General features: G+C 40.6%; 1 protein-coding gene across 1 annotated transcript; it reads left to right on the top strand.

Annotated features, from left to right (window-relative positions):
• The first annotated feature begins 39,800 nt into the window (after window positions 1–39,800).
• On the top strand, window positions 39,801–70,418 carry HIVEP2 (HIVEP zinc finger 2). Its single transcript, XM_068985094.1, has 6 exons — window positions 39,801–44,981; window positions 47,132–47,286; window positions 54,652–54,827; window positions 59,305–59,406; window positions 60,172–61,067; window positions 68,035–70,418. Exons 1-6 carry the CDS (start codon window positions 39,816–39,818, stop codon window positions 68,857–68,859), a joined length of 7,320 nt encoding a protein of 2,439 aa, XP_068841195.1. The 5' UTR covers window positions 39,801–39,815; the 3' UTR covers window positions 68,860–70,418.
• Window positions 70,419–72,089: the final 1,671 nt, after the last annotated feature.

Here is a 72,089-nt window from a genome sequence, read left to right as displayed (position 1 = left end):
TGCTTTACAGGCAGGAGAGTAAATCCAGTTCCTACTACACCATGTTGATTTGAGGTTCAGTCAAGGCCTATTTTAGTTATTGTTTACTCATTTATATACTATTCATTAGTCTGAAGAATTCAGGGTGCTATTAGATAATTGCTAAATAAAAGTATTTAACCCAATGTACACACCGAACATAGGGAGTTAAGACTGTGAAATCTGTGCTGGAGAATGTGTTAGGAGGTGTTTTCATAGCATGATGCAAAAGTACTGTTGGCTATTCCTTTTGAAACCTTTGATCCATTTTAAAATAAACTAAAAGTTGTGTGATTTAAATCCAGTTGTGAATTTGTGAGATTTCAAAATAATGTCTCTTTCTTCTCCTTATTCCCAACCTGACGTCCTTAAAAGTAGCCACATTGTGTGGCAGGGGAGGAGGAGAAAGACTTGCGACAGGAATGAAATTTTAGCCATTGCACAAAATGATAGGGTTTAGAAGATGTAAATAGCGTGGTTTGGACCAATTCACCTACTTACTCCTATTTGTAAGAAGCCAGGTTTCTTAAATGGATCTTAAGTGATCGTTTTGCTTTCAGTAACCTCTCTGCATCTACAGTGGAAGAGAGTTAGATGTGTTGCATTTTTCATGATTCGTCTTATAGAGCTTCTGAGGTCAATTTGCGGTGGAATGCTGTCAGACTGTAAGATCTCTCTCTCTCTCTCTCTCTCATACACACACACACTCACACACACAAAAATAGAGACATCTTCCAGAGAACTTCCTGATGTACTGTTCTTTGAATGTGATGACATTTGTTTACACAGGAAGCTAGACACTGGATTCTTTTCTTTGGAGACTGTTTCAGAAACACATTTCCACATTGTTTTTTCTCGATACGGCCTACATGTGAACCACTTACATATTTAATGTTTGGAAGACTGATGAAGAATTCCTGATATGAAGTGCCCTTATCGATCTACTTTAAATATTTAATGTTGAGAAAACATCCTCTTTCCTCCCCACTGATTTTTTTTTTTTTTTAATTCTCCTTGGTAAACTGTGACATAGAAATCAGATTAAAGACAGGCCTTATAGCCTCACTTCTGTGCCGTGCCTGTCATGGTTTTCTGTCAACTCAATGTGGCCTCTATAGATTCTATTATGTTTTCTTTGTCAGTTGAATCAAGATTCTTATTAGAAACATGGCAAATAATTCGTAGCCCCAAAGATATGGACTGTGTCTGCATGGGATTTATAGAAAGCAATTTTTGTATATTCGTTGAAAAAATTTATATCAACATTTATTTTCACCTGTCCTTTTGATGTAGTACTTACAATTGCTGTCATTCTTGAATACTGTCCAATTGCTGGAAACTCTATTAGGTGACTTATGTACATAAACTCTGGCCCTCACTATAGCCTGCCAGGTGGGTACTGTTATCCCCTTGGGAGACATGCAGGCATCAACTCAGAAGTAAAAATGATTTGTGCAAGACCACATCCCTAGTAAGAAGCAGAGCTGATGTTGGGCTAAGTTTTACTACTCTAAGAGATTAAGCAACATATCCCAGGCTTGTTCACAGTAGTGAGTATACTTGGTAGGTAAAAAATCAGAACGTTAACTAAATATTTCTAAAATGGAATATTATTAAGAAACTTTCATCGAGTGCCCAGTGTGTGTCAGATCCTGCTCTGGGGACAGTGGGTTCTAGAGATGAGCAAAGACTCTGCCTCTGGCCAGTGGAGAGACGCAGGGAGCAGCAGTTACACAGTGGTGTGCAGCCTTGCTTCTGATGGTGAGTGCGCATGTGCCTAGGGAGCACGGAGAGGCGGACCTAGAATCTGGTGGGGAGTGTGGTGGAGTGTTCTCAGAAAGGCTTCAAGGAAGACATGGTGCCAGAGTGGTGTCCTGAAGGAGAAGTATAAGGCCATGACCTTTATTACCTCTAATGGAAATTAATTTCCAGCTATAGACCTAACCTCTGTCTTCTGTAGTATTACTAATAGTATTTAGGATGCTTTTTCTGATTTCTTTTTCTTTTTTGGAATCAGGAAGTTTTATTTACTAGGCATAATATGTTTTAAGAATTCTTAAGTTTTTATCAAACCTTAAATTTAAGATAATGATAGCTGTCTAGAAATAAAAAAAATAAATAATGTAATAAGTAGAACCATATTAATGTTGATTTTAAATTAATAATTTTTGAAACTTCAAATTGTTGCTGCAGAAACAGTTTAATTTGTGAGGGGAGAATATATTAGAATTGGGATGCTTTTAACTTTAACATCGAGGGGAAATGTCACTCTTGTTATAACATGGTTTTTATGGAAAAAATGAGATTTGATTTATATCATTTCAACTTACAAGGACTTCCCAGGACTGCATTCAGCCCAGAGTTAGCCCCCTACTTGTCTTTGAATGAAATGTGTGTCTGCTTGTTTTCCTTTTAGCTGTCCCCTCAGTTCAGCCTCATGAGGCACTCTGCCTACAAGATATCTATATCTGGATACACAGGTTGCCCTCAATGCAAATTACATATGGCGTGTGCTCAGGGCATGCAAACTGAGTTTCATATTTGCTTAAATTAAACATGAAGGCGATATCAGCCTCAGTTGACCTTTCTGGCTTTCCCACTCTCAATTCCTCTATACAAAACTACAAAGTACTAGCCAAGTACTTTGCCCACCTCTAGGCTGTTAGTTCATTGTCTCACTTCCCTGGGCTGCCCTCCCCTGTAATCTCTGCCTTTAAAATCCTTCAAACTCTTCAAGGTCCGTGTCTAATATCACTCTCCTTCACTTAGCTATTCATAATTATTCCATAATTATTTTACTTCCCATGGATTTTTCGTGTACTGCTTGTTCATAGGGCTTCCCAGGTGGCGCTGGTAGTGAAGACCCCACCTTCCAATGTGGGAGGCATAAGAGAGGCGGCTTTGATACCTGGGTCGGGAAGATCCCCTGGAGAACCCACTCCAGTATTCTTGACTGGAGAATCCCTGGGACAGAGGAGCCTGGCAGGCTACAGTCCATGGGGTCACACAGAGACACAACTGAAGTGACTTAGCATGCACTTGTCATAGTCTAAGAGCTGGGACATTGCATTGGGATGTACCTATTTCCAGTGCCAGCTCCTTATTTATAACCTGTGTGACCCTGGACAAGCTACTTAACCAGTATAAACATCATCTATAAAATGGGATTAACACCACCTACCTCTGAGAATTGTTTTGATGATTAAATGTGATAATATACGTTCAAAGCTTAGTATCGGGCTTTCTGTCATGTGGTATGTCTTTCAGAAAGCGTTAGCAGTTTTTGCATCTCTCCTCTCAGAGTAAGTTCTGAGGTCATGTTGTGTCTTACTTATCTTTGTGAATTCCTCTCCAAAGCCTGCCTTTACAAGAGAATGTCACAGTGCTTCAAATAAAGCAAGTATTCCATAAATATTTCTTTGAGAAGGAAATAAATGTGATTTTTAAATTGCAGAATTCACTGGCCAAGAAGGGACTTATGAAAAAGTGACCTTAGGTTCTGGTTTGCCAAAGAAAACTTGGTTTCAAGTATTAAAAGTACCCCCTTTTGTGGTGATGGTTTGGATTATAAATTTTATGGACACCATATATATGGAACATTTGCAGTTTTTAATTGTCCATGCATGGCACTTTTCCAGCTGTGTTATTTTTCACATAGATAATTGTGTCTCTTAAAGGAGATCGTAAGGTACTTGAAGATGGCACACCATTTCATATCTTATTTCTCCAAATAGACTAGCACTTTGGGAGTTCTGACAGTGCAGCGGAACCAGAGTGAATCTACTGTGATCCAGTTCATGCTATGGTCATATAGGTATTGACTGTGATCTAAACGCTGCTTTTTAAATGAAGATGTAAGCTAACGCGTAAATGTATTAGGCTATATATAAGTGGAGAATAGTCGTTCTAATCCGTGGTGGGAGGGCTGTTCACTAGACAGAATTTCTCCAGGGATGAGATCATGTCTACTTGTTTCCCCACTATAGACCTAGCACCAGGCACAGCACCCAAAACATGGTTATATTCTCAATAAATGTTTGTTGAATAAATGAATGAATGGTGAGGATCTTGGCACCCCACATGTTAAGAGTTTCATGAGTCTCTACCAGATTCCTTTCGGATCCTTTGCAGATGGGAGAATACAGTATATATAGAGGCTGAAGTGCTCTGGTATGCCTACATATGAGCTCAGGAAGTTTATGAGAGGGTAAACTTAGGTCAGGAGACAGCTCGCCTTCTCAGACCTTCTCTGGAAACTTTCCATGTAGAGTTTGTTTGTTTTCTGAATAAGCTCCTTTTCTAGAAGAAAAGTGGAAGGTTTATTTTTGTAAGAGTCTGCCTACTTGATAAGAGAGCAGATGAAAATCAGATGAAGGCAAGGTCCCTCTGCCTGTCTGCTCCTCTCTCCCAACATGCAGAAGAGTGAGTTCCGTGGTACACAAGGTTCTTGTATTTGGTGGAGAGAGATCTGACTTTTTCCCATTATTTCTCTGAGGCTTGTTGGAATCTCAGAGAACATGGAGGAGTTGGAGGGCTCCTTTCAAAGGAATGTTGGCAGTAGTTGCTTCTCTTTCCCTCGTGGGGAGCACAGGCTTGTGCCCTCTATGCTGGGGCAGCCGGGAGAAGTGGCCCAGGGTCATGGGCTATGTTCGTCTCACTCTTCTGGTTCTTTGTTTCTCTAGAGATGCCTGCTATCCCATGGGAATTCATGTAATTACCCTTCCTCTTAGAGTTACCTGGTCCACATTTTCAAAGGGTAACTTACTTCACAACTTAGTATTACACAAAACAACATACTGTTAATGCAGTGTTAAGCGGTTTGTTGCGTATGTGTTTTTGCTTTTTGGACATGGGCTGAAATTTTATTGGTCGTACCCTATGGAGTCAAATATAAAGGACTAACATCCTCTCATTCATCTTCTTAAAAATCTGTTTAAAATATTAATCTAACACTTTTCCTGTACTGATTCTTTCAACCTTTCTCCAAGCTGAGGTGAAATGGCCTTATACACAAACATATGTCCTTATTAAGATTGCCCTTTTTTCTTAGAAGAACGTCAGCTTTGCTCTTCTTCCATTGGCCATCTGTCTTAATCATCTTGGGCTGCTGTAACAGAAATACTATAGGCTGGTATACACACCAGATGTTTATTTCTCATAGTTATGGAGGTGATGGAAAGTTCAGGATTAGAGTACCAGCATTGTCAAGTTCTCAGTGAAGACCATCTTCCTGGCTTACAGATGGCCATCTTCTCAGTATCCTCACATGATGGGGAGAGAGGGGATGCAAGCATCCTTGTGTCTTATCTTCTAAGGGCATTAATCCCAGCAGGAGAACTACATCCTCATGAGCTAGTACCTTTCAAAGCCTCCACCTCCTAATGCTATCCCACTGGGGGTTAGGATTTTAACATAAGGATTCTAGGGGTGTGGGGGAAACACATGCTCAGTCCACTCAAGTGAAATTCACCTGAAATTTACCTTCATTCTTCAGCTGATTATTGAACACTACACTTCCTCTCCTCTTCACCAGGACACCTGCTCATTTTCAATATCTGCTTGGCCCCAAAGGGACTAGAATTGTGAACCCTGATATTCTAAAATGTATCCTGGGATGTCAGGCTAGAACAGGAGAGTGTGAACATACTGTTGTACATACCCTCCAAACCCCCAGTCTTTTTCTTTTCTTTTTTACTCTTTTGGTCAAGACACATTTAGCATGCAGGATCTTAGTTCCACAACCAGACCAGGGATCAAAGCCCCTGAAGTAGAAGTGTGGGGTGTTAACCACTAGACCTTCAGAGAAGTGCCCCCAAACCCCAGTCTTTGTGGGACAGTAGAGCTGGTTCAGTACTGATGCAATTTTTTCTAATAGTGAATGAAGCTAGCCATGTGTAGTATTCATTTGTAATTATTCCCAATTTGTTTGAGCTCTTTCCCAATAAGATGTGGTTATTGAAGCTGTGAGCAAATTCTTCCCATTAGAATTTATACATTTGGGTAAAAGTAAACTGGTATCATGCTTCTGTAATGTTTGAACTGGAATTTGCTGTATTGTATCTTTGTACTTGCTTGCAAGCTTCATAAAATAATTAAAGGAGATTGTGAAAACAGGTAAAAATAGCTTTTGATGTTCATGCTTAAGAGCTCCTTCAGCTTAGAAGTTGAAACGCTTTGGAGTTCAACAAAGGTTTATATGGAAATGAGAGAATTTGGCTTCTTTCCCAGTTCTTCTAGCCTCTCTTCCCTGAGGACTGTGGGTGCATGAAGAGGCAACATTCCCACACCCAGGGCACCCAGAAGAGAGGTTTCTACTCTGTGAATTAGGCAAGTGTACTTGGCCTTGATTATAGAAGAGGAAGAATTATAGTTTTCCCTCCTCCTTTTGCTCCATGTTCTGATATTTGGTTCATACCCATGGGTTAAACGTGACTACTGAGTTTACTTTCAGTGCAGAAGGCTATCTTCTCTTCGTGTTCTGAGTTAGTTGTTACCGTGTGTGTGTGTGTGTGTGTGTGTGTGTGTGTGTAGTTGTTGTTGTTGTTTTTGCCTCAGGATTGGTTACAGCTGTGCAAGATACAAACAGCAGTTGTTCTCCAGCTAATCCTCACTCTTTGTGTCCATGTAGTGTAGGTGAAGTCTTTTCTTACCCTCTTCTTCGACTAATTATATGCCTTGCCTGTGCCATTGTAATTATTTCTCCAGCGTCTACAAAACCTATGTCATTTTTCTGTTAAAATACAGTTATAAAAATAGCAGAAATAAACCTAATTTGGGAGCTTATGTGGTGAGGCAAATTCCACTAAAGTAAAGGGATGCTCTGGATTGGCATCGCCCATAGCCTTTCATCACCTGAAGGTTCCCAGGGGTGATGCAGTGCTGGACTGTACGCCTAGTTTCCTATTGGAGCTTAAACTTATACTTGATAGATTTCTTTTAGCAAAAGTTAAATGCACTAGCGATTTTGACTTGGTCAAATAGACTTTTAAAAAGTACTTTACGTACTACAGAGTTTTCTATGATGCCTTTAAAAGACCACGCAGTCATTCTTGCGGTTCTTAGTAACTTTACTTAAATGAAAACAAAAAAATGTTAAGTGTCTTTTTCATCTGGGCTTTTGGTCAACTTCTAAACTCAGTTGATTTTAAGACCAGTTAAAAGCAGTAACGTCTGAGTTTGATGATGTAAAGTCTAGCTTAGCTATGGAAACATGACAGGACCTTACCTCAAAGTATTATAAAAATGTAAAATTCTGCAGTAAGTAGGCTCTGTCACGTTCTATCTTTTCTTAATGCATCGCTAGTAAATTTTGTCTCTGTTTATGATTCTCTCCTCTTTGTACTATCTCCTTCTCATGAGGTGATTCTGATTTGGGGAACTCTGGGCTTTGCTTGAGTGTGTCATTCATACATGAGGAAGCGTCTCTGATGTTTCTAGTATAAATGTAGCAGAGAGTGACTGGCCCTTCTCCAAACCTAGGTCCTGTTCTTCCAGGACTCACAGTTAGGCTTGATTTCCCAGCCTCTCATGTAGTTAGAGGAGCCACGTGCCTGAGTTCTGGTGAATGGAATGTGGGAGGAAGCGCTGGGTGCTACATCCATGCCTGACTCATAAACCCTCCCATAGGTTAACCCTCTGTTTTCCTTCCTTTGCCAGCTTGAGGCAGATAATCATGGTGGCCCTAGAGTCTTTGCTTCAGATGGTGAATTGTAAGGTTGAAGGAGCTTAGGTTCTTGAGTTGAAGGGAGGGAGCATCTGTGAGGGGCTTCCCTAGTGGCCCAGACAGTAAAGAATCTGCCTGCAATGTAGGAGATGTGGGTTCAACCCCTAGGTTGGGAAGATCCCCTGGAGAAGGGAATGGCAACCCGTATCAATATTCTTTCCTGGAGAATTCCACGGACAGAAGAGCCTGGCGGGCTACAGTCCATGAGGTCGCAAAGAGTCGGACACGACTGAGCGACTGACACACACACCCCATCTGTTAGGATACTCATTTTAGATGGCTGCCGTGAATGGACCACGATGTGTTTTGGATTTTGTTTGTTACAGCATCGTTTAGTACATTAACAAATACAGATAGAATTCCTGCCTCCAAGGGCCTCCTCCTGTAGTCTGAGAGATACACATGTCAAAACTATGGCACGGTGTGATGGTCCATTAGTAGATGTCTGTCCTGTGGGAATCACAAAGGAGGGTTTGGGATACTTTCAGAAACACTGGACATCCTTAGATTTAAAGATGAATAGGAATAAACCAGATGTGTCCCTAGATCCATGAAATATCAAAATCCCGTTCGAACTTGAGTCATGACACAGAAGGCCTGTGATGGGGTCATCTATTAAACTGTGACTGAGAAGCACCATGAGTTTAACTCTCACGTCTTCCGACGATTTTTACTATTGCTTTCAAATGTACAGATTCATATAGTTTTTAAAATAGCTAAGGAAGGCAGCAGGGTGGAAATTATGGTGTCCATTTTATCAGTGGGAAAACCAAGGCCCACTGATTTTAAGTGATTTATCTAAGGACACATAAACAGGAGAGCTGAATTCATGGGCTGAGAGGTGCCATGAATGAGTGGAAATGTTTGGGGTTCTGGAGAAAAAGAGAATTAGCTTAAAATCCTGTGCCTGGTCTTTACCATCTGGGTGATCTTTGGCCTTATCTAACATTCTCAACTGTAAAAATGTTGCGTTTCAGTGTTATCGGGAAAATCCAATGAATTTGGATATTGTAAAGTGTACAGGTGCTTGCTTTAATCCAGCATTCTTTTCATGTTATCATGAGACCTCTAACCTACACCTGTGCCTCTCTGTACCCCTTGTTCCTGTTGTTTTTGATACTGGCCACAGCTTGCCCTCATCCATAAGCTGGGAGGCCTCAGGGAAGATGCTCTCCATTCAGATCTGTGATCTGCGAAGCATGGAAAAGGTGTGGTGGGACAGGCTGAGCAGCTGGACGCGCCATCCTGGCCCCCCTTCCCCATGCAGACTCTTAAGTGCATGGAGGAGGCTCCTGCTTTCCTTGATCTGTTCAAAACGTAGGGGTTGCTACATGATTGTCATTATCTAACCAGTCTTTGTCAAGCAAAGCCAGCATTCACCCCTTAACACCAAGAAGCAGCAAAGAATAGAGTGAAGATGCTTTCAGCACTGCTGTCTGGTACCATTTACATTGCCTGTCGTTAGCAGGGAGAAACACTCCATTCTAAACAGGGATATTTCCAGTTTCAGCAAAGAGAACCAGTTCTTTAATTTCATAGACGTTAATACTTTCCATACATTTTCAGGGATTCTTCCTCCTAGATCTTTCCAATCCCCTCCCCCCCCCTTTTCTTCTGCCTATCATCCCTCAAGATATTAAAAGGAAGACATTACTAAGAGTTTTATCTTCTGGTTTCAAATGTTAATCTCCTCCAACAAATTGAAATCTTTCTCATCAACTAGATATCCTAAGTGGAAAATGTGTTCTTTTGTAAATTTTCATATATACATTTACTCATGCTGATCATTCATGCATTTCGTGTCCCTCAGCATATTGATCATATATAAAAGTGAAGGGCAAATACTTTGAAACTTGAGGTGATTCACTTGGAATGGAAGCAGATTCTCACTGAGAAGCATAAATCAAATGAAGATGCCATCTGGCAGTCGGAGTCCTACCTTATTAAACTTGAATTCTGCACTTTGCACAGAGGTGCTTAATAAGTGTTAACAGTGACTAATATCATATCATGGATGTTAATTGAATGTTGATAAGTGTCTCAAAATTGCAGTAATAGAGCCACACTTCAGCAGCTGAGCGCAGTGATGCTCTCACTCCTCGGTTTCATGCCTCTGCTGTTTGTGAGCTTTAACAGGGTTTTTTCTCACCAGTCAAATGCAGACGTTTTCAGGGGTTTTTGCTGCCACCCAGCTGTGCTGCAACCCAAGCACTGAGTCTGAAGTTAAGGGGAAATATGTGCTGCTGAAGCTAATTTCTGATGGAGGTTCTTGGGCAACGATATGGTTCGAAACATACAGGGGTGGGGGTGGGGTGGGTGGAAGAGACTTTAGCCATTTGACCTGCATTTGAAGAGAATTCATTATTCACTGGTGCTCAGTGATATGTGGATTTTGAGGTACAAGCTGAATTGGGTGGATTCCAAACTACTCAGTGGTGCTGGGTCACCATCAGAGGCTGGCCTGCGCAGGGACTATTTGCTCCCCCTAACTGGATCTCAGTTCACAAAGGTCTCCCTGCTTTTTTTCTTTCAAACTAATTTTATTTATTTCCTTTATTTTTGGCTGTGCTGGGTCTTTGTTGCTATGTGGGCTTTTCTCTGGTTGCAGCAAGCGGGGTCCACTCTCAAGTTGTGGTGCTTGGGCTTCTCATTGCCATGGTTGCTCTTGTTCCAGAGCATGGGCCGTAGCGCGTGCGGGCTGCAGTAGTTGCGACGGGGGGCTCAGTAGTTGTGTGCACAGGCTTAGTTGCTCCGTGGTATGTGGGATCTTCTCGGATCAGGGATCTAATCCATGTCCACTACATTGGCAGGCGGATTCTTTACCACTGTGCCACCCGGAAAGCCCCTCCCTGCTTTCTGACATAACTAGTTTGTTCCTCCACCACCTGGATTGAACTTCCATTACAGTTTCAGGTTGCATGCATAGAAGCTAGCTGCATATCCTATCAATTCGACAGGACTAGAGGAAACAATGAATAGTAATATGAGCATCCAGTTTTTCTATGAAAAGATGATTCTCTCTGTCCCCTTTTCCTTGGTGTTTTAGCTTCTTGTGAAGGAATGGCTCTCTTTGAAACTGACAAGATGCATATCCACATTTGTTTTTCAGGTATACTTAGATGTCCCTCATGGGCAGCATCGAGGGCCTGAATGGCTTTCCTGTGACAAGCCAAGAAATGAACTACATTTGATGGCTAGCCCTTCTTCCATATGTGTGTGTATGTGTGAGAGAGAGAGAGAGAAATCATTACAGCATTGGTTTTCTACTTAATGAGCTTTACTTTATGAAATACAATTTTTAAAAGTTTGCCTTTTGAATATTTACTTGCACTGAGACAATATATTCTCAAGAGGCTGGGTACAGGCAAAATTAAAGAACCATTTTCAACCAATTTGATACACTTGTTATTCATATAGCTCAAATAATAAAAATCAAGTATCTACTTTTATAAATAGAATGTTAGCCTATATTTACAGCTGCATGAAATTTAACTCTGCTAGTATATCAATAAGAATGCCAGTACTTTATGAATGTTCAAAATTTCAGATATTGTCTGGGAGTTTTATATATGGTATCTCATTTAATACAACAATCTTTCATGTAAGGACTACTGTTAACCCCATTTTACACGAAGAAACAGATGTTAGGATCATTAGTAATTGAATCAAGGTCTTGTAGCTGATGGGTGTGTTACAATTGTGACCCAGTTCTCCAGAATCCTTGGACTTTATCATTCCAGTGCTATCTTCATGGGGTCACCTGTGACACTGAGCCTCAGGAGCAGAATTACTTCTTTATTTTGTCATGAACCTCCCCCCCACCTCCCACTTCATCTTACACCTCTGGATTGTCACAGAGGCCTGGTTTGAATTCCCTGAGTCAGACAGCAAATTCCCACTGGCTCTCTGTTTTGTATATGGCAGTATTTATGTTTCCATACTCCTCTCTCCATTCGTCCCACCCTCTCCTTCCCTCCCCGTGTCCATAAGTCTGTTCTCTCTGTCTGCATCTTCATTGCTGCCCTGCACTTAGCTTCATCAGCTCCATCTTTCTGGATTCCATATGTGTGTGTTAATATACGGTATTGGTTTTTCTCTTTCTGACTTAACTTCACTGTGCATAATAGACTCTAAGTTCATCCACTTCATTAGCACTGACTCAGATGCATTCCTTTTTATGGCTGAGTAATATTGCATTGTGTGTATATATATATACATCACAACTTCTTTATCTGTTCGTCTGCTGATGGATATCTAGGTTGCTTCCATGTCCTAGTTATTCTAAATAGTTGTGCAGGGTACATTGGGGTACATGTATCTTTTTCAGTTATGGTTTTCTCAGGTTGTATGCCCAGTATTGGGATTGTTGGGTCATATGGTAGTTTTAGTCCTAGTTTTTTAAGGAATCTCCATACCGTCTTCCATAGTGGCTGTATCAATTTACATTCCCACTAACAGTGCAAGATGGTTCCCTTTTCTCCACATCCTCTCCAGCGTTTATTGTTTGTAGATTTTTTTTGATGATGTCCATTCTGACCCATTTTGATAAACTTAAAATGGATTAAAGACCCACATGTAAGACCAGAAACTGTAAAATTCTTAGAGGAAAACATAGGCAGAACATTCTATGATACAAATCACAGCACAATCCTCTATGACCCACCTCCAAGAGTAATGGAAATAAAAACAGAAATAAACAAGTGAGACCTAATTAAACTTAAAAGCTTTTACACAGCAAACGAAACTATAAACAAGGTGAAAAAACGCCCTTAGAATGAGAGAAAATAATAGCAAAACAACTGACAAAGTATTAATTTCCAAAACATACAAGCAGCTCAGTCAGCTCAGTACTTCTTATTTTGAGAGAATGAGTTGGGCAGAAAATTGCAACCCAGGTGAAAGACTAGAGTCTTCCTTGGCATCATGCCTTCTTCACGGGCAGGCAGGTAGATCTAGGAAGGAACAGGAGCCCATGTGTTTTAATCATACTATTTGTGTGGTGATTCCTTTGAGAGCGAGGGACAGAGAACCTGACTCAAATTCTTTATAGCAAAGATGGAAACATTATTGATTCACAATCCCCAGTGGTTCAGGGATCGTGTGCTTTCAGGCTAGGCTTGATCCAGAGACTTGCGAAGCCTCCAGGATATGGTTTCTTCTGTTGGGATTTTTTGAATGCACCTCCTGTGTGTATCAGATTTGTCACTGGGCTCACTCCCTTCATGGTAGTGTCAATGACAGAAGAGATTCCTGACTTCCTCTCCTCACCACACAAATCAAAGGAGGAGATAATTTCTTATGGCTTTTCAGGATGAAAATCTTTTATGTTTGACAGGCACTACCTGCTATTACCTAGAAGCTCAATTCATAATTACTTATAATACTTTTCTTGACATAATATCACCACATTAGAAACAAAGGGAAGGATTTTAGAGATGTGTGTACATGACATTTGCATACCAACCACATATGTACACAGCAGGAAAACTGTTATTCCAGAAGAATAGCTCTTTGTTTGCAATTTTGGATGAGATTGCCTCCCTTCCCTGTCTAAATGATGTATGCCAGTTTTCGCTTAAATTTCCTAATTGCTCTCTCCTTGAAGAAAGTATTTCAAATTTATCGCTTTTGATGAGTTACAACTATTTTCTTTGTCCCATGAAGGAAAGGGCTGTGAAACAATTTAGAACTAAATATTTTATTTTCATTTGGGTTCACTTGTGTAGGTCATTTAACTAATGCCCAATAAAAATAAAAATACATATTTCCTATCCAAAACTATTAAGTATAGCTATTTTACAGCCTAACCTTATATCTCATGGAAATTAGACCACATCGCAGTACAGTCATTTGAACTTTTCTTTGAGATGTTTTTGTCAGAGAAAATAAGCTGACAAGAATACGGAAACCCTCCATTTATAGCAAACCCTTGGTGAGGAGGCACTATTTATAAATATTTTCCATATGATGTACTTGTATTTTTTGGTTCTGAGTACTATGCCTTTATTGTTTCTTTTCTCTTACTTTTTTTCTTATGAGTAAAGAGTTCCATTCTCTGTGCCCCTTTCTCCATGAGGAGAAAAGAAAGGAAGATCTGTTTTATGAAACAGGTCGTGGGAGCAGGTAATAAAATAAGGTTTTGCATAGGCTTATTTATTACACTGTTTCTGCCCTCCTGTTCACTCATTTCTAGGTTCTGAAAAATGGATTTTATTGTAACAAATTTGAAGACAAAGGACCGTAATAGTCAAAAGGGTCATGGTCCAAATATAGAAAAGCATCAAGGGCCGTGTGTCTTCAAGTTCAGAGCCCTGTCATTCTTATAGATGAGGCATCACTGAGCAGATGTACCCACTGAAGGGCTTTTAAGGGTATCAATGGTCCCTACAATTAAGAACACTGCTGCTGCTAAGTCACTTCAGTTGTGTTCGACTCTGTGCGACCCCATAGATGGCAGCCCACCAGGCTCCCCTGTCCCTGGGATCCTCCAGGCAAGAACACTGGAGTGGGTTGCCATTTCCTTCTCCAATGCGTGAAGGTGAAAAGTGAAAGGGAAGTTGCTCAGTCGTGTCCGACTCTTAGTGACCCCACGGACTGCAGCCTACCAGGCTCCTCCGTCCATGGGATAAGAACGCTAGCGATGCTGATGTTTTCTTTTTTCATGTGTCCCTTCCCATTTACTAAACTGAAGTTTGATGCTTACTGTAGACTGTTCCAGGCACAGATGAAATTATGCCATTTTTAGCTTCTGGGATGAAGATGTTGCAGGGCCTGCACTAGACAAACAGTAACTCTCCCCCCATGGACACATCTTCCTACTGCAGCCCAGCAGGACTCACATGTCTGAAGCCTTCCTGGCCTTTACAGGTCCTTGTCATGGAATCTCACATTGGGTGGATGCTAAAGTGATTTCTCATCAAGGCATACAATGAGTGTAAATTCGTTGCCGGTGGATGTGTACAGAAGGCTTTGGCTGGTCTTTCTTAATCGCATTATTGTATAGAAAGCTTTCTGATGCGTTACTGTGGGCTGACAGAACTTGCTCAGGGCCCTCAGGGAAATAAGAAGTATTAAGGCTATTAAGTATTAAGTTAAGGCTCAAGCCTTTTAATTCCTTCTCTTTTTGTTTCTTTACCAACAAATTTGGTTTGGTCTGTGAGTATCTGGTGGCTCAAATGGTAAGGAATCTGCCCCCAGTGTGGGAAACCTGGGATCAATCCCTGGGTTGGGAAGATCCCCTGGGGGAGGGAATGGCTACCCGCTCCAGTGTTCTTATCTGGGAAATCCCATTTCCCATGGAGTCGTAAAGAGTCGGACACGACTAGGCGACTAACACACACACACACACACACACACACACACACACGCACACACGCACACAATTTGGTGACTTAGAATTGACATGTCAATTGACATGTCACGTCATCTCAATTTTTGGCTCACCAACTGAGTGGTATATAAATAGGGCCAGCACCTTTATGATTCCCGTTTTATCTTATTTTATTATTTTTTTGCAGTACAAATTGACTTATATTCCCATGTTATATATGAGGAAATTCAAGCTCAGAGAAGGTAAGGGAACCACACCCAATGTCAGTCCATGGCAGAGGGGATCTTCAACCTGTGTCTCCTGCCCATGAATCCCATACATGCTTTCTAAAAACCTTTCTTAAAGCTGGCTTATAGCATCCTCTGTGGTCCATGGAAATAGCCTTATTCTAGGAGAGAGGAAGCCAGGTCACTCCTCACTGATTTGATTGTGTAATCTTGGAGAGATTGCTTTAACAACTACTTAACCTTTCTGAGCCTCTATTTCCACATGCTTTTCTCACATTATAAGGATATTATGAAGATGAAATGATAAGCTGTGAAAAAGAAAATAATACACATACTCAAGGTATTATTAAAACATTTTCTTCTCTATATTGCTAGTTATCAATTAAAAGAAATATTATAATCTACTTGTATACCCATGTTAAAACCAAAGAGCAGATGCTGCAATAAAATTAGTTCTGGCACCTAGTCTAAAGGCCCTTAATGAAATCAGAGAAAGCTTGATAAATGAGACAATATGATAAAATATTTAATTGTGTAATCTTTGTATATCTATTTGCTTAATTGTTTTTTGCTTATTTTTCTCTACTTTTGTTTGTTTTAGTGAGAATCTGTGCTAAGGAAGAATCCTTAATAAGATTTCTAAACAAATTATTTTCCCTTCAGTGAAGTATCAGAGAGAATGAAAGTGAGATTCCAAATAACTTTAGTATATGTGAAGTCAGTGAACAGTGTGTGATGAAGACCATTCGTGGGTCTGCAGATTTTGGCAAACTGCTTTAAAGCTGAAACCAAAGCATATTTTAAAAACTTATTCTAATTTTTTTCAGGGTGACTTATTGCTGGCTGCATTGTTTAAATTGTGTTCCTCCAACCATTTATATAGGTGTGAACAACATAGAAATCAAGCTAATATGCCCATATTGGATACTAGTCAATGCTGACTGAAACCCAAAATTATGGGTACAAATACACATTCTCCAGCATTTGGATTTATTTGAAAACAAAGAGAAAATTAAATCACATATGCTGGGCTAATCAAATCCTCACTGAAAATGGCTTTGGGATTCTAACTCATTGTTTAGAATTTTAGTAACATTTATGATAGATGATGCTTTTACCTTTAAAGTAGAAGTTGATTTGAAACTTGAAATGCTTTCTGATCAAATGGATTCTAAACTTATTAAAGTACATGTGTTCAAATCTGATTTTATACCCTATGGATGTTCGGCAAATAAAAAACATTCATCCAACCCTTTGAATACTCTGCACAGGATCTGCGTGTAGGATCTGCCAGTGTAAGTTATCTGTGTCCAAGAATATGTCAGATGCATTTACCACGTCTGCTGCTGAGCCTTGACAGTAGCTGGAAATTTGACCATGTCTCAAAGATAATATAATTTGACCATATTATTTCCATATTATTCATATGCAATTTCTTAGAGAAGGAAAAACAATTAATGTTTTTCTTGAGTTGTGTTATATGTACCTTTTCAGTTGTATTTATGAAATCCTTTCTTTTCTTGGAATCAATACAGTTGGAGACTAGAGGAAAGAAAAATATTTGGGGAGTTTCCACATTACTTTTTATGTTCCTGGAACCAGTTAGCTTTCAGAGTTGTGCTGCCCAAACACTATTGAAATATACAAATAGATTCAATTTTGGAAACAGTTCCCAGCTACATTTATTATGTCTTCTGTAATAGTCCTCATTATTGAGGTGTGTATGTGTATAAATTAGTGAGTGTGGGCATGAGCCAATAGGAAACAAAGGTAGCACTAGTACTTGAAGCTAGAAATGATGGTAATGATCAAAATACATGTGAACAAAGCCTAGATACTTCCTAGAGAAAGGCCCCAAATTTAGATGTTAGCTTTCTAGCAGTCAACCTAAAAAGGGATACTAAATAGCTTACAATGTAATCTATAAAGCCAGTTTTTAGGAAAAATAAAGTTCTCCTTGATATTGATACCACATACATATCTCTGATATGTCCTCACTTTAAAAAGACAATTAAATATTGTGAACTGCACAGCTCCCTTTTAATTGCTAAATAAACTGAAATAGACACCTTGCTTTGTCCATAGTAGCATGCAATACATATTTTTCTTACCATTGAATTGTACCTAAATTTGTTACCTAAACCACAACTTGGCATAGAATCATCATCACTTTTCTTTGATAAATTGATTAAAATACTGACAAAAATCATCTCAATCCCTAACAGTACCATAAGAAATGAATATTCAGGCCATCAATAAATATATCCTTAATGTTAATGGGCTGAAGCACAATATGACTATTGCAATATTCTGCTTTACGTAGTGATATATAGAATTATGAGATTTTATATGATTAGCTATTATATTCTCTTCCTCACAGGATTCCCCCTTAATCTTATTATCTTTCAAAAATCAATTTATTGAGTACCTACTGTGACAGACACCTGGATACAACAACCTTGATTGGGAGGAATTATTGTTTTCATTTTCTCACAGAAGAAAGAAGTATCAAAAAGGTTAAATAAATTGTCCAATATTATGCAGTTAAACTATTTAGGTCCCTGACTTCCATCTCTTGCCTCTCCAGCTTGGCAGACAGATTCTTTACCACTGCACCCCCTGGGAAGCCCTAGAACTAACGCAGGGGTGTGAATTTCCTGAATTAAAATGCAGTATTCTTTTCATTTGCACATTTTCTCTCTCGTCTTAACATGCTTCAGGTTCTAATCCAGGCCTGATCTTTCTTTTCCCCTGGTTTTCAGTGCTTTTCACATCTACATGTTTGGCATACGTATACATAGAATTAGAGCTTCCCAGGTGTCACAGTGGTAAAGAATCCCCCTGGGTCAGGAAGATCCTCTGGAGAAGGAAATGGCAACCCAGTATTCTTGCCTAAAAAATTACATGGACTGAGGAGCCTAGCAGGTACAGTCCTTTGACTCGCAAAGAGTCTGACGGGACTGAGCATGCATGCATGATAGAATCAGCATCAGACTTCACAAGTCTTTAGCAATTAAAATGACCACTCCAATCAGTATGGAGGCAGGAAAGAAAGTGAGAAATTGGAAAGATGATGTTAAATTAATATTTTATTGTTTACATTTCAGTTAAAGAGATTTAAGCCTAACTCTTACTTACTTTAGTTACTGTATTGAGATGAGCTTCTTAACAAAAGATAAGGTGATTGGATGTTTAAAATTATTATTTGGTTAAAAAAATACACATTTCTGTTAATTCTACCTAAACTTTTAAATAACATCTAACTTCTCTGCATCTTGCAACATTTGCAAAAAATTTCTCTTTGTGGTTAGTAGATGAAAAAGTGTCAGAAATTCAAAAACTAACCCTTTTTGAGGTTTTGGAATACTCAACTTTCTCGAAGTCCACTTAGGTCTGTCACTTAGTCCTGAGGGGTTTCTGTGTCCTCAATTATTGAACATGGTGATAGACTAACCAAGATCCAATCTGTGCTCTATGTCTGAGAGTTTATGAAGCTCTTTTTTATTCAGTAAGCAAGAAGAGTGTTTTCTCAGGTACTGGGCACACACATGTGGTATATTCACAATCATTCATTATTTCATTCGCTTATTCACATTTATTCCTCCATTCACTCAATTGACAAATATCTATTGACTTCCTACTCTGCCAGCTACTGTCCCATGTCCTGTGGGACGTTCAAATGACTTTTTAACTTTCAATATATTTCATTGTGGTTGAATATATATAGTTAATTCAATAAGACAAGGAATCTATATCCTAGATATTAACTAATAGTTCAGTCTTTTAAACTCAACATTTCTAAAATCAAAATAGATAAGTTTTCATGTTTATGAAAAGATCTCATGTTTAGTAAGAGATCATGTTTAGTAAAAGATCTCCACAGCTATTCTTTTAAAGAAAAGATTAGACATATATAAAATTTTAAAGATTGTTTTATATCTACTATTCATAGATAATGTCTTAAATAGTTCATCATCTTTAGAGTTTTACTGAAAAATAAAAGAAATTTTAATATTCTATTTGATATAGTATTTAGATATATTTATCCAATACTTTGGCCACCTGATGCAAAGAACTGACTCATTGGAAAAGACCCTGATGCTGGGAAAGATTGAAGGTGGGAGGAGAAGGGGACGACAGAGGATGAGATGGTTGGATGGCATCACCAACTCGATGGACCTGAATTTGAGCAAGCTCCGGAAGTTGGTGATGACAGGGAGGCCTGGCGTGCTGCAGTCCATAGGGTTGTAAAGAGCTGGACACGACTGAGCGACTAAACTGAACTGATCTACTTAGATAAGTTTTGTGTATATTTTGGTGCAAAGTACTCTTTTTAAATAGCCTAATAAGAAACAGTGTTCTTAAGATTGTCTAGTGATTAATTACTCAAGGAAAATAGCTGTTTAAACTCATTAAGCCCCTCAACAGTTTCTAGCTCCTTCATGCCCGTCAGATGACCAGCATTCTACTTTTCTGAGCGAGTTAAGAACATCTTAAGGAAAATTATCAGTTTCTTTTCTATCTAACATGTTAATTTGCTTCATTATTTCTTCTTTTCCTCCAGTCTAATTCAGAAAAGTTGGACTTCCCTGGAGGTGGTTAAGGCTCTGTGTTCCCAGTGCAGGGGACATGGGTTGCATCTCTGATTGGGGAAGATCCTGCATGCTGCTTGGTGCAATCAAATAAAAATAGAATAAATAAATAAAACAAAAGTTTTCATTCTTTCTTCTAAAACTGATCTTTTAATCGATGCCTTTGAGTTCCCTTTTCTTTCCCACTTTTCCAAGAGTTTATTCCCTAATTCTCTTATCACTTTTCTTTTTCCCTTTAGCTTCAAGTCTTCTTTATCTTACAAACTTATCAAAATTGATTCTTTTTCAGGTTACACATTTGTAGTTTGTCCAGGAAGAGATGGAAAGAGATGAAATATGTGTGAACTTTCTACAGTGTCTCTGTGATTGGGGTAGTCTGCTTGGAACTTATGATGTTAGTCACTGTCTACCAGAGTTCCCTTACCATCCCTCAAGACCTTTCCTTCTCAGCCGTCACTTCCATTAGCTCGATGTGCCAAGTGTTCTAGTCAGACCAGCTATTTCTTCAACATCCCCTGGTCTTCTCTAGTGCATAATGATGTATACATATTAAATGCCTTTTCTTTGCATCTGTACTTGCCAAATCCTAGCATTCTTTTAAGACCTAAGAGAGTGTTTCCTAATTGCTGCATGCCCAATCAATGTCTTGTTTCTGTACTCCCATAAGGCCATTTTATGCCTCTGTAGCTTTTACAACTTGTTTATATGGTTTTTTTCATACACTAGACAGCAAGCTCTTGAAAGAAGGATTCTTGTCTTGTTTATTTTTGAATTCCACATGTGTACATTATTTTTAATTCATACTCAATGTCATTGAATTTGATATCAGTTAATAGATAAATGAGACAATATCTAGATTCACACTTCATATGAAATTTGATTTCTAATAATATTTTGTGTCATCACATTGAGGATATATATGCTTTGGAAAATGTATCATATGATTGAGTGAATGAGCCAATAGAAGAAATTCTGAAATTATCTGACAGAGTTTGTCTGTTAGGATATTATAGGCACCTGCTTGAAACTTGAACATTTTTCTAGCCTTAAACTTTGCAGGTGATGACATATTCCAGGATGAGGCTAAAAATATGAATGCCACCCAGAGATTATCAAAGTGCCAGGGTAGTACCTGAATAACTACATAGCAGAGGTGATTATAAAGCTTTTCTGGTTACCTCACTTGGATAAGGGATTCCCTGGTGGCTCAGATGCTAAAGAGTCTGCCTGCAATGCTGGAGGCCTGAGTTCGATCCTTGGGTCCAGAAAATCGCCTGGAGAAAGAAATGGCAACCCCACTCCAGTATTCTTGCCTGGAAAATTCCATGGACAGAGGAGCCTGGCAGGCTACAGTCCATAGGATTGCAAAGAGTCACACACGACTGAGCAACTATGCACGCTTCACTTGGATAAAGCGTGACTTCCATTTGAACCACTTACCACTGTTGTCCTACCTGGTTGTGCAAACCCTTCTTGATCATATACTTTGTTAAGCTCTGATAATAGCTGGTATTCAGATTATTTGTCATTGCCTCACTTTATGTCTAATTCCAAACTCTTGCGGGTTGTACCCTGTTGTCTATTTTTTTTCTGTTTGCCTCATCAATCCGTGGACAGTGTGGAATCAAGATTTGAGGTTGTGTACCTTCACACTGGCACGTGAGGCCCCATTTCCCCATTGACTGTAAAAATTTTCAAGAGAGACAGAATTGATTATTTCAGCAGCTCAGTTACTAACTGAATAGAGCTCATCTGATTAGATTGTAAGATATGCCATAGGCTTTTCCTTGATTTCTTCTTGAAGGATCTTTATTGTGTGCGGACCTAGGATATGGAGACTGAAAACAGTTTTATTCATTACATCTGAGAATCGGTTGTAGCATGAAATTTTGGAATGCAATTCAAGTTGTCAGCTGTGCTTTCATTACTGTGGGTATTATTTCCATTGATGTGGGAGGCTCTTCCCTAAGAGAGAGATTTTCCTTCAGGCAAGGTCAGCTTGTTTATGCATACTTATGAATATAATGCATATTTTACCACTCTATTTCTCTGTTCTCTTTGTTTACAGAATCCAAAATTAACGTTGGCTTTTCTTTATGCTAATCTTGGCACATCCAGGAGTAAAGGAGATTTGGAGAAAGAGTTATGACCTTATTTAGTTATACCAAAATTGTAACCAAATAGTAAACATAAGTTCTGTAAAAGATGAGACTGGAGAAAACAATACCTTGGAAGTATGACTTTGTTATGTCATACTTCTCATTAGAGTACACTAGTCAAATAGTCCTCCTTTGGCTTTATCCTTCAGGTATTTAGTTAAAGAATAAATGTTTACAATAACTTGTTAAGCAGTAGTTATTTACCTGCCATAATATTATTAAGGGATAGAATAGAGGGAACTGAAAAGAAGAGAAAGAAAACTTAAAGTGAGAATATAAATATAAAAATGTATCACATATGAGAAAACAAAAAAAAATTCAATTAATACAGAACATCTAATTGGCCATGCCCTTTTGCAAAAACAAAGCAGCAGAGAGCATTCTGCAGGCGAAGTAGTACCTGTGAAGGTGGGGTCCTGTATTTCCATAGGCTCTGTCAGTGAAATTTCGGTTTTATGAACCAAAGGGCTTACCTCCTTTAACTGTCAATTAATGAGCTGTTCTTGCTTTGGGATAAAAGTTGATAAACAGTTTAATGACGCATTGGTTTTTAGCTACTGTAATTTTCTGTTCATTTGACTTATTAACTTTAAGGTATGGGTAGTAAATGTCATTGCTCATTCTAAGTTCAATATTATTTATTCCTCATTTTTATTCCTTTTTTCATTTAATCAGTTTCTGCAGTGGCTAAGGTTAATAAACTTGTAATAAGATAGTAATATGGATAGTGGACTTGAATGGTTGAAGACCTAAGCTATATATAGTCCAGGTCATCATAATGACCTATGAGTCCTTAAGCAAGTATTTTAACTTCTCTGGTTCTCAGCTTTTTTTCCCCTGTTATTTGGCTGAGAGACTCGATGATTTCTAAAGTCTTTCATATTACTAAATACTCCCTATATGATTTAGAATAAGCTCAACAAATAATGGTGATAGAAGTGAATGGTTATGTATTTGCTCCTAAAATAAGTTAGTCTGATGTCAAATATGTGGTCAAGAAAAAAGAAAAATCTCAGTTACAACCCTGATCTTGGAAAACTTGACATGTGTTTAAGAATACATGTGGGGGAGAAGTTTGCATTGCCAACACCAGACAGTCATAGCCCAGATGCAGAGTCAGGACCAGAGAACAGTATACTATCCTGAATCATCAAAGAAAGATTAAATTATGTTCAGGAGACTGTAATTAACTCAGGGAGAAGGCTAATGTACTTTGGAAAATAACCATTAGCAGATGTTAAAACAAAAATTATTTCTCTGTGGTCTTTACCTAACCATAAGATTGTATTAACTAGAACATTTACCTTATTCCCTAAGCTTCCCCATAAACCAGACTTTCACCACAGTAAAATAAAATAGATGAAACTAAGAAACAGGAATGATAGAGCCTTATGTTTTTATTTAATTTGATTATTTATCTCTAAATCTAACACTGGAAACTGCAAATTTTTGTATGCTAGCCTACATGCATGCTCAGTTGTGTCCAACTCTTTGTGACCCCAGGGACTATAGCCTACCACGCACCTCAGTTCATGGGATTCTGCAGGCAGAAATACTGGACTGGGTTGTCATTTCCTTCTCCAAGGGACCTTCCCGACCGAGGGACTGAATCCACATCTGTTGAGTCTCCTGCATTGACAGGCAGATTCTTCCCCTGAGGCCTCTGGGAAGTCCCATATTACTGTGTGTGTGTGTCTCTGTGTGTGTGTCTGTGTGTGTGTCTGTGTGTATGTGTGTTTAGTTGCTCGGTCATGTCAGACTCTTTTCCACCCCATGAACTGTAGCTCGCCAGGCTTCTCTGTCCATGGGATTTCCCAGGCAAGAATGCTGGAGTGGGTTGCCATTCTATTCTCTGGGGGATCTTTCTGGCCCAGGGATTGAACCTGGGTCTCCTGCATTGCAGGCAGATTCTTTACTGACAGCCACCAGTGAAGCCCATTAGCACATATAGTTTTCTTTAAAGACTTAGTATCGTTGTGTCTCAAGCCTTTTGTGCTTGTCTTGATAGGACTGGCCATTTCCTCGTTTGTGCTGTGCCAGTACTGTGCTTATATTTTTGTCAAAGCGCTTAAAACACTTTGCAGCACTTACTTGTTCACAAGTGTTTCCCTTCTAGGCTCTGTAGAGTTTGCTTTTTCATTTATGTATTTTGTAAACTTAGCTCATTTTCTGATGAGTATAGACGTTCTCAGTTCAGTTCAGTCGCTCAGTCGTGTCCGACTCTTAGTGACCCCATGAATCGCAGCACGCCAGGCCTCCCTTTCCATCACCATCTCCTGGAGTTCACTCAGACTCATGTTCATCGAATCCATGATGCCATCCAGCTATCTCATCCTCTGTCGTCCCCTTCTCCTCCTGCCCCCAATCCTTCCCAGCATCAGAGTCTTTTCCAGTGAGTCAACTCTTCGCATGAGGTGGCCAACGTACTGGAGTTTCAGCTTTAGAATCATTCCTTCCAAAGAAATCCCAGGGTTGATTTCCTTCAGAAGGGACTGGTTGGATCTCCTTGCAGTCCAAAGGACTCTCAAGAGTCTTCTCCAACACCACAGTTCAAAAGCATCAATTCTTCGGTGCTCAGCCTTCTTCACAGTCCAACTCTCACATCCATACATGACCACAGGAAAAACCAAATGTCTAAAAGTGTCACAAAAATAGTCCAGAAACCCTAATTAAGGAGGCTTAAGTTATAATCATTGATTCACAGGTACTTCTTCTTCTGTGTTTTTAGTAGTTCTAATTCACATAATGCTTTTATTTTGTATCTTTCCTGTGCTCCAGCACTGACAACCTGCCGAGAAGTGGTACTCTCAGATCATTTTAGCCAGCAGTTTCCAGAACCAGCCCCCTAAACACAATGGCAGAGTAATCGAATTTTTACTGTTTGTCCCTTCCTCCTTTTGTGAAAACTCCCCTTTTCCAGACACTTTTAACTTTTCAAAGCCTTCTATGTAGTTGTCCCAGCAGTGAATTGTCCCCTGCTCCCGAATTAGCATTCTTTCCTGTTCCTACTCTTTATCCCTTTTTCGTCTTTACATTCTGAACCCAGTTCCAACCTTTAGCTTCGTACCATAACTGTTTCTAAAAATATGAGCTTATAATCAGACTTATCTGTGTGTGTGTCTGTGTGTGTGTATCTTCCCAGCCTTTAACTATATTCTCTACCACCTCCCAGGTGCCTGTTATTTTGCCCCTCAAGACATTCCAGATGGAACAGTTAGTGGCCCCATTCAAAGTTCTTTTTTGTAGCAAGGAGAAGCTGCTTCTTCTGGTACACTTTTGGTACACTCCGATAAAGTAGTTAAGCATACATTTATCTTTCAGTACTCTCCTCCCATCTTTGCCTACTACTTTTGAATCTCTTATACTCCCTTCTATAAAATAAAAGAGGTGTGTATCTCTTTTCTACTACTGAATATATGAAGAGTGGTAGTCCTTCTTTTAAACATTTCTTTTAACCAAGCAATGTAAGGATCATATCTTGTTTCCAGGTCCTATCTGCCACTTCTTCCATAGAGTTAAAGCACATAATAATTGTTTTTAATTGTGACAGCTTTCATCTAAAGTGTAACTGGTATATTTTATTGGCTCTTCTACTAAAATTATGATCTAGTCTGTATGTGTTTAATCTCAGAAAAAAGGTTGATTTGCATGAGAAGTTTCCCAATGAAATGCTAACCGTAGTAAACTATTAATCCATAACTTGTCTTAAAATAATTTGGAAGAATAGAAAAATGAAATACTAAAGAATCTTACCAGCAATGGACATTTTAGATACGTCTCCATGTCTGTCTATCTATTAATACCTGCCTACCTATCTAATCATAGCTCAACATGACCCTCACTTAGCTTAGTAATAATAACCTGTAAGCTTCCAAGAATAAAGATCTAATGTCAAGGATGATTTTTTTAGAAACCACTGGATTAGAAACAATAATGTTCAAATTTTCCAAGTGTTTGTTACAAGTAGGCGACGGAGGTTTGGAAAATATTTTTAAGAAACTCTTCTGTAAGCCTATAAACGACGAAAAATCAGTCTTTACTTTGTTAGTAAAGTGAAAGATAATTTTGCCTCATATTTAGGAAGGAATTTTAAATAAGGGGGTATTTAACAAGATCTGTGAACACAATTTTCTGAAAAGTTGTTAGTTTTATTGGATATTAATGTTTCATTGCAGAGTGGTTTCTTATGAATCCAATAACCTAGAAATAAAGCTTAAAAAATGAAAAGTCTCTCTTTAGTTTATTCCATTGTTTAAAAACTATACTGTGTGAACTGCTGATTTCTAGGAAATATAAGCATAAGTTGTAATACTACATTCTCAGGAGCTGTTTGAGGAAATATTTTTCTTTTATTTCAAAGAAGATACTGAGGCACAAAAACTCAATTAAAATTAAGGCAAAAACAAATTTCTGAGATGGTTACCTCTATGTCTCTATTTTAATAGTAACAACAATTGCCTCCCTTGTAGAGGCCATTACAGATTCCAATTGCAACAAAACGATTTGCGCAAAATCTCCAAACTTGGTGTCCTATCTTTCATGTTATTATCATTTAGATCTTTGCTTTAAAATCACACTAATTACTTAGAAGTTTCTGTGAGGTAAAATAGCAGTACAATTTATGACCACTGCTTTTTGTTCTTCAAGGGCAAACCAGTCATTGAAGAGGTCATGCGTAGCAGTTTCATACGATAGAAACAATTTTCAAACCCTCTTAATGAGTGAAAAAAGCAATCTTCTATCATCTAACATTCCAGTTATATGTGCATATCATGAGACGACTGTTTCCTATTTCCCGTGGTCATAGTCCTGGCGAGTCAGACTGGAAAAGCAGGGTCAGAACTGGGAACACTGCCCCTGACACATCTTGTCTGGAGGACTCACATGCTCCCTTTTGCCTGTGGAAGCTATTGGTGGGATTGACGCTTTCTGAGTTAGGGGATGGTTGGGTGCTTGTGTGCAGCTGCCAGATAGTTGGAAGGAGTGGGTGTCAGTGCCAGCGTTCTGAGGCTGAAGTTCTCCTTTTGTCTTTTAACTTTCAGTTCAGTGGCCATGGGGTCGCCAATCTCAGGTAGTCCCTGGATACCACAAGTTGTTGTTTCCTGTAAATAGCTGTATCTGTAGAATCTTGGCCTATTTCTATCTTGGGTGAGTTCGTCTCAGAGTGTGAATAGCTCAGTGATTTATTATTTTTTATCTGAGATGCCATGCTTTAGCTCAGGTCATATTGCCAGTGTACAATTTTGTTTTTTTTAGCACTTGAACTTGATTTTCTTTTCAAAAGAGGTGCTCTTTGGTTTGTTAATATGGATATGGTTTAAATATATAAATATATATGTATAATTATAGAAGCTATAATATTGTTGTTGTTGTTCAGTTGCTAAGTCGTGTCCAAATTTTTGTGACTTGATGAACTGCAGCACGCCAGGCTACCCTGTCCTTCACTATCTCCCGGAGTTTGCTCAAACTCTTGTCCATTGAGTTGATGATGCCAGCCAATCATCTCATTCTCTGTTGTCCCCTTCTCCTCCTGTCTTCAATCTTTTCCAGCTTCAGGGTCTTTTCCAGTGAGTCGGCTCTTCGCATCAGGCAGTCAAAGTACTGGAGTTTCAGCTTCAGCATCAGTCCTTCCAATGAATATTCAGGGTTGATTTCCTTTAGGATTGACTGGTTTGATCTCCTTGCTGTCCAAGGGACTCTCAAGAGCCTTCTTCAACACCACAGTTATACACATATAAGATTGTACCTTATATATATATACTATACATAATAAATATACTATAATTTAATATGAAGAAAGTGAAAGTGTCAGTTCCTCAGCAGTGTCTGACTCCTTGCGATCTCATGGACTGTAGCCCACCAGGCTCCTCTGTCCATGGAATTCTCCAAGCAAGAATACTGGAGTGGGTAGCCATCCCCTTCTTCAAGGGCTCTCCCAACCCAGGGATTAACCAGATCTCCCATATTGCAAGCAGATTCTTTACCTTCTAAGCCAGTAGGGAAGCCTTATTTTATATGTATATATACATATACATACATACATATCTTTAAGGACCCCGTCGCAATTCCCTCAGTGTTTAATCAGTCATGCTCTTTGGCTTTGATGAAGCTTTCAATTTTGAGAATGGTGGAGCTTGTCAAGAGTCATTTAAGTGCCAGAAAATGGTTGATTTGAGGCAAGAACAAAGTTTAGAAAGAAAATAAATCTAGCATTCGCTTAATAATTTGCCCTTTGCAGCAACAGAATCTTATCTGACCACCCACATTCATCTGGCTGCTGACGTGGTTCTTGCTTCAATTGCAGAAGCTATTTCTGCACCTTTTGTGTCTTTTGAGGAACCGAGTGGGCCTACGTGCTTATAATGATTCATGTTGCAAAGTGCACAGGGTGTCCTGAAGTGATATGCAAAGAGGAGGAGAGAAAATTAAAGCTAACTGCTTCCTTTAAGCATTTTGAACAGTCACATGAAATGGTACTGGATTAAGGCACATTTTAACTCTCATGTCTTGATGCTTTAGTCCTTTCTATGAGATAACTTGTCTAGAAGAAAAAGCAATGTTTTTAAAAATGAACAAATAAACAATGGATATCTATAGATATGTAGTACCTATTTATATGGGCCTTTTATACTGGGAGATAAACCATCTAAAGATGGTGACTGATTAATCTATTTGGATTGTGTACTTTGACTGATCTTCTATGCATTTTTTTTGGATCAGGCTTGAATAAATTAATCCTAAGTATGAGAAAGTTCCTTTCTTCGTTACTTTCCAGAGTTTGTTATGTCTCAGGATTTAACTTTGGTTGGTTTTGGCTTCCTATTTCAGAAATTAATTTTAGCATGGAACATAACATTGCTGAAATAAACTATAGAAAAGAATTTTCTAGGAGGTTATCTGAGTCTTCATCCTGGGGAGTTTAGTTGCTGATGCACCAAAAGAAGTTTAGTGGGAATCAGCTTTAAGTTAGATTGTATCATGGATTGCAGCGGCATAATTTCTAGTTCCAATACATTGATTTAACACTAGCATTATTTTCCACATTGCTTCCACGTTTACTGTAACAGATAATTCTCTTTTAATGCAAGAACTTATTCAAAAGATGTAAAGTATGTGAAAAGACAGGAAATTTTTTCTTGAAAGAAAAAAAGTCTTGAAGGATCCAGTTCCAAATTTTCTTTTCTCAAGGAGAGCATTTCTGTGAGTAGTGTGTCGGTTAAATTCACTACAAGGTTCATCATTTTAAAAAAATCTTATTGTTTATTTTTTAGATTCCCAGAAGTTGTGCATGTGTTCCTGTGGAGGGAGTTGGCATCGTCGAAAGCAAAGACGGCTGTGATGCACTTTTTTGATATGAGGATAACAGGTTAATAGCTGACATTTATTATTTTATTCTATGATTTTTATATTTAACTTGAAGAGAACTTTTAACTTACTGTGCACCCACCCGTATGTGAATTGACTGTCATCCAGTTTGGGAAGAAACAATGTATATGCTATTTAGTGAGTGAAGGCTTTGTTTTGTTTTTCGTAATAGCCCAGTTTTAATTGTAATTTGCTTAATTGAAGCAGCTTCATTTAAGAGAATTTCTTTCTGGCAGTTTATTTTCATACAAAATGCTATATAGTAAAACCTAATAACTTTTGTTACAGAATGTTAAAACATTCCACCAGGAGAGCAAAATCACAATTGTAAAAAATTTGCAAAAAAGCTTATGACAAAATATTAAAATGAGTAAGCTGTAGTCATCAGTCATAAAAACTTTGGACAGATATGCAAACTGTACAACTATCTGCAGTCATTGTAACCAACATGCAAAAAATATAGTTTAGTTTTCCATTAGGTTTGAAATGCCAAGTTAAATTTTAATGTATGTCAAACTAGACGGTGATCATCACAATCTCTTTACTTTTTCTCCAGAAGTTCTCTTAATTGCTTGGCAAGGTTTTATATAGTGTATGAGTACCTTCCTCATATTGGCTCCTTGCTCCTTTTAGGGAGAACTAAGGTTGTGATGGGAATTTTGACTAATAAAAGAAGCATTTATAATGAATTTGGCTCTCAGAAAGGTGCCTTTTTTTAATCATCCTGTGGAAATAAGTCTGTATTCAGCTGGACTCTGGCACTGCTCACGGTTTTTCGGAGATCCTTTTTCCCTTCATCCGGTACTCATAGGTGGTAGTGACTTGTGGGTCCGTCCGTGTTAAAGCAGCAGTGCTCTGAGATGCTCATGTATTTCTTAAAATATTTTGCAGTCGACCTATGACATTTTGAAAGCAAATACACGGAAATGGCCTCTAAATTTTTGTCCAGTAATTATTATCAGAAGACATCTGTTTTATTTACAAGTGTAATTCCACCAATGTCTCAAAAAAGACCAAGTCACCATTTTAGTTTTAAAAAAATGTTCTATTATTAAGACATTGGAAGTAGAGAAGTAGTGTTTATTACCTGTCATTTTATACCATTATTATTTAGGATGTTATTATTTAATGCTCACTTGACTTTTGCCACCACTCAAGTAATGATTAATTTCCTGAGGTAAAGTTTTTTTCTAAGATAGTGTTTTTCTAAGCAAAGGATCCCAGATTGACAGCCCGGGGTACTGTAGGCCTTTATTCATCTACAGAGCTGGGCTGCCCGGCTGCCAATCCCACCCAGCTGTTATCCTGAAGAGACCTCTGTGGAGGTCTACGCGGGAGGCTGTTTCTGTGCCTTTCCTCTCAGGGCCTGTCTGAGGAAATTGTTTAACTGGGTGCCAGATTTATTTGAGTGGGACTGAAGCATGGTCAAAGGAGTGGGCACACTTTTAAAAAAATGGCAACTCTTCCAAGTAATATCATTTTCTTTTCTTTTGCTCAATTACTTTAGTTCTGTTGCCACTGAAACAGCATGCAGAAGGTAGTGTCTTTTTCAGTATTACTTCACTCAGAAAAATGCACGGAGCCTGCAAGACAATGCCTGTCTTTCTTTACCAACCGAAGGACTCCTATGGGCTAGGGCACCATCCACAGGAAACCCCAAAGTCATATCATCCTACTCCTTTCAGAGCACTCAAAGGCAGGAGGGAAAAATTTCAATGTGAATGTGAAGCTGTGCTTGGATTACTGTTCCTTTGTTGGCAGTGGGTGCCAAAAGTGAATTTGCGTGGGTTTGGTTACCATAAAAAGAAACCTCAGAGAATGAAATGATAACCAGCTATTTTCTTTCCATGTGAGGATTGCTCTAATATTGCATTTTTAACACATCAATTGATTGGGAAAATTGGAGATATACTTTTAACACATAATTAGAGAATTTGAAAAATGAAATCAATCTATACATCATTGAGAAGTAATGTAGCTATAATTAACTATATTACTACTGATCTTCATAGCTCCAAGTAGATCTCTGTTGAGAAAATTATACTGAAATTACAGATGTATACAAGATACAGACAGATTTGATGGTTTATAATAATATTCTGAGATACAAAGAAGGTATTTCTCTATCTTATAAGAATTTTCATACATTTAATTAATACAACACAAGCTCAAGAATTTCTACCATTGTTGGTAGAGTTAGATGGTAAGTAAAAGTATCCTTTAAAAGTATCACCAAAAAAAGACAAATGTCATTATTAAACTTCGAAAGCCTTATGGATGTTCAAGTGAATTTATTTTCCTAAGTGCAAGTTCAGGAGAGCAGCAAAGAGACTTTGAACTCCAGAAAGACATGCCATACATGCCCAGGAATAGATCTATGGTGCAAACCATTTGCATTGCAGAATTTTTTCAGTCTCCAAGATAAAGCAACCAAAGACAAGAGATTAACAAAAAGAGTACAAATGGTTTATGAATAGGATCAGTAAATTCCCAAAGGATCTGTCACTCCTGTTTCCTCCCATCTACCTTTCTATGTGCCTCAGAAACTCCAAGAAGGAAAGTGGTCTTATGGATAGCAGTTAGTTGAAGGCTGTCCAAGGATGGGTAAGAGAGTTATATCCTCAGATATGTTTAAAATCTCATGTAAACAGTTCATGTGAAATAGGAGTGATTTCCAGTTCCCTAATAATAGTCTAATTACACAAAATTATGTAATAGTCCCTAATAAGCCTGTCGCTGAAGTGAAAAGTTAGACATTATAGTTCAAAGGAATGTAGACCAGAAGAGGTCCCAAGTCCTACTGGGATCTTAAGTTCAGGCGGAAGGACAGAACCTCTTCTTGGACCAAAGTAGGGAGGATGATACTAGGCTTATCTAATTTATGATAAAATGGTAAGACATCGTAGGTGGGTTTACCTTAGAAATTTAAAAGGAGGAGGTTTTCCTGACTGATTCAGGGAAGTCTGGTGGCTCTTGGTAAAGAATCTGCCTGCGGTGCCGGAGACCCAGGTTCGATCCCTGGGAGAAGATCCCCTGGAGTAGGACATGGCAACCCACTCCAGTATTTGTGCCTGGAGAGTTCTGTGGACAGAGGAGCCTTGTGGGCTATAGCCCATGGGTCACAAAGAGTCAGACATGACTGAGCAACTAACAACACTTTCCTGACTGAAGCTATTTACATAATTGAGTCAATGTGTTTCTTACTGGGATCAAAGTTGTGATTTTTAAAACATTTTCTGGATAATAAATGCTATTGGAATATAGGATGTTCTTCTATTAGTATCAGCAAGATTATTTTTTAAAAATAAAAAGTAGGTGTGACTTTTTCTGATTTGCCCTTTAAAATTTAAACCCATTGACAGTTAAATAACTATTCCAGATAATTTTTTTCTGACCATTAATGTATTATTTCTGATCTACTTTTGAATTTTGTGTAAATCACTTTTCTTCATCTTCTGGTCTGTTCTTTAATAGCAAAATATTATTACCTTTCCTTGAATTTTATTTGGTGCTTTTATTTTTATATGTCCTTAGTGGATAAGAATTGTATATGTCTGGTTTAGGGTTTAATAAATGTAATTCTTTACTGTAAACCACAAAAATTAAATCTGATTTTAAAAGTTATTGCCTCATTGCTACATGAAAACACTATATTGTATTTAATTATTAAATATAGTATCTCAGTCCTGTTTTTCATAAAATTTTATGTATGTGTTTAACTTGCAGTCCATGTTTTAAGCAAAATTATATATTCTATGAAAACTGAGAAATGGCAAGTGACCATATGCCTAATTTTCACTTGTGAGGTTCTTATTAATACTTTCTTAAAAGTAATGCTTTTCAAGGAACAAAGTAAAACAGTTGTATGTCATGAGACTTAATCATGGTCTCACAAGGGGCTGTCTTCATTAATACTTCAATATACAGATTTTAACATTGCTTAAATTGTGGATTTGTTTGAGATCCATACAGAACTCATATATTCTCTCAGGACTATGAAAAATTCAAGCATTGGAAGTATCAGAGTCAAGTGAAAATAAGAAAGCATTATTGCAGATGTATTTTTTCTGTTATATTCAGTTGCTAAGTTGTGTCTGACTCTTTTTTTGACCCCATGGACTGCGTCTGGTGGCTCCTCTGTACATGGGATTTCCCAGGCAAGAATACTGGAGTAGGTTACCATTTCCTTCTCAAGAGGATCTTCCTCTCCCAGGGGTCAAATCCGCATCTCCTGTATTGGCAGACAGATTCTTTACCACTGAGCCACCAGGGAAGCCCATGTTTTATTTTACATTGTAATAAAACTTGACAGTTGAGCTGGGAGTAGGGGATGCCGGTTGGGAAGGTGAGACCCCTTATGCTTGGCAGTCAGCCAAATGTGGATTTGATTCTGGTTCTGATCCTAAGTATGGAAGACAGTCTTAACCATTGGGCCACTGGTGGAGTCCCCACAAGGACTTCTTGATTACAGATATCTTGCTTCAGATACCTGGGGGCTTCTGATTTCTCACCCAAAAGATTTATTTATTCCATGTTTTTCCCCCTCACAGTAGCGTTCTATATTAGGGAGCAAATTGGTCATAGAAATAAAATCAGTATTTGAGTTTTAGTTTGGGAAATTACAGTACATTTACACAGTGGCACCTTTTTTAACAAATATTTTATTTAAAATGTGAATATCCATGAGTACATGCCAAATCACTTCAGTAGTGTCTGACTCTGTGACCCCCATGGACTGTAGCCACCAGGCCTCTCTGTCCATGGACATTCTCTGGGCAACAACACCGGAGTGGGTTGCTAAGCCCTCCTCCAGGGGATCTTCCCAAATCAGGAATTGAACCCGAGTCTCTTACGTCTCCTGCACTGGACATACTCATGGTAAAAAAAAAAAGAAAAGAAAAGAAACAAAGAAAAATAAAGATTACCAGAAGTCATAAGGTTAAAGGTAGAAATCCCTTCCTTTGTCCCTTCTTTTGACTCCCTGGCTCCATTTCTGTGATTTAACTAATGTAAAAGCTGTTTGGCATCCTTACAGAAATTTTCTGTTTATTGCCTGTTTCTCTTTTATACAAATGGGATTATAAAATATATTCTAGGGCACGATAAACTATTTTATATCCAATGTTACTACCTTCTGGATGAGCTTTTATATTAGTACTTATAGATACACTTAATTTTCTTTAAGTGGCTGAGTCTTACAACTGAGCCTTAATTGACCTAAGTAATCCTTGTACACACATCTTGGTGCTCTTGTGTACATCTGTACGGATACATTTCAAGACATGGAATTCCTGGACCAAAGAATATGAGCTTTCTTACTATGATAAACACTGCTATATTGCCTATTAAGGAAACACATCAGATATCATTGTAATTGATACAATTGAAGTTATCAGAATTCTATGTGTACTACATTGGCCATTCCCTTATGGAAACTGAGTATTCACTTAATATCTAATAGTTTCTAAGTTATCAAGTTTTCTGGAGCCATTCATAGTCATCCGGAAGACTTTTTCACCTTGCTGTCATGCAAATTTCCTAAAAAAGATATTTATTAAAAAAAATTTTTAATCTACAGGTTAAATTTAAAAAACCTACTCTTCTCAACTTTTTAATATCTAAGGAATTAAAGCCAAGCCTTTCTGTCAAAAGTCTAAGATGTTTTACTTATATTTTAGAAAGTATGACTGAAGTTTAAAAAATGTTTTTCTCCTTGAGTTATTCTTAGGCATAGTGGCAATCAATATTATGTTTACTACTTTAGTGTTTTCTAAAGCAGTTACTTGCTGTATTTTTTAGAGCACATAATATGGTGGTGGTTGCTGTTCAGTCGCTCAGTCGTGTCCAACTCTTTGTGACCCCATGGACTGCACCACACCAGGTTTCCGTGTCCTTCAGCATCACCCAGAGTTTGCTCAGACTCGTGTCCATTGAGGTGGTGATGCTATTCAACCATCTCATCCCTTCATTCCCTTTTCCTCCTGCCTTCAGTCTTTCCCAGCATCAGAGTCTTTTCCAATGAGTCGGCCCTTCCCATCAGATGGCAAGAGTATTGGAGCTTCAGCTTCAGCATCAGTCCTTCCAGTGATTTTTCATTCAGGGTTGATTTCCTTTAGGATTGACTGGTTTGATTTCCTTCCTTTCCAAGGGATTCTCAAGAGTCTTCTCCAACACCACAGTTCAAAGGCATCAATTCTTCTGTGCTCAGCCTTCTTTATGGTCCAACTCTCACAATCAGTACATGACTACGGGGAAAACCATAGCTTTGACTATACAGACTTTTGTCAGCAAAGTAATGTCTCTGCTTTTTAATATGCTGACTAGGTTTGTCATAGCCTTTCTTCCAAGGAGCAAGCATCTTTTAATTTCATGGCTGCAGTCACGCATTGATTTTGGAGCCCAAGAAAATAAAGTTTGTCAGTATTTCCATTGTTTCCCCATCTGTCTCTCACGAAGTGATAAGACCAGATGCCATGATCTTAGTTTTTTGAATGTTGAGTTTTAAGCCAACCTTTTTACTCTCCTCTTTCACTTTCGTCAAGAAGCTCTTTAGTTTCTCTTCACTTTCTGCCGTAAGGGTGGTGTCATCTGCATATCTGAGGTTATTGATATTTCTCCTGGCGATCTTGATTCAAGCTTGTGCTTCAGACAGCCTGGCATTTCATATGATGTACTCTGCATATAAGTTAAATAAACAGGATGATAATATACAGTCTTGATATACTCTGTTCCCAGTCTGTTGTTCCATGTCAGGTTCCTACTGTTGCTTCTTGAGCTGCATACAGGTTTCTCAGGAGGCAGGTAAGGTGGTCTGGTATTCCCGTCTCTTAAAAAATTTTCCAGTTTGGGGACTTCCCTGCTGGTCCTGTGGTTAAGACTCTCAGCTCCCAATGCAGGGGGCCCAGGTTTGATCCTTGGTCAGGGAACTAGATCCCACATGCTGCAACTAAGACCTGGTGCAGCCGAATAAATGAATAAATATTAAAAAAAATTTTTTTCCCACAGTTTGTTGTGATCCACACAGTCAAAGGAATAAGTGTAGTAAATGAAGCAGAAGTAGATGTTTTTCTGGAACTCTCTTGCTTTTTTTTATGACCCAACAGATGTCGGCAATTTGATCTCTGGTTCCTCTGCCTTTTTTAAATCCAGCTTGTACATCTGGAAATTCTCAGTTCACGTACTGTTGAGGCCTAGCTTGGAGGATTTTGAGCATGACCTTGCTAGCATGTGAAATGAGTGCAATTGTGTGGTAGTTTGAACATTTTTTGGCATTGTGTTTCTTTGGGATTGGAATGAAAACAGCTTTTCCAGTCCTGTGACCACTGCTGAGTTTTCCAAATTTGCTGGCATATCGAGTGCAGCATTTTCATAGCATCATCATTTAGGACTTGAAATAGCTCAGCTGGAATTCCATCACTAGCTTTGTTCACAGTGATGCTTCCTAAGGCCCACTTGACTTTGCACTCCAAAACGTCTGGCCCTAGGTGAGTAATCACACCATTGTGGTTATCTGGGTCATTAAGATATTTTTTATATAGTTCTTCTGTGTATTCTTCACCTCTTCTTAATATCTTCTGCTTCTGTTAGATCTGTACCATTTCTGTCTGCTATTATGTCCATCTTTGCATGAAATATTCCCTTGGTATCTCTGATTTTCTTGAAGAGACCTCTAGTCTTTCTCATTTTATTGTTTTCTTCTATTTCTTTGCATTGATCACTTAGGAAGGCTTTCTTATCTCTCCTTACTCTTTGGAACTCTGCATTCAGATGGGTATATCTTTCCTTTTCTCCTTTGCCTTTCTCTTCTCTTCCTTTCTCAGCTATTTGTAAGATCTCCTCAGACAACCATTTTGCCTTTTTAGCATTTCTTTTTCCTGGGGATGGTTTTGATTATCACCTCCTGTACAATGTTTTGAACCTCCATCCATAGTTCTTCAGGCACTCTGTTGATCAGATCTACTCCCTTGAATCTGTTTGGCGCTTTCACTGTATAATTGTAAGGGATTTGATTTAGGTTACACTTGAATGACTTAGTGGTTTTCTCTACTTTCTTCAATTAAGTCTGCATTTTGCAATAAGGAGTTCATGATCTGAGCCACAGTAAGCTCCCAGTCTTGTTTTTGCTAACTGTATAGAGCTTCTTCATCTTCAACTGTAAAGAATATAATCAGTCTGATACCAGTATTGACATCTGATATTAACATCTGATGGTGTTAGTGTGTAAAGTTGTCTCTTGTGTTGTTGCAAGAGGATGTTTGCTATGACCAATATGTTCTTTTGGCAAAACTCTGTTAGCCTTTGCCCTGCTTCATTTTGTACTCCAAGGCCAAACTTGCCTTACTCCAGGCATCTCTTGATTTCCTACTTTTGCATTCCAGTCCACTATGATGAAAAAGACATTTTTTTTTGGTGTTAGTTGTAGAAGGTCTTATAGAACCTTCAAGAAGGTTGAATGGTCTTCAAAGAACCATTCAACTTCAGCTTCTTTGGCGTTAGTGGTTGGGCATAGACTTCAATTACTATGATATCAAATGGTTTACCTTGGAAATGAACCAAGATCATTCTTTCATTTTAAGACTGCAGAGACATTACTTTGCCAACAAAGGTCCGTCTAGTCAAAGCTATGGTTTTTCCAGTAGTAGTATGGATATGAGAGTTGGACTCTAAAGAAAGCTGAGTGCTGAAGAATTGATGGTTTTGAACTGTGGTGTTGGTGAAGACTCTTGAGAGTCCCTTGGACTGCAAGGAGATCCAACCAGTCCATCCTAAAGGAAATCAGTCCTGAATATTCATTGGAAAGACTGATGCTGAAGCTGAAACTCCAATACTTTGGCCACCTGATGCGAAGAATTGACTCATTTGAAAAGACCCTGATGCTGGGAAAGATAGCTGGATGGCATCACCGACTTGATGGACATGAGTTTGAGTAAACCCTGCGAGTTGGCGATGGACAGGGAGGCCTGGCATGCTGCAGTACATAGTGTCACGGAGAGTCGAACATGACTGAGCAACTGAACTGAACTGCATTTTGGACTCTTGTTGACTATGAGGGCGACTCCATTTCTTCTATGGAATTCTTGCCCACAGTAGTAGATATAATGGTGATCTGAATTAAATTTGCCATTCCCATCCATTTGAGTTCACTGATTCCTAAAATGTCAGTGTTCACTCTTGCCATCTCCTTACATTACATCTCATAACATTGTGAGATCTACATATAATAAGTTTTAAATTGACATTTGTAATTGGCAGTGTTATAGTTTAATGGAATAATATTTCCTAACTGTATGTATTTTCTACCCAGGAAGCGACAAGACAATCATGCCCATGAGAACTCTAAACCATTCAGGTAAACATTATATTTTTTAACTTTCCCCAAAATCTGTTTTTTCGTCCATATTACGAAGATTTTATAACTATTTTATTTAGATGCACTTTTCTGCCTTTTCCAAAGCTCCATGACAATCTTTAATTCTTGCAGCCAGCCTTAGTCTAATCAATGTCTTTAAGTTATAAAATATACTTATATTTTATGTTAACATTATATATAATACATATAACATTTTATGTTAACATTGTATTGTATACTTGTAAATTATATCATATTATACATTTAACATATCTAAATAGAGAAATATGTAGTACACTTAGCATGTAAGTCATAAAACTTGGTTAGCAATAGCTCTAAATTTATGTTAATGAAGACTTTTAAAATTTTTATGATTTTATAAATAATACATATCAAAAGTTTTCCCTTAAATGCTGTTATTTTATCAAGATTAAGGAGGGCTTAAAAGGGTGACCAAAAGTTGAGATTTATGCTTATGACAATATTAAATTTGCAAGTAATAACCTTTAATTGTGGAATTAATGTAACAGATATAAAAAGGATTTCTTGGAATAAACATATTTTCACTGTATCCAATTTCAGGCTGTATATTTAGGGTTGGTTTTAGTTTCTTACTTGATAACTGTTATTGACAATCTCTTTGTGTTTTGTTCTGTTTTCTTTCAGACCATTTTGTCTTAGTGAAACTGACAGTTGAACTTTGCTCTAGTTGATGGGCAAAATTTCTCCTAGACTATTCATCATCCCAATTTCATCCTAGTTGAAAATATTCAAATGCCATAAGAAATCTTTATAGATTTGCACTTAGCTTTTGGATGGACATTTCTACAATGGAGAGAACTGTGTTATAGCCCCGGTCCAAGGACATACCATCAAATGCCCACAGACTACGGGGTGGGTGTGGAAGGTTCCAAAGAGAAGGAAAACTCAGCAAGTCTGCAGACACCCTGGAACATGGAAGCAAGCAAGCTTTGAAAGGGACAGCTTTGAAGACACTCCATGAGTCTGCACGGCTTTCAAGCAAACTAGCACTTGAGACCTTGTGTGACAAAATGGACACTGGGGACACAGCTCTAGGACAAAAAGCTACCTCAAGGTCTGGAGAAACTGATAAAGCATCAGGTAGATGGAGACAGGAACAATCAGCTGTTATTAAGATGAGCACTTTTGGCAGTCAAGAAGGACAGCGGCAACCACAAATTGATCCTGAGCATATTGGAAACACAGCATCAGCACAACTCTTTGGTTCTGGGAAACTGGCCTCACCTAGCGAAGTGGTCCAGCAAGTGGCAGAGAAGCAATACCCACCACACCGTCCAAGTCCTTATTCATGCCAACATTCACTCTCTTTCCCTCAGCACTCATTGCCACAGGGGGTCATGCACAGCAACAAGCCACACCAGAGCCTCGAAGGCCCTCCGTGGCTTTTCCCTGGCCCTTTGCCATCTGTTGCCTCTGAGGACCTATTTTCCTTTCCTATACACGGCCACAGTGGTGGTTATCCTAGAAAAAAGATTTCAAGTCTGAACCCTGCTTATAGCCAATACTCCCAGAAAAGTATCGAACAGTCTGAAGATGCTCACAAAAAAGAGCACAAACCCAAAAAGCCCGGCAAGTACATTTGCCCTTACTGCAGCAGGGCATGTGCCAAACCCAGCGTACTGAAAAAACACATCAGGTCCCATACCGGTGAGCGGCCATACCCATGTATACCTTGTGGTTTCTCTTTCAAGACGAAGAGCAATTTGTACAAGCACAGGAAGTCACATGCCCATGCAATTAAGGCAGGATTAGTCCCTTTCACAGAGTCAGCGGTATCAAAATTGGATCTAGAGGCTGGTTTTATTGATGTAGAGGCAGAAATACATTCAGACGGTGAACAGAGTACAGACACAGATGAGGAGAGTTCTTTGTTTGTTGAGGCTTCTGACAAAATGAGTCCTGGCCCACCCATTCCACTGGAAATGCCCAGCAGAGGTGGCTATCACGGGTCATTGGAAGAATCGCTGGGAGGTCCAATGAAGGTGCCGATTTTGATTATCCCCAAAAGCGGAATTCCTTTACCTAATGAAAGCTCTCAGTATATTGGCTCTGATATGTTACCAAATCCGTCTTTAAGTACTAAGGCTGATGACTCTCACACAGTTAAACAGAAACTTGCACTAAGACTGTCAGAGAAAAAAGGACAAGATTCTGAGCCATCTCTGAACCTTCTGAGCCCGCACAGTAAAGGAAGCACTGACTCTGGTTACTTTTCCCGCTCAGAAAGTGCAGAGCAGCAGATCAGCCCTCCAAACACAAACGCGAAGTCTTATGAAGAAATCATCTTTGGAAAATACTGTCGGCTTAGTCCGAGAAATACACTCAGTGTTACTACCACAAGTCAGGAACGCGCCACGATGGGTAGGAAGGGCACCATGGACTCATTACCTCACGTCAACACCAGGTTAGATGTCAAGATGTTTGAAGATCCTGTTTCACAGCTGATCCCAAGCAAGGTGGAAATTGACCCCAGTCAGACCGGCATGCTAAAATCCACCAAATTCAACAGTGAGTCAAGACAATCCCAGACCATTCCATCATCTATCAGGAATGAAGGAAAACTTTATCCAGCCAATTTCCAAAGTGGCAGCCCAGTTCTCCTTGAAGCTCCAGTTGACTCTTCACCCCTTATTCGAAGCAACTCAATGCCAACTTCTTCAGCAACTAACTTAAGTCTTCCTCCTTCTTTGAGAGGAAGTCACTCATTTGATGAGCGGATGACTGGCTCGGATGATGTGTTCTACCCAGGAACGGTAGGCATACCACCTCAGCGCATGTTAAGGAGACAAGCAGCTTTTGAGCTGCCTTCAGTCCAGGAGGGGCATCTGGAGGGAGACCACCATGGCAGGGTGTCCAAAAGCATCACAGGTCCATCCTTGAAGGAAAAGAAATTGATTCCTGGGGACAGGGTCGGCTATGACTATGATGTCTGCCGCAAACCCTATAAGAAGTGGGAGGACTCTGAGACAACGAAGCAAAACTACAGGGATGTTTCCTGCATCAGCCCATTGAAACATGGCGGAGAGTACTTCATGGATCCCTCGGCGCCATCCCAGGGCATGCCAACCATGTTTGGAACCACGTGCGAAACTCGAAAACGCCGGAAAGAAAAGAGCGTCGGGGACGAGGAGGACACCCCCATGATCTGCAGCAGCACGCCTTCGGGCATCGCGACTGCAGATTACGAGTCCAAGCTGCAGATGCAGGAAGGCACGAGGAGTGGGTTCGGCCTGGCTGGACAGGAAAACCCTTCTCATGGGCACTCTGAGCGCTTTGACCTGTGTCGACCCCCGCTGCAATCTGGGAGCCCCTCTCTCGGGTCGGAGGAGTCACCCTTGGCGGCTGATCCGGACAAGCAATCGGATGGAGCGGGCAGAAAGCCTCCTGGAAACGTGATCTCTGTGATTCAGCACACCAACTCGCTGAGCCGCCCCAATTCCTTCGAGCGGTCCGAGTCCGCTGAACTCGTGGCCAGCGCCCAGGAGAAAGTCTCATCACCCTCCGAGACGTGCGACAGCGAGATCTCCGAAGCCCCGGTGAGCCCGGAGTGGGCCCCGCCCGGGGAGGGCGCGGAGAGCGCGGGGAAACCGTCCCCCGCGCCTCAAGTCCCGCCACCGCCCTACCACGCGCCGCCCCGGCTGGTGCGCCAGCACAACATCCAAGTACCGGAGATCCGTGTGACCGAGGAGCCAGACAAGCCGGAGAAAGAGAAGGAAACGCAGAGCAAAGAGCCGGAAAAGCCGGTGGAGGAGTTCCAGTGGCCCCAGAGAAGCGAGACCCTCTCCCAGCTCCCGGCCGAGAAGCTGCCGCCCAAAAAGAAGCGTCTGCGACTCGCGGACATGGAGCACTCCTCCGGGGAATCCAGCTTCGAGTCCACAGGCACCGGCCTCTCCCGCAGCCCCAGTCAAGAGAGTAACCTGTCCCACAGCTCCAGCTTCTCCATGTCTTTCGATCGAGAGGAGACCATGAAGCTTGTGGCTTCCAAGCCAGATGAGTTCGGGAAGCATTCGGAGTTCTTGACCGTCCCCGCCGGTTCCTACTCACTGTCAGTCCCTAGCCACCACCATCACCAGAAGGAGATGCGACGCTGTTCATCTGAGCAGATGCCTTGTCCTCACCCCACGGAGGTCCCAGAAATTCGGAGCAAGTCATTTGATTATGGGAACCTGTCCCACGCGCCCACAGCCGGAGCGTCGGCCGCCTCTGTGCTGTCCCCATCCCGGGAGAGGAAGAAGTGCTTTCTGGTGCGCCAGGCGTCCTTCAGCGGCTCTCCCGAGATCTCCCAGGGGGAGGCCGGCGCGGATCTGGGTGTCAAGCAGGAGCAGCTGGAGCATCTGCACGCCAGCCTCAGGTCCACATGGCCCCACGCTCCGTGCTCCGTGCTCCCTCCCCTCCCGGCCGAGGACCCAGGGAAGCAAGTCGTGGGTCCCTGCCCCCAGCTGAGCTCAGGCCCCCTCCACCTGGCCCAGCAGCAGATCCTGCACCTGGATAGTCAGGAATCTCTGAGAAATCCCTTGATACAACCAACATCCTATATTGCAAGCAAGCACTTGTCTGAACAGCCACATTTGTTTCCCCATCAGGAGGCTCTCCCGTTTTCTCCAATCCAGAGCGCCTTGTTTCAGTTCCAGTATCCTACCGTCTGTATGGTTCACTTACCAGCCCAGCAGCCCCCTTGGTGGCAGGCACACTTCCCCCATCCTCTTGCTCAGCACACTCCGAAGAGCTATGGCAAGCCTTCTTTCCAGGCAGAAGTTCACCCCAGCTACCCCTTGGAGCCCTTGGCCGAACACACTGGAAAGAAATCCGCTGATTACACGCACACGAAAGATCAAACCTACCCAGGTTATTCAGGAACATCAGGGCTACCCTCAAAGAACCTCCTTCCAAAGTTTCCCTCTGGGGAGAGCACCAAGTCAACAGATACTCCCTCTGAGCAGGTTGTTCAGGAAGATTTCGCCTCAGCGAGCGCTGGGCCCTTGCAGTCCTTGCCGGGAACGGTGGTTCCTGTTAGGATCCAGACGCACGTCCCATCCTATGGGAGTGTCATGTACACAAGCATTTCTCAGATGCTTGGGCAGAACAGCCCTGCCATTGTCATATGCAAAGTTGACGAGAATGTGACCCAAAGAACCCTGGTAACCAACGCAGCCATGCAAGGGATAGGATTTAACATTGCCCAGGTGTTGGGGCAGCATGCAGGCTTGGAAAAATACCCCATCTGGAAAGTACCTCAGACTTTACCCCTTGGCTTGGAGTCCTCAATCCCCTTATGTTTACCTTCCACCTCTGACAGCGTGGCCACCCTGGGAGGCAGCAAACGTATGCTTTCCCCGGCCAGCAGCTTAGAACTCTTCATGGAAACGAAGCAGCAGAAAAGAGTCAAGGAAGAAAAGATGTATGGACAGATCGTGGAGGAGCTCAGCGCCGTGGAGCTGACCAACTCAGACATCAAGAAGGATCTCTCCCGCCCCCAGAAACCCCAGCTGGTTCGACAGGGCTGTGCTTCCGAGCCAAAGGATGGCTTTGCGTCAGGGTCATCTTCCTTCTCCTCGCTGTCCCCCTCCTCATCTCAAGACCATCCCTCTTCCAGCGTGCCCTCAAGGGAGCCTGTCATGCCAGGCTCCCGAGCATCTCCCCTGGGGCAGAAGTCATCCAGTGGGCCCTCGGAAAGCAAAGAGTCCTCAGATGAGTTGGACATTGACGAGACTGCCTCTGATATGAGCATGAGCCCTCAGACCTCCTCCTTACCACCTGGGGACAGTCAGCTTGAAGAGCAAGGAAAGGGCCAGAAACTGCCTGCTGGTGTGCTGGTCCACAGGGCCTCAGGCCCAAGTGGGAAAATGGCGAATTCAACTCTTCTTTTCACGGACATGGTAGATTTCCAGCAGATTCTTCAGTTCCCCAGTCTGCGGACAACGACAACTGTGAGTTGGTGCTTCTTGAATTATACAAAACCCAATTATGTGCAGCAGGCCACCTTCAAATCCTCGGTTTATGCTTCATGGTGCATTAGTTCCTGTAACCCAAACCCATCTGGATTGAACACCAAGACCACACTGGCTCTTCTGAGGTCCAAACAAAAAATCACTGCAGAAATTTATACTCTGGCTGCTATGCACCGGCCTGGAACTGGCAAACTGACATCGTCAAGTGCTTGGAAGCAGTTTGCTCAGGTAACAAACTTTGTTTCTGAAAGTGTTCTGTGTTGTAGATTTGATTGCTGAGCAGAATAACATAGTAAAGATTGTACGACCAAAAAGATACAAGTGAAGTGAAGGCCAAGGTGGCCAGAATCCTCCGTAGACAGGCCTTAATCATTGATGTGAACTTAGTTATGAGGGTCTTAGGACTGTCCCAGGCACAAAGTATCTCTCCAGCCAGGTGTTGTGAAATCCCACCTCAGGGGCTAATTCCTTAGAGTTCCTCCCCCTTCCGAGAGACCTGGGTTAGTGACCTAGGAAATCGACTTTTTGTTGATGTGAGGAATTCAGGAAATTGTGAAATGAGGACATAGAACAAGGAGTGAGCACTAGAGAGGAAAGGTCGGGAAGGTGCCAGTTACAAATTGGTGCTTGCCAAGGGCATTTACCATCTGCCTTTGCGGAGATTGCATCTGAACCTGTGCTTCTGTAGCTGTTGATCTTTGACATGCCCTGAAGGGTATTCAGCGTAGAGAGTGAGACACTCTGTACTCCAGGGAATCTGGTGGAACAGGTCTTTAGATAGATATTTTTCAGGAACTGATTCCATGATTCCAGTCCTTGTTGTTGTTCAGTCACTCAGTTGTGTCCAACTCTCTGCAACCCCATGGACTGCAGCACATCAGGCTTCCCTGACCTTCACTATCTCCTGGAGTTTGCTCAGACTTGTCCATTGAGTCAGTGATGCTATCCAACCATCTCATCCTCCATCGCCTCCTTCTCCAGCCCTCAATCTTTCCTGGTATCAGGGTCTTTGCCAATGAGTAGTTTCCAATCCTTGCATCTCCTCATTTCTAGAAAAGTACTAAATCCCTTCATGGTGACATCAGCTCCTTGTGACTGGCAGAAAACCTTTTGTAAGAAGAGTGCTTCATGGCATTCAACTCCCCCTTCACCAAAATCTCGTATGTTGACCTTCCCCCACCACCACTGGGGCTTCCCTGGTGTTTCAGACGGTAAAGAATCACCTGCATTGCAGGAGACCCAGGTTTGATCCCTGGGCCGAAGATCCCCTGGAGAAGGGAATGGCAACCCACTCCTATATTCTTGCCTGGAGAATTCCGTGGACAAAGAAGCCTGGCGGGCTACAGTCCATGGGTTCACAAAGAGTCGGACACAACTGAGCAACTAACACACACATACACTAACTCTTTGGAACAGTTTCTCAGGGCTATCTAAAGTGCTGTCTCCCGGGTTGCAGTCCTCAGTCAGTCAGTTCAGTCGCTCAGTCTCAGTCGTGTCTGACTCTTTGTGACCCCATGAATTGCAGCACGCCAGGCCTCCCTGGCCATCACCAACTCCCAGAGTTCACTCAAACTCATGTCCATCGAGTCGGTGATGCCATCCAGCCATCTCATCCTCTGTCGTCCCCTTCTCCTCCTGCCTCCAATCCCTCCCAGCATCAGAGTCTTTTCCAATGAGTCAACTCTTCCTCATTTTGCCTCAAATAAAACTCAACTCACAACTCTCATGTTACGCATCTTTTTTCAGTCGACAAAGGAAACTGCAGGATGTCAGAACTGAGCTCTGCCAACTTCTGGGGGAAGAGTTGGTCCCATTGACTATACTTTTTACTAAATTTTATTTTATATTTATAATACATATGTATTTCTCTCAACTCATTTTCCCAAGGATTAGTGGGTTTGCTTCTGCATGAACAGTTATTGCCTTACGTGTAAAATTATAAAAATATTAATAAGGGCCATTTTGGAATTTATGCAATAAAAAAGTAAATGGAGGATTTATAAATATAAAATATATAAAATGTACAGTATATTTCAGTTACCATTTCTCTTTAATAACTTTTGAGAATGTTTTTGAAATGCATAGAGATTGCTTGAATTGCTACTTCCAAAATACAGCACTTGTTTTTAACATTTTTATTAGTGTTGCATGGTATTTGTGCTAATGGGGTCTTGTTTTTAAAAGAATGTTAAATTTATTCTGTAGAAACTGTCATTCTTTTCTGATTTTATCCCCATTGTCCCTTTTATGTAGCCACCCCATGGCCTTTTAGTATGGAATTTAGGCTAATTTTCAGAGACCATGAAAGAGTGGAATACGTGGGCTTCCTCTGTGTTTTAGGGAATGCATACAAAATGATTCTCTCTTTTTTCCTACAGATGAAACCAGATGCGTCCTTTTTATTTGGCAGCAAACTAGAAAGGAAACTAGTGGGAAGTATCTTAAAGGAAAGAGGGAAAGGAGATATTCATGGAGATAAGGATATTGGATCCAAGCAAACTGAGCCTATTCGAATTAAAATCTTTGAAGGAGGGTAAGGAAACATAAGTGCAAATGTCAACTATTCTATTAGACATCAGAGTTAATGGTCCTGAGTGTCTGTGTGGAAAATATCATACCTCCTCTGGTCCGAAGCATAAAGCAAATTCTTTTTGTATACACATTTCTGAAGTCTGTTTGGTAACATAATGAGTTTATGCCCATGCTTTCATGACTTGCTTTTAATAAAAATGTCTTATTGTATATGGTTTGAACCTCTGCCTTAAATTTTCATACCTCTAATTTAAACTGCTGGACTTTTGTTGTCATCTAAGTTTGTTCATTCTTTAGTATTATTTTTACAACCACTTGTGTTATTAATGGACATATTTTTATTTTGCATTACAAAAACGCAATCTTGCACACTCATGTACGTACCTGGAAGCCAGTTGGTTTTATTGTTTTTATTATTACCTGAACTCCAGATATATGGGATTTTACCAGTTCCTGCACTACCCTCTTTCTCTTCCAGGAACCAAGCCAGAGCACCATCTTGCATGTTTCCCCAGCCTCCTCTGATCTGTGATAGTTTCTCTGTCTTTAGGAATTTCTTTTTAAGAATTCTGAGTTGCAGAAACTCAAATGATAAGGTTCAATGACTTTGTTATCTATCTAGTTAAGAAAAATTACATGTGTGTGTAATGTCAAGTTTTAGATTTTGATAGAAAAGTATCTTCAATCCAGTCACATTGAAGAAAAAGCCCAGATATTTGGTTTAAATTTTTTTTAATTTAAAGGACATTAACCACATTTGGGGATTGTGATGTAATTACCTTATCTCTACAACAGATCTATAATTTACAACTTTAATAATGTTATCTGTTTAACCCTAAATTGTTAGTTCAGTTCAGTTCAGTTCAGTTCAGTCACTCAGTCGTGTCCAACTCTTTGCAATCCCATGAATCTCAGCACGCCAGGCCTCCCTGGCCATCACCAACTCCTAGAGTTCACTCAAACTCATGTCCATTGAGTTGGTGATGCCATCCAGCCATCTCATCCTCTGTCGTCCCCTCCTCCCAGCATCAGAGTCTTTTCCAATGAGTCAACTCTTCACATGAGGTGGCCAAAGTATTGAAGTTTCAGCTTTAGCATCAGTCCTTCCAAAGAACACCCAGGACTGATCTCCTTTAGAATGGACTGTTTGGATCTCCTCACAGTCCAAGGGACTCTCAAGAGTCTTCTCCCAACATCACAGTTCAAAAGCATCAATTCTTCAGCACTCAGATTTATTCACAGTCCAAGTCTTACATCCATACATGCCCACTGGAAAAACCATAGCCTTGACTAGACAGACCTTTGTTGGCAAAGTAATGTCTCTGCTCTTGAATATGCTGTCTAGTTTGGTCATAACTTTCCTTCCAAGGAGTAAGTGTCTTTTAATTTCATGGCTGCAGTCACCATCTGCAGTGATTTTGGAGCCCAAAAAATTAAAGTCTGACACTGCTTCCACTGTTTCCCCATCTATTTCCCATGAAGTAATGGGACCAGATGCCATGATCTTCGTTTTCTGAATGTTGAGCTTTAAGCCAACTTTTTCACTCTCCTCTTTCACTTTCATCAAGAGGCTTTTTAGTTCCTCTTCACTTTCTGCCATAAGGGTGGTGTCAGCTGCATATCTGAGGTGATTATTTCTCCCGGCAATCTTGATTCCAGCTTGTGCTTCTTCCAGCCCAGCATTTCTCATGATGTACTCTGCATATATGTTAAATAAGCAGGGTGACAATATACAGCCTTGACGTACTCCTTTTCCTATTTGGAACCAGTCTGTTGTTCCATGTCCAGTTCTAATTGTTGCTTCCTGACCTGGATATAGGTTTCTCAGGAGGCAGGTCAGGTGGTCTGGTATTCCCATTTTTTTCAGAATTTTCCACAGTTTATTGTGATCCACACAGTCAAAGGCTTTGGCATAGTCAATAAAGCAGAAATAGATGATTTTCTGGAACTCTCTTGCTTTTTCCATGATCCAGCGGATGTTGGCAATTTGATCTCTGGTTCCTCTGCCTTTTCTAAATCCAGCTTGAACATCTGGAAGTTCACAGTTCACCTATTGCTGAAGTCTGGCTTGGAGAATTTTGAGCATTACTTTACTAGCGTGTGAGATGAGTGCAATTGTGCGGTAGTTTGAGCATTCTTTGGCATTGCCTTTCTTTGGGATTGAAATGAAAACTGACCTTTTCCAGTCCTATGGCCACTGCTGTGTTTTCCAAATTTGCTGGCATATTGAGTGCAGCGCTTTCACAACATCATCTTTCAGGATTTGAAAGAGCTCCACTGGAATTCCATCACCTCCACTAGCTTTGTTCGTAGTGATGCTTTCTAAGGCCCACTTGACTTTACATTCCAGGATGTCTGGCTCTAGGTGAGTGATCACACCATCGTGATTATCTGGGTCATGAAGATCTTTTTTGTACAGTTCTGTGAATTCTTGCCACCTGTTCTTAATATCTTCTGCTTCTGTTAGGTCCATACAATTTCTGTCCTTTATCAAGCCCATTTTGCATGAAATATTCCCTTGGTATCTCTAATTTGCTTGAAGAGATCTCTAGTCTTTCCCATTCTGTTGTTTTCCTCTATTTCTTTGCACTGATCGCTGAGGAAGGCTTTCTTATCTCTCCCTGCTATTTGGAACTCTGCATTCAGATGCTTATATCTTTCCTTTTCTCCTTTGCTTTTCGCTTCTTTTCTTTTCACAGCTATTTGTAAGGCTCCCCAGACAGCCATTTTGCTTTTTTGCATTTCTTTTCCATGGGGATGGTCTTGATCCACGTCTCCTATACAATGTCATGAACCTCCGTCCATAGTTCGTCAGGCACTCTATCTATCAGATCTAGTCCCTTAAATGTATTTCTCACTTCCACTGTATAATCATAAGGAATTTGATTTAGGTCATACCTGAATGGTCTAGTGGTTTTCCCTACTTTCTGAAATTTAAGTCTGAATTTGGCAATAAGGAGTTCATGATCTGAGCCACAGTCAGCTCCCGGTCTTGTTTTTGTTGACTGTATAGAGCTTCTCCATCTTTGGCTGCAAAGAATATAATCAGTCTGATTTTGGTGTTGACCATCTGGTGATGTCCATGTGTAGAGTCTTCTCTTGTGTTTTTGGAACAGCATGTTTTCTATGACCAGTGCGTTCTCTTGGCAAAACTCTATTAGCCTCTGCCCTGCTTCATTCCGTATTCCAAGGCCAAATTTGCCTGTTACCCCAGGTGTTTCTTGACTTCTTACTTTTGCATTCGAGTCCCCTGTAATGAAAAGGACAACTTTTTGGGGTGTTAGTTCTAAAAGGTCTTCACAGAACTGTTCAACTTCAGCTTCTTCAGCATTACTGGTTGGTGCATAGGCTTGGATTACTGTGATATTGAATGGTTTGCCTTGGAAACAAACAGAGATCATTCTGTTGTTTTTGAGATTGCATCCAAGTATTTTGGACTCTTGTTGACCATGATGTCTACTCCATTTCTTCTAAGGGACTCCTGCCCACAGTAGTAGATATAATGGTCATCTGAGTTAAATTCACCCATTCCAGTCCATTTTAGTTCGCTGATTCCTAGAATGTCGACGTTCACCCTTGCCATCTCCTGTTTGACCACTTCCAATTTGCCTTGATTCATGGACCTGACATTCCAGGTTCCTATGCAATATTGCTCTTTACAGCATCGGACCTTGCTTCTATCACCAGTCACATCCACAACGGGGTGTTGCTTTTGCTTTGGCTCCATCCCTTCATTCTTTCTGGAGTTATTTCTCCATTGATCTTCAGTAGCATATTGGGCACCTACTGACCTGGGGAGTCCCTCTTTCAGTATCCTATCATTTTGCCTTTTCATACTGTTCATGGGGTTCTCAAGGCAAGAATACTGATGTGGTTTGCTATTCCCTTCTCCAGTGGACCACATCCTGTCAGACCTCTCCACCATGACCTGACCATCTTGGGTGGCCCCACATGGCATAGCTTAGTTTCACTGAGTTAGACAAGGCTGTGGTCTGTGTGATCGACTAGTCTTCTGTGATTATGGTTTCAGTGTGTCTGCCCTCTGATGCCCTCTCCTAACACCTACCACCTTACTTGGGTTTCTCTTACCTTGGCCGAGGGGCATCTCCTTAGGCTGCCCCTCCTGACCTTGAATGTGGAGTAGCTCCTCTCAGCCCTCCTATGCCCACACAGCTGCAGCTCCTTGGACGGGGGTTGCTCCTCGCGGCCGTTGCCCCTGACCTCGGGCGTGGGGTAGCCCCTCTCGGCCGCTCCTGCGCTTGTCGCAGCCTGGCACTCTTGGTCACTGCCTCTGACCTCGGAAGTGGGGTAGCTCCTCTCAGCCACTCCTGCGCCGTCGCAGCCCAGTGCTCCTGGCCGGCACCCCTGATCTCGGGCGTGGGGTAGCTCCTCCTGGCCGCTGCCCCTGACCTTGGGCGTAGGGTAGCTCCGCTCGGCCACGCTTCTGCATGGTCCGTCACAGCCGGCGTTGGTAATACAATATATCAGTTTCTCAGATAGATTTACCATTTGGAGATAGATTATGGAAGCTGGTTCCCTCATAGGGTTGGCCCCCTTTGGGTGGATGCCTGAGTATTGTCACCGCTGAAACCACAGTTGTTTGTCGTCATGAAGCTTGTCTCAGTATTTTTTGACATTCCTCATCTTTTAACACAAACAAGAGAAACAGAGATAATATCTTTCCTCAGAGCCCAAGAAGTTCCTGTGACTGAGTCAACCCTTGTGTCCAGCAGTCTTCTTCAGAGCAGTGCACTTGGGCTAGATAAGTGAGGCCTTCACAGGTCTGCATGCTTTGGGAAGCTCATCGCCACTAACAAAAGATGCAAATGAAAAGCATATGTGAACATTTTATTACTGTGTTTTGATGATCCAAAAGGATTGTGCCGATATTTCATTTCCTCTTCCTTTCATTGTCCCTTTATGGGCTATATCCCATTCATTCCTTAATCTGTGATCCAACTTCTGCCTGGTGGTGACCAGTTGTTTATTCCAAGAAATGTGTTAAAACCTCTTAGTTTGCCATTGCAAAGTGATGACTTCCAAAAAAAAAAAATTACTGACCAAATTTTTAAGTGTATATGTTTCCTATGTTGTCTAATTCATAGACCTAGTAATTTCATTGTTGTTGTTGTTTAGTTGCTAAGTCATGTCCAGCTCTTTGTGACCCCATGGACTGTAGCCCACCAGGCTCCTCTGTCCATGGGATTTCTTACACAAAGATACTAGAGTAGGTTGCCATATTTTTTCAAAAATCTATTAATTCTTGTATCAAGTAGATTTATGGGTCTGTAAAACTTTTGAAGGGTAAATATTTTATTTGTACAGATTTTTCTAATACATTTATATTTTATACAGAACTTAATTTTCATTCTGGAAGCAAGTTAATCAGCTAAGGAATTTAAAATAGTATTATTTGAAAATAAAATGTGTTTTCCATGAAGTACAATGATGTACCACAGGAAGCTTGAAGTACCCTTCCCTGGAGAAGAATTGCTGTCTATGAAATTATTTGTTTTATTCTGTAGTCCTTAGGTAGTTTCATCCAGTTTGGGGCAGAGAATATGGGTATTAAAAGGTGACACATTGTGCAACTTTAGGTTCCTTTCTGCTTTATTACAAAGGCAATGAGATAAAAGATAAAGTTCAAAATAGTTTTGAAGAAAAAGTTGACTTTGGAAATTCTTTGTAAAAGGGGAAAGATTTAAAGGACTAAAAAGTACATAAAATTGACTATTCATATTTTTGATACTACTTAATTCTCACCTGGATTGGTACTGACTGAAAAACAGATAATGTTAAGATCAAATAGTATCCATAGCAGAGTTGATAGGATGGATTTTCTATCTTAAAAATCCTTCAGTGGTTTGGACAAATGAAAGTGAATTTGCTTTTATTCCTGATGATGGATTAGCTGGAACAAAATAGAGAAGTTTGCAATGCTCTTAGAATATTTAAAAACAAACAAAAGAAAAAAAAGACTAAATCTAAGACCTTTAAGTCAGCACACACTGAGTTAGGGTGTTTGTAGGTCACTTTACCTTTGGAAGTTATAAAAAGAATCCTCAAAAGAAATATCTTTGGCAGTAGACCCATAATTCTAGCCTGAGATTTAAGAGATAATGATATTTACTGAGTTATTCAGTAGAATGCTGCTATACACTATGATGGATCATGTTTCCTTAAATGCTGAACAAAATGTGACTGATGGTGATCACTGGGTAGCTTTCTTCCATGGATTATTACAGTGAATACCTAAGACTTTGTCCATCTTACTGATTTAATTAAATTGGATGACCTCAGACATCCTTTCAAACCTCTCTATAAACCCTTCCAGAAACAAAGACAAATTTGATTGAAAAATAGAATCTCTAGTTTTTATTATATAACAGTACCTTCCAGAATCCACTTGAAATTTAGACTTCAGTACAGAATTACGGTCCTTGGGAAGAACAGATCAAATCTGTAGGCAACAGTTGGTGAGCTCAGCTCAGCCTGTGTAAGCTAGAAATTTCTGACTCTCGTGCCAGGATTGTAAAAATAGAGTAGAAACTTGCAGTGAAGAATTCTATAATCAGTTATATTTATTCTAGCAATTTAGAGGGGTATATGTGTTGTGAATGCACATCTTAGATGATGTAATGTTAACAAGTGATATGTGATGATTTAAGTATGCTAGTATAACTTTTTGGATGTTTCTTGGTATCCAAATCTGGAAGCAGTAAGGTGCACAGTGCTGCAACTCTTTGCAGCTTATATAAGCCCATTTGAACTTCTATACAGAGTCCATATAGTCACATTTCATGGAAGAGCCAACTCCATTTTGAATTCCACATAGAAAAAAAATTCCCTTCTATTTACAATGCCAAATCTGTTACCAAGTTCTTCCAGGTACTGCATAGATTTCACTGGATCTGTAGAAATAAAGTTGAATAATTGTAAAAGACTCATCTAAAATTTTGTCTTGCAAGTGATTAGCTTTTGATTTTATATATATAACATGTATTTGGAAACATGTTAGTATTTGGAATCATGTGAACTATTTGGAGGGAGAAGGCAATGGCACCCCACCCCAGTACTCTTGCCTGGAAAATCCCATGGACGGAGGAGCCTAGTAGGCTGCAGCCCATGGGGTCACTAAGAGTTGGATACAACTGAGCAACTTCACTTTCACTTTTCACTTTCATGCATTGGAGAAGGAAATGGCAACCCACTCCAGTGTTCTTGCCTGGAGAATCCCAGGGATGGGGGAGCCTGGTGGGCTGCCATCTGTGGGGTCACAGAGTCGGACACGACTGAAGCAACTTAGCAGCAGCAGCAGCAGCAGCAAAGTATTTGGAAACACACTGAATTTTCCCTTTTTTAACAGATATAAATCAAATGAAGACTATGTATATGTCAGAGGACGTGGACGTGGAAAGTACATTTGTGAAGAATGTGGGATTCGCTGTAAGAAACCGAGCATGCTCAAAAAGCATATCCGCACACATACTGATGTCCGGCCTTATGTATGCAAGTTATGTAACTTCGCCTTCAAAACAAAAGGTACCGGTCTGGTTTTTTTTTTTTTTAAGAGGGAAAACTTTTTTTTAATGGTTGTTCCAGATTCTGAATACTATTTTGTAACTATCATCGACAATTAGATGGTTTTCTTTGTGAAAATGTGACACTCATGAAATGTGTTTTCTTTCTGTACGTGGTCTGAAGATGTATGAGACAGTGAGGCTCCTTTTATGACTGAAGTAAAAGCTATAGACTTAGGTCCAGGCTAGTAGTCTCGAAGGAAGTGGCTAAGAATTGCCTGCATAGCTATTACTTCTTGTTGGAAATGTTATGTGGTCTAGAGAATCTTTGCACCAGTATTGAAATTCTGCAGGGAGACAACCCATTCCAGGGCATTAGAAAAGCAAGGCAGCAGCTGGGGAGAAAACATGTGCCCATGGTCAGTTTCAAGATTATTAATAATGTAGAAACCCACAGAGTCCCGGGTGGGCCCCTCCATCCACACTTGCATTAATTATGTATAGAAATTTGATCACTTGTGTTCTGTGTATTTATGAGCTCAGAGACAATTTCTTACTCTCAGGCCATAGCTATTAATCTCATAAAACTAAGACTTGCCTTGAAATGATATTCTGTCTTTAAAAAATAAGTCTGTTTTTAACAAATAGTCTTACCTGAAAATATTTTATAAAAAAAATTGTTGCTTCAGTCATATTTCTATCATTTTGTAAAATTATGAAAATGTTCATAAACCTAGTGTTTTCAGAATACAAATAGTTGTGGAATAGAGGTGATTTGACTTCTATAGAAGTGTATTTTACTACTTACTGTCAAAGTATGCAGGAGGGTTCAATCCCCAGATAGGGAAGATCCCCTGGAGAGGAAATGGTATCCCACTTCAGTATTCCTGCCCGGAAAATCCCATGGACAGAGAAGCCTAGTGGGCTACAGTCCATGGGGTCACAGAGCCAGACATGACTGAGCATACACACACGTGGAAGTACTAATGGAACCCTATAGACAACCCACCACTAACCTTACACAAACATTTTCTGATGTTTTTACTTTAATTTGCGTACTAATTAATCTGCTCCACTACCCATCAAGAAAAATAAATATCAAATAAAACTATCTTTGGCAGGGAAATGTGTACCTACTTTCTTTTATACCCCAAATCCAAAATTGTCTTTATTGGTTTGTCAGAAATGTAAATGTGTTGCCTCTGAGCATATCTGTTTTTTCTTTAATAAAAAGATATTTATATTACAATTATGCCTCTTTGAAGCCACAAAAAGGGGGAGGGAATGTTCATTTGCATTTCAAAGGAGATAAATATGAGGTCCTTTAAATACCATCCACTTTTGCACAATCAAGTCTTTTATGTGGAACTTCAGTAAGAGACTCCCTAGGACATAAAAATATATAAACTTTGGTTTTAAGAAATAAAGCTGATCCACTGGTCATTACAACTGATATTTCCTGGGTGTGTGAGTTGACTGGGTATAGCCTTCTGAAACTGAACCTGAAGAAATGTCACATAGATATTTCTATCATGTTAAATTTGGCTCTGAGCCATTGTCTTGGAGTTTTAGCAGAAAATAATTTATTCTTGATCATTATCGGAGTTTCCTTGTCACCCTTTGGAAAAGTATAAATGTCTTAGGATCTTCAAAAGAGTAAATCATCCTGGGAAACCCCTCGCCAGTGTTCACTTCCAGCCAGCTGCCTCTTGTCATATCATCTGAGTACAGAATCAGAGTGCTCTTGCAGGACTGGTACCTCCTCTTTGCCTGTGTCACTTCTCCAGACACCCTTTCCTGCCATCTTGCTGCTTTCTCTTTGCTGTAATTGTTCAGACATTCAAGACTTCAATAAGCCAAAGTCAGGGCAGGGTCATTTCTGAGCCAGATTTCTAACTATAAACCTACCCTGAGGATGAGAGCCCAAAGCCTGAGTGCTTACTTGAAACAGAAAGAAAGAAAAATAGAAGAAACACATAAAAAGATCTAAATAAACTATCTTGAATTAACTAACTTCCACGTCTATCCACATACACAGATTATGTGCACCCTTACAGAAGCAGATGATTTCCATTAATTTACAAATTTTTAAATTCTTGATAATCATGTGCTGTGCTTAGTTGTGTCCAATTCTTTGTGACCCCATGGACTGTATGTAGCCCGCCAGACTCCTTTGTCCATGGGGATTCTCCAGGCAAGAATATTGGAGTGGGGTGCCATGCCCTCCTCCGAGGGATCCTCCCAACCCAGGTCTTCCCCATACAGGCAGATTCTTTACCATCTGAGCCACCAGGGAAGCCCAAGAATACTGGAGTGGGTAACCTATCCCTTCTCCAGGAGAACCTCCCTACCCAAGAATCGAACCAGGTTCTCCTCCATTGCAAGTGGATTCTTAACCAGCTGAACTACCAGGGAAGCTCATGATAATTTGTCTATAAGAATTTTTGAGATCTTTAGAAAAATTAGAGGTATAATTTTTAGTTATATAAGAGCAATATGGGCCAGGAAATATTTCCATGTTTGGAGTTACAAAAATAGCACATTAAATTTGTAGGTATATAAGCAATAAGCCACATGTTAAGGATTCCCTGGTGGCTCAGATGGTAAAGAGTTTGCCTGAAATGTGGGAGACCTGAGTTCAATCCCTGGGGTCAGGAAAATTCCCTGGAGAAGGAAATGGCACCCACTCCAGTATTCTTGCCTGGAAAATCCCATGGACAGAGGAGCCATAGGGTTGCAAAGAGTCGGACACAACTAAGCGACTTCACTTTCCCTAATTAAAAAGTAAAGTAATATAAATAAAATAATAACAGTGCCCCAGTTTAGAGTTGTGGCTCATATATATTACATTAATAGTAAGCCAAAAACTCCTGCAAGAGGAACAAACTATTTTAGCAGGCCGGAGTTTCCGCCTGGATTCAGTGAGCCTGCTCTTAAAGCATTTGCTGCTGTGTGACTAAAGCAGTGTCAAAGAACAAAGATAATATGGCCCTTATAGCTGAATTAGTTCCTACATTTCTTTTGATTAGTTATATATATGATGTGGAATGGGCTTTCTGGGTAGCTCAGCTGGTAAAGACTCTGCCTGTAATGCAGGAGACCCCAGTTTGATTCCTGGGTCAGGAAGATCCCTTGCAGATGGGATAGGCTACACACTCCAGTATTTTGGGGCTTCCCTGGTGGCTCAGATTGTAAAGAATTTGCCTGCAATGTGGAAGACCTGGGTTCAATCCCTGGTGTGGGAAGATCCCCTGGAGGAGAACATGGCACCCCACTCCAGTATTTTTGCCTGGGAAATCCCATGGACAGAGGAGCTTGGAGGGCTGCAATCCATGGGGTCACAAAGAGTCAAACACAACTTGGCGACTGAGCATGCACACATAGAAACACACTAACATACATAATTAGGTACATGTATAATTATACAATCAGCCCTCCTTATCTATGAACTCTGAACCTACAGATATAGTGGGCATCATTATATATCATTTATACTATACATAGGGACAGTTATACAACTATCTGTGTATGGAAGATGCAAGAGTTTGTGCTTATGCTATGTCGCTTCAGTCGTGTTTGACTCTTTGCGACCCAATGGACTGTAGCCCACCAGGCTCCTCTGTTCATGGGATCTTCCAGGCAAAAATATTGGTGTGGGTTGCCATTTTCTACTCCAGGAGATCTTCCCCACTCAGGGACCAAACCCTGAGTTATGGCTCCTGCACTGGCAGGCATGTTCTTTATCACTAGCAACCTGGGAAGCCTATATCACCATCATAATACATCCTTTGTTCTTAGAACAGTGGGAGTTTCAAGGTAAATAAGAAAGGAATTTTGCTGCTCTGGAACTTTAGAAGTTGCTGTCATAAACTCTGCTGATATATGTCAGATGGATAGAAGCTAAATACTAAGATTAATGTTCCCAATAAGTAGTTAGCTAAGTATTTATCTGAATCTTTGAATTCATTTACAGGATTGGCCCCAACATCAGTTTGCGTTTATTTTCTCTTCTGACAAGTGAGCATCCTGCCAGTTTAATCTATATCTGATTGATGACAGAAGGTCTGGGGTCCAGGGACTATGTTGATTACAATAGTTTATTCTAAAATTGCTCAGAGATGTGTGACCCAGCTTGTGTCACCCTATTTATGTGGAGCCCAAGAAGGCAGACCCAAATGGGCCAAAGGTGTTCGATCCTCTCTCAGCCAGAAAAGTCTGGGATTCTCAGTCAGACTTGACTCTCCACTTGAAATAATATGAGCCTAGACTTCCACAGCTCTAGAACAAAGACAACCTGAGACTGGGCTGAAGCTGTCGGGGGTTCATATCTTCTGAAGCCAAATTGTTCCTCTTAAGTTTGAGGCAAGGAGCAGGGGGTAGAAACAAATTTGTGTTATCTCAAGTTAGTTCATTTCACACTGAATTTTGGAGCAGTCATCACATTTTGGTAATCAGTTAATTGTTCTTCTTTTTTTTTTTTTTTTGGCTGTATTTTCTAGGAAACCTAACAAAGCATATGAAATCTAAAGCACACATGAAGAAATGCCTGGAGTTGGGGGTCTCAATGACATCAGTCGATGATACTGAAACCGAGGAAGCAGGTATTCACACTTACGTTGACTGACCTCTTTACTGTGCATGCTGGAGCTTTGTGGCCAAGGGGTAAAACAAATATAGGTATTAAAAACAAAAAAACCTGATCACATTTCATTTTACTAAATACTAAACATAGAAGAGAAATCTGACACATTGAATTGCTTGAGACCCAGTGAAAAGATATGCATTTCAGTTTTGGCTGAAGAAGTAGAAATGCCTTACTGTGAAAATAATTTTATCAGTATTAGAATAGAACCATAAAGGAAATCTAATTGCACTTAATTTGTAATGGTGATTTAAATCTTATGATGATACTTTTTGGGAAATTTGAAAAGCATTTTAATGTCTTATTTTTTTGATCAAGAGGAAATCTAGTAGAAAAAAAATGTCCATCAATAACCTTAGTAGAAAACCTGGGCATCAGCTGGACCTCCTGACTTGTAGAGACAGGTTCTTGCTTTTCTTTTTCCTCTAATATCATCATTAACAACATTATGTACCACTTATTGAGGGTTTTCTATGAGTGGTGTGATGCCTGAGCTAAAAGTTCCTACTCTGGAGGCCATATTGTAGGCGGGAATGAAACCAGATAGCTATATAAAAAGATAAGAACCAATCAGTGTCACAGAGGTAAGTGCTCATGTTATAGGAATTCAGAGATGACCTTCTCTAGGGGCTGGAGGATTGAGGAAAGCTTTTGCAAAGAGATGGCATCTGAATGAGCTTCTAACCTTGAATCTTGATGTTCACTGTTTGTTCAATTGCTTCAGAAACGATGGAAGATTTGCACAAGGCAAGTGAGAAGCACAGCATGTCCAGCATTTCAACTGATCATCAGTTCTCAGATGCTGAAGAATCGGATGGTGAAGATGGAGATGATAATGACGATGACGACGAAGACGATGATGACTTTGATGACCAAGGAGATTTGACACCAAAAACAAGATCAAGAAGCACCAGTCCCCAGCCTCCTAGATTCTCCTCCTTGCCTGTGAATGTTGGCGCTGTGCCCCATGGGGTTCCTTCCGATAGCTCCCTGGGGCATTCTTCATTGATCAGCTATTTGGTTACCTTGCCAAGTATTCAGGTTACTCAGCTGATGACACCAAGTGACTCATGTGAAGATACTCAGATGACAGAATACCAGAGGTTATTCCAGAGCAAAAGTACAGACTCAGAACCAGACAAAGACAGGTTAGACATCCCCAGTTGTATGGATGAAGACTGCATGCTGTCTTCAGAGCCGGGCTCCTCCCCACGGGACTTCTCACCCTCCAGCCGCCATTCCTCACCAGGATATGATTCTTCACCCTGTCGAGATAATTCACCAAAGAGGTGTCTGATACCCAAAGGGGATTTGTCACCCAGAAGACATTTGTCACCTAGGAGAGATCTGTCACCCATGCGACATCTTTCACCAAGAAAGGAAGCCGCCTTGAGAAGAGAGATGTCACAGAGAGATGTTTCGCCAAGAAGGCATCTGTCCCCAAGGAGGCCAGTGTCACCTGGGAAAGAAATCATGGCCAGGAGGGACCTCTCTCCCAGAAGAGAGAGAAGATACATGACCACCATAAGAGCACCATCTCCCAGAAGGGCTTTATACCACAACCCACCGTTGTCCGTGGGGCAGTATTTGCAAGCAGAGCCAATTGTATTGGGGCCTCCTGTAAGTATCCTTAGTTTTCTCTTTCTAATATATAAGCCCAAGCTCATTGGAGCCTCTTGATGACACACTGGTGTGAAATTTATTATGACGCGGATATCTCTCGTGGGGAGGAGTGAACTTGGTTACTGAAAATAGCAGAAAGGCATTTTTATCATATGCTATTGTCAATCACGGGGCTATGGCATTACCCCAAGTGTAGCATTGCATCAGAGAAGAGCATTTCAATCTGGTAATGACAGGTGAGACCTTTCTGAATGCTTTCTAAGCTTAACTCATTATAGGCAGGAGTTGAAACCTTGGCATGAGTGGAAAAGGTAAAAAGTCTTTGGAATGACATGACTGCCTAGACAGACACTCTGAAGGATATTTAGGTATTATTTATCAAACTCTCTACCAGGTGAAAATTCTGATTTGGGCATTAGCATTGACTTTCAATCAAAAAAAAATTTAAATAAACTAATTACTTTGCTGGTAGTGAGCTGGTACATATCCAGCTGGTACTTTGCTGGATATGTGAAACCAGTAAGGGACCAGGAGAGGGGAGAATGAACCCCGTGGTATAAATGAAAGGCATGAACATGCATGCTTTCTTGCTGGTCCCACCACCTCCTGTTACTGAGAGCCCTTGTTCAGTGATACTGTGAGCTCACAGAGTGGGCAGTTGGAAGACGTAAGGGAGAAAGCATCAGAGGAGATTTCTGTGGATGCCCTCATTATAGATTAAGATAACAACAGTAGCAATCATGAATGATATGTGGGCAGTAGGGCTTAATGCACATCCATAGAAGAGGATCAGCCCTGCCTCACTTCAACATGATAGATCTTGATGTCTTTTTCAACTTGTGTAAAATTAAAAAAAAAACCGAAAGAAGCAGGCACCTAGCATACCTAGCATAAACAGAGGAAGGATACCTTTGGAGTTTGGCTGCTTTAAATGTGCTTTTTGTTTCCTGGGCTCAATTCGTGGCCATTCTCTCTTTGCTCTGGATTTCCATCATGTGGGTCGTCACTGCCCTTCACAGCCAAAGGAAGCACTACCAGCTATCAGCTCTGCTGTCTTATCATGGCCCTAGTTGTCAGCTTCCCCTCTCTCATCATCTTTTCACCATCCTGAATTAGATGCTTAGATTCCCATTTCTGAGCTTTAGGAAAACCCTGCTGCATTCTACTCCCCAGCCCCCAAGACCTTCTGTTTACAAGCCTGCTACCAGCATAGTCTTCAGCGTGCAAAGACTGTAGAAACATGCATAGCAATCAAGACATAACTTAGCTGCTAATAAATTAGCCAACTAAGAAAAAGAGGGGCATTTCCACAGGTTTTTGTGTCTTAGTGGCACCAAGTAGAAAGGAGGGCTCTTCTGAAGTTCATGCTATTGCAGGATAAATAGAGAAATCCCTTTCATACCAGAATACCACATCTGGGGTAGAAAATGCTTTTTCTGGTATTTGTTGTTCAGTCACTAAATGGTGTCTGACTCTTTGTGACCCCATGGATTGCAGCACACCAGGCTTCCCTGACCTTCACTATCTCCAGAGTTTGCTCAGATTCATGTCCATTGAGTCGATGATGCCATCTCATCCTCTGTCATCCCCTTCTCCTCCTGCCCTTAGCTGTTCCCAGCATCAGGGTCTTTTCCAGTGAGTCAGCCCTTTGCAACAGGTGGCCAAAGGATTGGAGCTTCGGCTTCAGCATCAGTCCTTCCAGTGAATATTCAGGGTTGATTTCATTGATTGGTTTCATCTCCTTGCTGTCCAAGGGACTCTCAAGAGTCTTCTCAGGCACCACAGTTCAAAAGCATCAGTTCTTTGGCACTTGGCCTTCTTTATGGTTCACTTCTCACATCTGTACATGACTACTTGAGAAACCATAGATTTGACTAGATGAACATTTGTTGGCAAAGTAATGTCTCTGCTTTTTAATAATCTGTCTAGGTTTGTCATAGCTTTTCTTCCAAGGAGCAAGGAGCTTTTAATTTCATGACTACAGTCACCATCCATGGTGATTTTGGAGCCCACGAAAATAAAGTCTGTCACTGTTGCCATTTTTTCACCATCTATTTGCCATGAAGTGATGGGACTGGGTGCCATGACCTTACTTTTCTGAATGTTAAATATTGAGCCAGCTTTTTCACTCTCATCTTTCACCTTCATCAAGAGGCTCTTTAGTTCCTCTTTGCTTTCTGTCATTAAGGTGGTATCATGTGCATATTTGAGGCTGGTGATATTTCTCCTGGCAATCTTGATTCCAGCCTGTGATTCATCCAGCTTGGCATGATGTACTCTGTATATAAGTTAAATAAGCAGAATGATAATTACAGCCTTGACGTACTCCTTTCCCAATTTAAACAAGTCCATTGTCCCATGTCCAGTTCTAACTGTTGCTTCTTAATCTGCATACAGATTTCTCAGGAGGTAGGTAAGGTGGCCTGGTACCCCCATCTCTCGAAGAATTGTCCACAGTTTGTTGTCATCCACACAGTCAAGGCTTTAGCATAGTCAATGAAGCAGAAGTAGATGTTTTTCTGGAATTCCCTTGTTTTTTTCTGTGATCAAACGAATGTTGGCAGTTTGATCTCTGGTTAGACCCAATGGTGCTGTGGAGTGTGTGAGCTGAGGCTCCCCCATTCTAACTGGCCTAGTGGGTCAAGACTGTGATATTTGGGAGATATTGGAGTATATCCAGTCATCTGTAGGCATAAAAAATAATGCTTTGGTGCCAACATAGTACTGTTATTAAAAAATAATAGCAACTCACAGTCACTTTGGGCAAAGTAAGCAAAGAAGCGGACTTAAAGACTTCATCTAATTTTTGGATCTCTGCCCAGAAAGTTGTTGTTGAAAAGAGATTGCTTTTATTAGTGATTGAATTTGTATTTTTTTTAATACCAGTTCACCTGGATATTTAATAAAATTGTTGAACTTTACCATTTATGAAGCCCAAGTGTTGAGCTTTTGCTCTATTACCCAGTTTAATTCTCTGTAGACAGTTAACATCCTACTTTGCTCATGTGATAGGAAAGAATAGCCCTTGGAATCCATCCTAAAGCAGGGACGCTTGGTCTCAGACGCTTCCCATTTGATGCTTTAGCACTCTGTTTTTGAGGGGCAGCAGAGAATTTTTGTCTTTCTATGATGTATGGACAAGATTCTCATTGTGAAAAAGAATCAGTGATCCTTTAAGGAGTACTTCTCCTGATTGCTATAGTAGATGAGTGCTTCCCTCTCTCTGAAGAATGTATGTTGTTTTTCTTCAATCACTAAGTCACATCCAGCTCTCTGTGACCCCATGGATTGCGGCATGCCACGTTTCCCTGTCCTTCACTATCTCCCAGAGTTTGCTCAAACTCTCACGTTCATTGAGCAGATGATGTTATCCAGCCATCTTATGTATGAACATATTAAATTGGAATAACCCTAAAGATCATTATCTTTGATGGAAATTCTGTTAGCAATACCTGTGGTTTAACATTTACCAAGCACTCACAGGGCAGTGACTCTGGCATTGAAAGGACCTCATAGCCAAGCATGGCACACTCATTATCTGGTTCAGCCTGTAGTGGTAGGTTCCAGGGAGCAAGTTTGGAGGAGATGATATGCAGTCACTGAGATTCTAGAACCCTGCTATTTCTGCTCTATTGTCCTCTGGTTAGTTTTAATTTTAAAATAGATGATAGATAGGTAGGTGGGGTAGGTAGATGGATGGATAGATAAAGAGAAAAGGAAAGAAGAAATAAAGAGAGGGAAGAAAGGAGGGAGGGAAGAAGGACAGAAGGAAGAAAGGAAGGAAGAAGAGAGAGAAGACTTTTATTCATTCATTCAGTAAATATTTTTTGAGGGTTTAATCATATGTGGCTCAATGTTGATGACAGAAAAATTGGATGGTTTCTGGCCTCATCCTTTTTAAACAAGAATTGTTCCTTTTCCATTTTTAAAGTTTTGGTAGATAAATAGCAAGGAGACAAAGAGTATATGTCCTGGTCCTCAGTGCAGAGCGTCCGTGAACCCTGTCTAGTACAAGTGCTATGATTTGGTTCCATCCCTTGCTCTCTGTGTGGTCTTGGGCAAGTCACTTAACCTCTTGGTCAGTTTTTTCATCTGTTTGTGGCAGCCAGGGAGGTGGGCCAAGTAGACTTCTGTCCTTGAAAGAACTTACCATTCAGCTGTAAGGAATGCAGTGAGCTGACAGCCTCCTGATGTTCGAACCTTCAGGATAGACCTCCATTTTCAAGCCAAGGCCACATTCTCCCCTGCAGCCTCTATCGGTGGCTGAGCCTGGATCAGTTCCAGGTGACCCCCTGCTTCCTCCCCCCGTTACTGTCACATACTTTATATCCCCGCTCCCCTGTCACCAACCCCAGCCAGAACTCCTGTACCTGTACCTCCATCTTATCCTTTGCTTCCAGAGGACCTACTGACACTGCTGAAAAGATGAGTTGGGAGAAATATCTGGTACATAGGATACAGATAGATATACACACACATATGCATACACAACCCACACAGGCATTCATTATTCATATTTCCTTGTCAAGATTTTTAAGTAAGATGGGAGTTTATTCATATTAAAATGGTAAGGCTCAAATTGTAAAACAAGATAAGGTTGCAAATGGAGTAAAAATTAGAGTAGAAAAATCTTCTGGAGAGTTATTTGGAGGGTGAAGAAGGGGTGAGTCTGAGGACAAAGAATATGTGAAAGGCTTGGCAGTATCTGGAGCCATGGAAGTGGTTACGTGATAGGAATTGTACAGTTGCTTCTGTGGTTGTAATCATTTAATGTCTGGTCAGTAAAAGTCTGAATATAACACTTGTATTCTTAACACAAAATTCTATTGGCTTTTGAACAGATTGAATACATCCTATTTTTAGAGGACACTTCATCACTCGCTTTGTTGGACTTGAGTCAGAGATCTTATGAAATAGGGCAGCTCTGTCTTTGGCTGCCTCACAAACCCCCATTCTGATTAGGTATATACCGTGGACATCACAGAATAGCAACCAAAGGCAAGATGGAAAAAGAGCCAAGCTATGTTTTATTTCAGACTTTACATCTGTGATCATTGTGATCCAAAGAAGATTCATTTGGTTACATTCACAGGTGGTTATTGTAGGCATTATGATCTCCATCTTACCTAGTGTTGGATGAAGTAAACATGCCTTTTTAAAACCAGAGCAAATAAATACAAGAGGGATTTTTTAGTCGTATTTACTGATTTCTTTCTCCTACCATAGAATTCTCCCCTTACCTAGCTTATGAGGTCCTTAGCTTATGAGGATTGATGTCTGATCCTGTACTTTCAGCAGAAGTCATTTGTTTCTGGCTTGAATAAGGTGAAGCCTAGAACAGGGTAAGGGCCAAGAATGGTACAGAGTAGCAGAAACAGTGGATAATTTATCCTTCCTAACCTGGTCTCAGAATCTAATTAGAACTGGATGAATCATTAATGGTATAGAGCACACCTTGCATTTTTGACCTGAAATATTCTTGGAATGATGGCACAGTGGTAAAGAATCTGCCTGTAATGCAGGAGACAGAGGTTCAATCCCTGGGTTGGGAAGATCCTCTGGAGAAGGAAATGGCAACCCACTCTAGTATTCTTGCCTAACAAATTCCATGGACAGAGGAGCCTAGCGGGCTAAAGTCCATGGGGTTGCAAAGAGTCAGACATGACTGAGTAACTGACCATGCACGCCTTAAAAGGATGAATCTCAGTTAATTGAAGTTTCGTCATCTCATTTAACGGAGAAGGCAATGGCACCCCACTCCAGTACTCTTGCCTGGAAAATCCCATGGACAGAGGAGCCTGGTGGGCTGCAGTCCATGGGATCACGAAGAGTCAGACAGGACTGAGCGACTTCACTTTCACTTTTCACTCTCATGCATTGGAGAAGGAAATAGCAACCCACTCTAGTGTTCTTGCCTGGAGAATCCCAGGGACAGAAGAGCCTGGTAGGCTGCCATCTCTGGGGTCGCACAGAGTCGGACACGACGGAAGTGATTTAGCAGCTTAGCAGCAGCATCTCATTTAAACCTGATAATCTCACAGTTAGGGTAGGTTTTGCTATACAAACAATTATACAAAATGGGTTCTCCGTTTCCAGGACTGGGACCATGAAATCTGGATTTCTGGCCCCAAACTTTAAATGTCCTAATTTATTAATTGCCAAGAAGATTTTTAAGTGGGAATAATAGCATAGAAGATTAAAATACAGTCATTTCTGGTTCCCAGCCGCATAGTCAAATAAAAATTATAACTATTTGAAATACTTAATATTAACTACTTTGATGCATAGTTTCCATACAAAATCTGGCCTTGAATTACGGTTTGATGGAGATGCTGGTGCTGACCTTCTGCCTTGATGCCTCCTGAGCAGAAATCTATTTCTTTAGAGCAGTGTCTTGCACACTGGAGGGACCAGTTTCTGTATCACCACCGTTTTGTCATCTGCTCTGTAGAAGACTAAAAAGAAAAAAAAAGAGAGCTAATTTTCAAGCTTGTCACTCCATTTATATTCATCAACACTTAAGAAAAATATTAAAAATCTGCCCGGTATATAAACAGATGGTAATCGTTTAACTTTCTTTTGGATTTAAAAATTTGTTATTAGTGTTTTTTGGCTCAGTAAAGTTTTTCTGGTAATTATCCGTTATTTTCTTTTCATTCTGTCTTACAAAAAAAACCAGAGCTGGACCGGGTCTCTGTACCTAGTGGAAAACACACTGCAGGTTTTATCACATGCCTGTTTAACAACAAAAGCAACTTTCATAGACCTACCTGCTACAGTCAAGAATCCTAAAAGACTGCGGAGCAAACCTCTTTTGTCTTGAGAAATCAGAGTGATAGAAAGATTAGGGAGTCTTCACGTGTTTTGAAGGAATGAGTGAGTGAGTGAATGAATGAATGAAACAGTTTGACCTAAACGTGAAGCACGCTGGGTCCTAAGTGTTGTCTCTGTTTTCCCAAAGCAGAATTTAAGAAGAGGATTACCTCAGGTTCCTTACTTCAGTCTCTATGGAGACCAAGAAGGTGCTTATGAACATCCCGGCTCCAGCCTTTTCCCTGAGGGTCCTAATGACTATGTCTTCAGTCATCTTCCACTCCACTCTCAGCAACAAGTGCGAGCTCCTATCCCTATGGTGCCAGTTGGTGGGATCCAAATGGTTCACTCCATACCGCCGGCCCTTTCCGGTTTACACCCTCCACCCACATTGCCTCTGCCAATGGAGGGCTCCGAGGAGAAGAGGGGAGCCTCAGGGGACTCCTTCGCCAAGGATCCCTACGCAGTTTCGAAGCAGCACGGGAAGCGGTCGCCTTACGCTCTCCAGTCATCCGGTCCACCTAGCACGCCCTCCTCTCCGCGGCTCCTGATGAAACAGAGCACTTCAGAAGACAGCCTGAATGCCACAGAGCGGGAACAGGAGGAAAACATACAGACTTGCACAAAAGCCATCGCCTCCCTCCGGATTGCCACAGAAGAGGCCGCTTTGCTTGGGGCCGATCAGTCAGCTCGGGGGCAGGCGCCTCATCAGAAACCCTTGGAAAGTGCACAGGCTAGCATTAGACACTTCAGTGGACCTGAGCCAGGTCAGCCCTGTACCTCAGCTACCCACCCTGACTTGCATGATGGCGAAAAGGACAATTTTGGTACATCCCAGACTGCGTTCTCCCACTCCACGTTTTACAGCAAGAGTTGTCTGGATGACCAACAGTCGGGCTTTCAAGAAAGCAAGGAATTACCTTCAAGCACAGAGGCAGGCAAGGAACCGGCTTCAGATAAGAGTCAACTACATTGATCTAAGATGCATGGAGACTTTCATTTCCACATTTTCCCATTTGTTTTTGTTTTTCTAGAAATAGAGGTAATCAAGTTTATAGCATGCCTGTCCTAAGTTACTGGTAGTTTGCTATTATATATACTTTTGTTATATCAGAAGAATTAGGAAAATTAACAAGTCATCATGAGCCTGACCAAAACAAAATTTGAAATTAACCTATTGGGTCTGGTACTTTTAAAATTGTACAGATGTTTGTGCCTTTTCTTTACTTTGCTTATATTCTTATAAGCATTTTTTAGCAGTAATTTGTACATATTTTAGAATTTGTGTATCTGCTTTGTAATAAATGTAATTTCTTTCCTTTTTTGGACACTTGGATCTAAATGATGTAAAGCAAAACAGCATCAATATATATGTGAGGTTGCACTAAAACATATTTTTATATGATTAAAACTGAACAGCTTTTATGTACAGCTCTGATTCTGTAATACTAATATTTATTTACTTTGTTTCATAAATTGTACATTTTTTCTTAATGTTGTGGATTGCTTTTCTATGTGAAGCATGGGGTTTACTGTTGCGTAACTAGAACAAAAAATGTATATTGTAAACAAGATATTTAAACTAGAGTATCTTATTCTGCACTTATGCATTAGTTAAAAAAAAAAAGATAAAGGATGTATCAGTCAGTTCTTAACTCTTGTAAATTTTTTTGTCTCTTGTTTGCTGGATTGACTATAACTTAAGTGCTGATTGTGATTTTAAACTGATAGTACCGTAAAGCATTAAAGTAAACAACCTGCTATTGTGAGTTTTTTCAAAGCTTTATAAATCAGTTATAAATAATATTAAAAGTATTTGGTCTTATGTGAACATGTTGATCTATATACTCAACTAAAAATATGGGAAAACATTCCGCCCCATGTAAATATGTACAAGTGCATCACTGGTACAATTTTATGTAACTCAGTTGGACACTAGGTTGCCACAGACCTATGCTAGGGTGTCTTTAAAAATTAAAGTGACAAAGCACATGGGACTGTGTTGAGCTTGGTTATCGGCCGGCCCGGTGGCTTGGCAGGCAGTGCTGTGCGCTGCCCGTGGAGAAGACCTGGGCTTAGCAATCTCCTTGGTTCTTGCTGCACGAGGTGGTGACTGGAACTAAGGCTACTACAGAGGGGTCGCGCTTGGACTGAGAGGTGGGTGTGGAAGCGGGGAAGGGCATGGAGACCTGCTCCTCAGCCTTTCCTGTCAGCCAGTCTGCACGGTAACAGGGTTGACATCAGCTCTGGGGGAAGCCACTTGACCCTACTGCAGAAGGGAAGAGTGTCAGACCCCTGGCTATCTCAGGGGGAATGGAAAAGAAGCTTACCAGGGAAAAGAACTTGTGGGAGGATGCTGTCTTTTGTATATAACATTCAGAATGGGCTTTGGTTAGCGTTGACGATGGGCAGAGCCTTTGTTTGTAGGTTCCGAAGAGTGGAAGGAAGGGAAGGGGTACAACACATGGGCACACACAAACACGTGTGTGCACACACACACACACACACACAATCTGGGTTATCTTTGTGCTATATAGTGGATTATAATTCTGTGAAACCAAGTTTGTATATTGAATTACATTAAGGAGTGTTCTTTAAAAAGAGAAATAAATATACGATTACATGCTTGAGGTGTCTAGTTTTTATGTGTTGTTTGACATTTTGATTTCCCAATTTTGTTGCTGGAGAAATGTTGATGCTACCAACATGCCATCTGTGCTTTTCACTCCTAGGTTCTGCCCATCCCAGGCTGCGCAGAGTACGAATGCCTTGAACAAGTGAGAAGGTAGTCGTTGTCTTCAGCATGTCACCTGATTAGAACAGAGAGTGGTCAGCACAGTGCGAGTTCTAGAAATGGAGTCCTTAGAACCTGGACATGGGAATGGGTGTCTGAAAAGAGTCATGAAGAAATCAAATCATCATTTCCCTTCTGCTTCCCTCTCAGCATGCATACATGTCTGAAATTCTACTACCCGGGAAACCTCCTGATTTTTGCTGAAATGACTGAAGGTAAAAACTAACTGAAACCAATACACTATAAAATATCCACAAGTCGCAGTTCCTTTATTACAAAACAGTAGAATCTTTTAAATAATGGAAGTAGCTCATTAAAGGTCAAAATCTATGGGTATTTCCATTCCAGAAATCTCAAGTTGGTGGATTTACAACTTAGCTATGATGTTTTATGAGCCAGGCTGTCTCTTTAAAACTATGTTTTACAAAGGTGATTTAAAGGCCACCATGACCAGCCTAATATCCATCTCTCGCAGAGAAGAATCCTTGAAACATGTAATTACATAGGGTGATTTGTGTGTTTTACTCCTCACTGGTGTGTGTGTGTGTATGTGATCCCAGGTCAAATCAAATGCTCTGCTTCTTCCTCTGATTCATTGCATGTATTCAACTTGCTCATAAAACAGTTTTTGAATGCCTACTATGAGCTGGGTGCTCTAATGCCCATTTAGGGTGGATAAGAGTATTCCTGCCATCAAGGAGACCAAATAAAAGAGATGATATGTGAGTAAATGTGTGCAGTATGCTATTAGTGCTAAAATAATGGTACATTTGATGTATTTTGCAATCGCAAAGGAGCAACCACCCTGCTCAGAATGGAAGGAGGGATGGAGCAGGCTTCTTTGCAGAGGCGGTCCTGGAGCATTACCAACCAGGGTTCTTGGCCTTCTTAATCAATAGAAATTTCTGAGTTCAGACAAGAAATCCTGGCCAGGTTTCACTGGGGACGCCTGCTGCAGCACAGAGGAGTGAAAAGAACCAACAGGTGCCTTTGCTTGTCCACTTGCTGAGGGGAGCAAGCTGGTACCTTGTACGAGGTGAGGGTGGGTATGGGTCCAGGGGTCAGGCTGGAGTGGTCGCTTAGTTGGTTTGCCCACCCCTTCCGTGGTCATGTGCAGAGGGTATGCCCAGTACTCTGCTTTGGCTCCCAACTCCCTGCTTTTGTCCCAGCTCTTCAGAAGTGGCCATTGGGCTTCTTGGTCTTTTTGCACCTTGTTCTCCATAATTTGTCCCAACTGTCCACACAGTTATTTTTGGTCCTTTATAACTTCATTGTATTTCGCTGCTCAAGGAGACGTTTGTTTAGGTGCAAGCACTGGAGCAAACAGTCCCAGGTCCCAGGTCTCATCCTAACAATTTATAGACTTATTCAATAGGTAAACTTCATCATGGACACTGGGACACTGTTCTGTG

This window comes from Capricornis sumatraensis, chromosome 13 (genome assembly GCF_032405125.1).
Source record: "Capricornis sumatraensis isolate serow.1 chromosome 13, serow.2, whole genome shotgun sequence".
Classification (NCBI taxonomy): domain Eukaryota; kingdom Metazoa; phylum Chordata; class Mammalia; order Artiodactyla; family Bovidae; genus Capricornis; species Capricornis sumatraensis.
This window is presented reverse-complemented; position numbering and strand designations above follow the sequence as displayed.

What these genes read in the sequence shown, in the direction of transcription:
- HIVEP2 (XM_068985094.1), top strand. Translation starts at nt 39,816, where the DNA reads ATGGACACTGGGGACACAGCTCTAGGACAAAAAGCTACCTCAAGGTCT. An exon ending in TACTGAAACCGAGGAAGCAG is followed by an intron (nt 59,407 to 60,171) that starts GTATTCACACTT and finishes CAATTGCTTCAG; the next exon opens with AAACGATGGAAGATTTGCAC. An exon ending in CAATTGTATTGGGGCCTCCT is followed by an intron (nt 61,068 to 68,034) that starts GTAAGTATCCTT and finishes TTCCCAAAGCAG; the next exon opens with AATTTAAGAAGAGGATTACC.